We start from the raw sequence: 67,182 nt of genomic DNA, 5'->3' as shown, positions 1-67,182 counted from the left end.
CGCCCTCATGAAAATCGATCGCTGGGGGGCACTGCACCCTGCTCCCTGCTCCCTTGTCGCCTTTGTTCACCTAAACAGACAACGATAATCTGGTGTTTCTACCAACTTCGAGCAAAGTGGGCCGCGATTTTGGCGACATGTCTACTTTGCTTTATACCGTCTCCTGCGATTTATCTCGAATACATAAACTTGCTATTAATATACTAAAGAGAGTCTGAAATGAAATTTCTGGACAAAATATCATGGACTCCATTGTTTCCATTATTTCCAAGCTCTCCCGCGGTTTCGGAAAGAATCGCATGACAGAATTGAAGACATTGACTTAAGAATTCAACAATATAACATTACACTAATCTTCTTGGCTATTGGTGAAATGGTAGTTTGCTTAATTGGTGAATTTACGGCGATGTGCCAGAATAATGTCTAAGGAATGTCAAAAAGAAAGTAACTCATCTTTTCTGATTGGCTTTTGACGACAATACAGAAATGAAATCTTGAAAATTTCCGGTGAAACGCTGTGAAGTTAAAATTGCGATGTTAGCAGATGGTGGAAGGTGTGATACTATTTTGACGTAAAAGAGCTAATTAGTGAGGAATAAACGTGGTTATATTAGACCAAGCTTAACGGAATCAGTTGGTAAACAGGAATCACTCTCATTTCCCATGATTCATAGCTTATTTTCCTCAATCAAAGATTTTTTGAATTTTGAGTGATCAAGCTGGGTTAAACAAGAAAAACACCTGGTCCCGATTTAAAGTTCGCCTCGAAAATGGAGAGCTTCAATGCAACTCTGATATATATCTTCTTAAGTGCGACAAAATTAAAGGGTAGGTTAAAAAATATCAAATATCAAATGTCATTTTCTCAATTCATTTTTGAGCTCACCCGTTTCAGTTCACTTTAAAGATATCTGTTTATGTCACTGACCTTCATTTAGCCCTAGATTAAGCTATATCCGCCATCTTTGATCAGTGGTAAATGAAAAAAAAAAGAAAAAAAGCTATTGCAGTAATAAAGATTAAAACGTCAAACGGCGCTATATCTACGGATCAGTTTCTAAATCCAGGACAACAAAAAGCTTTGATCGGAGTGTTTTTCAAAGTGGTGAAAAAGGTTGAATATTTCTCTCTAGCCCCTTTGGCTTTGGGGCTTCACTCGACGCTAAGAGCGTATCTTATAATTTCGTCACTAATACCAATTGAGTACAGGAAAAGCAATTTCCTTTTCACCCACTAGTAGGTGTATTTCAGCTTCCCTCCTTTCAAACCACACTATATAAATAGATTGTGGAAAAGTTTGGGAAAAAGTCCAAAAACAAAGTTTCATCATTGACTGAAATAAAGGAAAAGGTATTAGGAAATCGATGGCTTTTTTACGACCTCGTTAGTCTAATTAATTTGATTCCACTTTTTGAATGAAAAGCCATTAGCCATTAGCAAGTAGAAAATTTAATGGAGATTTTAATTGTTTGTGGTTTTAAAGTTGTTTTACCGTATTATATGATATTGGCCCGCTTATTTGGGTTTTTTTTTGGAAAAGCTTTACTTCAAAGCCTCGATAATACAATGTTGTGACTGTTGTCATTTGTAACAATTTTCGGACCCACTTTCTCAGAACCTGTCTGCCATGATACGGTACGCTATATTGAGACATAGACCACTGAGATTTATTTACCAAAATCTTTTGATCAGATGTTACATATATATTAAAGGAAGAAATTTTGGCGGGAAGAAAATTTGGCGGATTTGGCGGATTTTGCCGAATTTTTTTTCCACTATCTGCTAAATTAACTTCCCGCCAAATTTAAGTTTTCTCATATTTCGTTCGATTTTTATCACTATTTTTATCACTATTTCAACATTTTTATACTGATTTTGAATCTTGAAACTTATAGTCCGCCAAATTAAATTCCTGCAAAAATTAATTTTATTGCCGATCCGCCAAATTAAATTCCTGCCAAAATTTCTTCCGTTAATGTAAACTGGTCAAGTTTCTAATGCTATACATTGACAAACTGATAGTTGTATTGGGTAAAAGATTATCTCAAGGCCGTTTAACCCAAATTAAGTAGAATATTCTTTCTATTTTTCTTATCTTCACTATTTTGTGAGTATTTTAGTGCAACTTCAATTATTTGTTAACCCATTCCGATGCATCGTATGGCATATCTATCATTTCAAATGTTTTTTATGATGCAATTTGTTCTTATAAAAAATGTTTATCTGCAAAGAACCTTAAACTTTGGTGCATGATCGAAGGAGACAGTCACAAAAATCTAAATACAAAATGACTCATCAGAAAAATTATAGTCATGCTGTATTTGTACAAAACGTTACTACAAATTCAATTAAAATCAGATTTATTGGTTTCCAAATTTAATTTAATTCCAATTCGATCATTAATTATTGGTTAGGGTGTTTAAAAACTCGTATGACGTTAAAATCGAGATAAAAACTCTTATCAGTGTATTCAAATAAACTTAAAAACCGTTAATTAATGTGACTTTGGGTGATTCCAGGATCACGTCATCCCTTACGTCTTATGTTTCAGTTGATTGCTTCCACGATAAGAGAAAAATGATAAAAAATGTATTATTCCTAACTCATAGAAAGGGTTACAAAGGGTTTCATCTAAAAGGAGATGCTAATCAAAAATTAACCCCTGTTTTGTGACATTTTTACAGTCAGCCACAACTTTGCTCATAGAGTGAAACCATTTTGTGGCTTACATTTGTAAATGCATCTGTTGTTAAGCTGAATAGTTCAGCTTTCCGTTGCAAAAAGAATGAAATTTTGTGGCTGACTCAAAATTGATCTATAGCTGTCTAAAGCGTGAGTGAATTCTGTGGCTGACATGCCGAGTGGCTTACCCTACCTGCAATCTTTGAGAAGCTATTTCTCAGCAATGGAATAAGATATGACATTAGTTCCTTCTGCAAGTTCTCAGAAAAGGTTTGGATTTCTCATATTCAATCCAAAAATGTGGCTTACATATTGTTAAATGAGAGAAAATGTGGCTTACATCATAAAAGTGCTGTGATTTTTTTATTTCAATATTTTCTTTCACTTTGATTAGGAAAACCATCAATTTATGGCTGAATATCAAGAAAAAAAAAAAAAAAAAAAAAAAAAAAAAAAAAAAAAAAAAAAAAAGTAAAATATAGTTGTTAAAAGTACATTTTGGTGGCTTACGGACTCGATAAGAAGCTCTATTAAAATGGATATAAATGCATTATAGATCTTTGACAAAGATTCTATTAAGATTTTCCAAGTAATGGATAGCCGAATGTTTATTTATTTATTGACACATTACATTTTGTATTAAATTGTGGCTTACTGCCCTACTGTGAGTAAAAAATGTGGCTTACAGCGGGGGAGATAATCAGAAATTATACAGGCTGGAAGTCCATTGACTATCAAGCCTTAAACTATTTCTTTGATTATTTATCAAATATAAAGAGAATAGCCTTATATTTTGTAATTATAAATGCACATTATTGTGGCTTACAGATCCAAAAACATGACTGTAAAGCATTTATCAAACAATGCGATTCAAATCGATTTCAGTGGTGGTTTATGAAGCTAGAACAGTACCTAGTGTAACTTAATTTTGTCTGTCAGCCACAAAAATTGCTCATCTAATCATGAAAAAACTACTATTGATTGTTTCCTTTCAAATTTGATATAAAATACCAACCCTGCATTCTTAATGGATCAATTATCTGTATTGTCATGTTAACGGTATTATCTTGCATTTACCTCCAAGTAAGCCACATTTTGTGCTCAAATTACGACTTCACAACATTTTGTAAGTATTCTGGAGTTTTTAAATTGGATTTTAGATCATTTTGAGTAGCTACAAATGTTTTAGAAGCGTATGGAGCAAGATAAACGCTTAATTTCTGACAAAAATATCCCTTTAATGTAAGCCACAAAATAGAACGTTTAACAGTGGAATATCATGTACATTTAATGCTTTTCGTAAAATTCAATCTTTCTACCATCGAGAGCTGAAGGTTTCTTTTTTGTATCATCTCTAGTTTTGATGTGGCTTACATTCTAAAAAAATTGACATTTTTTGATTTGCAGCCACAATTTTGGCTCAATTAACAAAATTTTTTTTTTCAATCATATCCTCGTCTTGAGTTCTATAAGCCTCTGAGATTTGAAGGCTAGATTCAAAATACCTGGGGAGTTATTTCAAAAAGTTGTTTTTGGCCATTTTTTCCAATGTCACACTATTTTTGATCATCAGGAACAAACGTGAAGACGGGATTTTTTTCGGGGGTAGCTGTTGTCTTATATTTCATCACTTCCGCGGTATTTTTCCTCTACAGTCACAACGGCTTTAACCTCCCGCACCTTAATTTCCCGCGCGCTAATTTTGACGGACGATAACATCGCCTAGGATGAATGTAGAATTCGAAGCCAGTAACTTTATACATAAGTTGCGCGGGCAGTTCGCGTATCTTACACACACAAACTGCACTGACCTTCGAAAAACTTCTTATGCGAAAACAAAGAAAGCACTCCATATTTACTTCGTCGTCCCGAAATATGAGAAACGGAATGGATTAAAGATCAACTCTTTCCACCTTACTGGAAACCAGTCCCTCTCAAACCGGACTCGAAAGGACAAAATATCCGGGGGGTACTGGGGCTGGCGGATGGGACCTCCGAAAAAAACCGACCCTTAGAGAGACTGATTTTTGAAAAACTCCCTATTCTTAGTTAGAGAGACTTTTTGCAAAAAAAATTTCCTAAAAATCGTGAATTTTCCGACCCTTAGAGAGACTGATTTAAATTTTTCTGATTTTTGCGACCCGTAAAGGGTCTTTGAAGGGTGAAAAAACCGGCCCTTACCGTCCACACATACCCAGCACCCATTTTTGCCTAAGTACCCTCCCCCTGGCAAAATATTCTATTAGGTTTATTTTTATCATTACTTGACGGAAAATTAATAAGGCTTGTGTGAGAAATCGCTAATCTTAATCATCGGATTTGAAAAAGTGGAAAAACCTTTTCTGAAAATACCGATTATCGGGTATTAAATCTTGAATCATACTTATTGTATAACTTTAGACTATCCTTCTTAATTATGACATCACAGTGACGTCACTTAATTATCAACAACTACGTCTCGTCACTGCTAAGAGTTTTCTATTTCCCGTGTCTCGTTGAGACAGTGAGCAAATGTCCTCAATTGCGATTTTCACCGCGACCGAATTTTCAGTCCACCCTGTAATCTTCAGAAATGGAGTCAAGTATTTCTAAAAAAAAATTCAAACCAAAGCAAGATCCATCATTAGGATATGATACGTCACTAGGATAAAAACCCGTCACTAGGATGAAAATGCCGTCACTAGGATAAAAACCCGTCACTAGGATAAAAATGCCGTCATTTTCTTATCTACATCGTTAGATTGACACTTTGTTTTTTTTTATTTGGTAATTAATTAATCCAATTAAGAATGCTAATGAATGTATACTTTTGTACGATGATGCAAACTGATTAGTTTCTGTTATTGTCATCTTTTTAAAGTGAATATATCTCCAAAAATTTCTCCTTGTGACGCAATACTTTTGCCCACTCATGCTATACCTTACTAGGGTGATCCAGAAAATTATCAGCCTAAATCTTGTGCTTTTACTATTCAAAATATCAAGAATCTAAATTCAAAGTACCTTTTTGCTTTTATCTGTCTTATCAAAATCGCGAAAAACGCGAAAGTTTCTGCCCGCGAAAGTTTCTGCCCTTAAAGTAATTTATACTACTTTTCAGCAGAGGGGACCGATATCTTAGTTCGAATTACAGAAATATTCGAATTAGAGAGAGTTGACTGTATATCACTTCAATGAGGGTACTTAATGAGCTGCTAGTACTTTGTTCGTGTTTTGCTATCACTAACTTTGACGTAACCAAGTCTTACACTTATACAATATGTACGTATATGGCTTGAGTATTTTAGTCACGATCAGTTATATTGGCCACTCGTCCAAGTGTGAAGGAATTTCATATTTTTTACTTAGAGCGAATGAATGAATGAATGAATGAATGAAAGCAAATTTATATTACATTAGACCCTTAAATATTTATATACCTTATCGGCCCTTTTTACACTGGCCCTTATTGGCGTTATTTTTGGGCTCGTGGCGTAATAAGGGCCGACAAGGTAATATTAACTGTTTTGAAGGTCGATACGGAAAAATATTGACCGCAGCCAGAGTATAGACCGAGCTTGCGAAGCTAAGGTCCAAATACAGACCGCTAGAGAACCAATCAGAACAACGTATTTCACCTTGTATTGGACCGCTTACATCACAACCATAGTTAATAAAGGTTCCTTAAGATCTAGTGAATCTGATTTTAGAGGCGGTCAAAATTGTGCTTAAAACTTTTATGTATGAACTGCCTTATCGGCCAAAACTTAGTCGGCCTTATTTTAGTCGGCCTTAATTATTAGTCGGCCCTAATTTTAGTCACCTCGTCAAAATTTAGTCACTTAGGGCCGACTAATAATTAAGTTTTGGCCACTTATAAATTTTTAGTCGGCCCAAATTTTTATTCGGCCCTAATTTTAGTCACCAAGCCAAAATTTAGTCAATTAGGGCCGACTAAGTTTTGGTCGATAAGGTATTAGATTTTGCAGAAGATCAGGCGCCTTGTAATCTATCAGGTGTTGTAATTTATATTCGTCATTTTGTCACATCAGTTCTTTTCGTCAAGGCAGGTCTGTATATTGAATACAACTAAATGCCTAATTCTACCTCAGAAAAACAAGCGAATCGCCAACTTGTGTTGTAGCGAGAGTTCAAGAAAATCGGTTGGTTTAGCTTTTATAAGATTTTTCTATTTAACTTTCAAAGTGCTTAAATCTATATTTTTTTATCTTTTCGAACCCTGGCTAACGTAGGCTAGGTCTCCTTTAGGCCCCCTTCAGTTAAGGGATTGGATTCAATATTCAATATTTTATGATGCATTTTAAGTAAATACAGTGTCATGACGAAGAGACTGTTACACGTTTTGTTTTTAAGAAACACACTTTTAAGAAAATGAGGCTCAGAATGCCTAAAATCTAAGAAACATCTAAGAAAAATGTTGAGGCTGAGAATGAGAAAATAACATTTTTTAATTCGGTTTTTTAAGAACCTTCCAATCAAAACAAATGTTTTTTTTTGCTTTGCATGAAAAACAGGCTGATTATGTCAAAAAGTTTATAAACATTTAAGGCTCAAAAGGCCGACTTCTAAAGAAACATTGAGGCTGTTTGGTAAAACTAGTTTCTTAAGGGCTACATACACTACACAATATATTGTCAGGCAATATATTGATGATATATTGCTGAATGTCGACAATATATTGAAAAGGTGTCCGCAATATATTGTCAGCTCGATTTGCAATATTCCAACAATAAAGGGGGATTGTTTACAGAAAGAAAATTCCTTTTTATAATAGAGTACCAGTTGTTTACTTCGTACATTACGGTCCGCAAACCATATTGTCGAATATTGTTCGTCAATATATTGTGTAGTCTAAGTAGCCCTTTAAAAAAAATGTGTAATCTATATAATTCTGATATAACGGTGCTATAATCTGATTATTCCTTATCTATTACAAACATAAAGATAATATGATGCAATAATATAACATGTGATAAGCTTTTTAAAGAGAGTTTTATCACAGCTAATGTAACACTGATAAAAATATGATTCATTTAAAATTCGTCACTTTACAAGCTAACTAACTGTGGGAACCATTTTGACGTAGTTATCGATTTTCTTGCATTGATTTATCTTCCTGAAATTACAAGCATCGAGTATTATCTATTTTTGATACTTGACTGTCTGCAATATTCTTGATTTAATATTAATTCACTGGCCTGAAATTAGCCAAAAGCAACGATCTCGCCTGAAACCTAACATCCGGCATTGAAAATACAGTACGGATCTTCAAGGGATCAAAGATTTTCTTCGAATTAGAGAAAAATTTTGTACTATTTTACAGCTGTGAGGACCGATATTTTTGTATCCCTATATACTTTGTCCTTATAAAAAACGCGTATTTGTCCAGGTAGTGTGGCTGTTTCCAAACGTGATACTATTCGCAGCAATAAAGGATGATGAAATGTTGTGTGGCTCGAAAAACCTTATAAGGAATGTCTAATAATTAGTCCGAAACAAAAATGTGATGACTATAGTTCAAGCTGTTCTGTCCAAAGTATCAAACTATAGAAATTTGCTATCTCACTGATTATGTTTATCCTACTGGGTTCTAAAGGAGAGACATTGAGATTTCTATATGTCATGAAATTTAGAAGGAAATAGCATAACATTCCATCTGTATAACGGCATATACTTTAACTGCGAGTTATTGTTTGACATTTTAACGGTCCAAATATTTCGCTTACGAAATCTACTCAGTCTGTCTTAACCGAGTTCCTTTATAGCACAGCAGTCTATAGTGGGTTCTGATAAACTTTTTACGAAAGTATTTTTTCTTCTATCCACGCGCATTGCAGAGGAATGAATTCTCGAGGAATTTCGATCTCTGACTGTGGCTTTCGGATGAGTTCGCTTATATTGACGTCAATCCGTTTAAAGTATCGCCAGGGAATCTTTGTTGAAAATACTGATCTTATCCGAAAGCTACCTACTACTTCCTAAAACGTTTCACTAAAACAGTTTCTTTGTGCCCTTTTAGTTTTGCCTCGAATGTCTTTATTAGGCCATTAGAGCTTTTTGCCGGGCCTAATTCATGCGTATCCCTCAAAAAGTTCTCATACACATCCGTTTCTTCCAAAAAAAGGACAAAGAAAAGGGAATTAATTCCAATGCAGCTCTGGAAATTTCTGTCATCCATCCTAAGGAATGACCCATCGCATTAAATAATTATAATCTGCTCTTTTTAGGTAATTTTTAGTGCAGTTCTGAAAGAGTCACGTTTTAACTCTTATATTTTTTTGACATTCCTCCATGGTTTCACGTCATTCTGCAAAGCTCCTGGAATTGTCTCTGTTTACGTATGTTTGTAAACAAAATCTCATTTCGCCAAAAATGATGAATGAATTTTGCAGAATCGCCGAAAACCTCTCCTAGTGATCTCTCAAAAAAAGCCAAAAAGTTATCTTTGTGCTGACCTGTATCTACCTAAAATCTTTCTCTCGCTTCTTGGAAAATTTTGGACGGTCATCTTTAATCTTTTAATCTTTTAATTCAACAATGACAACTTTCGTTTGTTAAGATTACTCAGTGAGTGCCCTTGGTTTTGTTAGATTAAAATTCTGTTGAATATTTTGAGATATCAGCAAGGGGCCGATTTCTTGGGTGGCGCCGAAATACAAGAAGCTGAAACAGGCGCCTTTAATTACTAATTTCAGCGCCCCTTTGCTTTTTTCTACTTTTTTAGCAGTTCTCGACGAAAAAGAGAAAATACCAAACTTTCGTGCTCCTTTCGCTCGCGTATTTTTTACAAAGATTTTCCTAGTGGTGTACGCCGGATTAACACAATCGATCCAAAATTTGTGTGTCAGTGTATCGCACCGGCATCTTCTGTAATAAAGAAGTCATTCATCATCAGTAGACACATAACGTTCATCTACTAATGTTAATAGATGCCATCCGGACGTCAAATGGCCGTTGAAATGTCACCTTTTGTACCAGCTATGTTGGGCTGAGAAGAATTTTAGGTTGTTTAGATGGCGTGTTTCTTGCTTTGACTTGAGCAAAGAGAAAGTAAAAATTAGAAACTTGAAATAAATTGCAACACGAAATGTTTCGATGTGTGATATCCGTCTTAAAGAAGACCACCATGAGAAATTATACAATCATGGACAAAAGACTTTGAGACAATCACAGGAATTAGCAATAAAAATGTAGACCCCCGTCCCCCATTTGCAATGTCCAGTGTGCACGGCCGTCCCACCGTTCATTGAACATTGCAAATGAGGAAGGTGGGGAAATAGATGGAAAATTTATGTTCATGATTGTAAAAAAGAACTTTGATTGATACATTTGTTTGGTTCTTAAAAAACGTGCTCACAAAGCTTTAACGAGATTATAACAATCACGACTTTCAATCACGTGATTCATTTCAACCATGGAAAGGCCTAAGCACGGCTTTACTATCAAGATACGTCATACGGAGAGGTTTGAAAATCAAAAGCGTACACATACACTGTACACGTATTCTTATTTTCACAATTTTTTCAGTATTTTGTCCATTTTCCTAAGAAATCGGGCGTTTTAGAGTTCACAAAGCCTTAAAAGGTACCAAACTTGTTCTTAATATTTTTGCCATCGAAGCCTTACAGTATATGGCCCCCAAAACGGAGACGGCCCCCAAAACGGAGGTTTTCATTAAAATGAAGATTCTGACTTGTAGATTTATCAGAATTAAACGATTTTTGTTTATTTTGAAAGAATGATGGTTATACTTTAAAATGAGCATGTTTTTGCTGGTTTGAGACGGATTCAAAATAACATATTTGCGTCTAAAGGAAATATTTTAACACCAAAATTAGATAAAAATTGCATATAACTCACTCTAGCTCCTTGGATATTGAAAATAAGTTATGAAAACGGGGTATAGGAAACTTTCTACACCTAATGCCGTTCAGAAAATGCAAATACATCTGTGACTTTAGAGACTGGGTAAAAGATATACCATCTTGAAGGTCAACCAGTATTTTGGAGCCCTAGAATCAGCATTGACAAAACCGAAAATTCTAAATATGAGAAAAAGCAAAAAATCTTAGAATTCTATTCCTATCACCTTGAGTTAATAGTTTATAACAAAAAATTAACATTATATATAAAATCTTTCGCTGAATCAGCAAAAACGGTAAATTCTGTCATTTTTTTGCAAAATATAGGAGAAAATACCTTTAAAGCTTAATGTTTTCAGTTTCAGTTAATCTTTTTTTCTAAAATTTCCACAGCTTATTCCATACATGAATGGAACTATTTTCAAAAGAGATTTGTTTTCAAAAACTTGATTAAGACGTTTTAAAATCAAAATTGTCATTTTGAGAATTTCAGAATTTTCACTTTGGACTTTGCAATATCGAAAATCTTGAAATATTTCATAAAAATCATAAATTTTGCATCCATCGGGTCGTAAATTTAAGGGAAAACACAAATATGTTCATAGTTTTTCCCCCTATCACCACTGGGCTTTATAATTTGATTTTAACTACACCTCCGTTTTGGGGGCCACAAACCTGCATTTTAACAACCAGGGGTATACTGTAAAAATTTTATCAAATAAATTTATGCCCAAAACCCTCTAAATCATATTTCAAAACTATGGTCAAAATTTTGTATTCATATCTTAACCCTATTCGTACTAGGCTTTTAGGGGCGGTTCAGAACTAGGGGGGGGGCTTTTCCTGTACCACCCCTTAACTTTTGATCTAGTGGGTCTTTTTTGATGAAATTTGGCACACAAGATCCTTGTCACGTAAGGTAACTTTTGACAAAAAAATTTTTTGATGACGTCACTCATCATGCCCAAAGTGAGCAAAAACCGAAAATTTTCTTTGTTCTTATAAATAGCTATTGTATTCTAACAAAGGCTTTAGAAAAAAGTTGTCTGAGTTTAAAATGCTTATTTTATCCTAAATATTCAATAAACTACGGTTTAAATGATATATTTGACATGAAAAATAAATTTGTATTAGAAAAGTGTCAATTTTTGTGACACCTTACTGTCAGAAATGTCATCATGCTCAAGGTGTGAAAATATTTAGGTGTCAAATTTTTTTTTATTTTGAAGCTAAATAAAAGTTAGGAATTTACAGAAAATTTCACGGCAAGATCTCTATTATTTCATGAACTATTACCAATAGTTTGACCTCCGAACAGAAAGAGCCCCCCCCCCCCCCCTAGTACGAATAGGGTTAAAGATATCTCGAGAAATCGCTAAAATTTCAAACCTCCGTTTTGGGGGCCATTAGAAAAAAGCTACCTATCTTTAAGCGATTGAAAAATATTGTTGAAATTGGAAATTTTGAAAAAGAACTGTCGGGAAATAAAGTAGAGATGTTAAAGGTTTTCATGCAGCAAAAAATTTTGTAAAACCTCTTTTCCTCTAGATTTGAGAGAAATTTCAAATTTGACCGCCGTTTTGGGGGCCACATACTGTATATATTCTTCAAAGAAAGTGTAGAGTGACATTTTATAATGGCTCTCTGTAAGGTAGCACATATTGTAAAGGGGCAAACGATATATCAAACACAATCCGTATAAAAGTGATGAAAATTTGTATATCCTGTATGAATCATAACAAAACAGAATTTGATAGTCACGAATTGCATCATGGAATAAATATTTGATTTATAAATCATTGACTTACAACGTTTGATGAAATTCTTTCTTTTCAATCATGCGCATGCCAATGTGTGATTAAATGACCCGAGCTTCTAATAATTTAGTGACGACGTCTCGACATACCAAACCCTTTCATTGCGGAAGATAACCTTAAAAATTAAAAGAAAAACACTAATTTAAAAAGCTGGTATTTATTGATCATGATTCATGGCTACAGTAAACACTCTTTCTATTATCATGCACAATTACATGAGGCTCAAGAAATTAAGAAGATTTCTGAAGAAAAGTAAGACTGGAATTGCCGGATTTTAAGAAAATTAAAGATATACAAAAGGCATAAGGCTTGCTAATCAGTTAAATTTAAAAAGTTCAACCCTCTCTCTCTGCCCTTAAAAATGCCCGTAACAGGTATAAATATGGTAACTCAAGGCTATCTAACCTACTAAAAACAATCGACATTTCCACAATGCAAAAAGCTCATTAAACACAGAAAATTTGGCTGGACAAAATATTAATTTCCATATTGACGATAGTTTTAATTTCCTTTTTGTGTGTATAGAAACTTGAAGGACGTCCATTCTGTGTGTGAAGATGCCAAGTCGGACAGTTTTCCAAACATTTTTTTTGGATTTTGTGCCAATATTACTAGTGACTTTTTACATGCTTTTACATGGCGACTAAATAAGTTGTTTTGTATATTCAAGAACTTTCCAGGACTTTCACAGGAGATATTTCGAGTTTTTTTTAGTTAATAAATTATAGTATATTTCAGAACGAAAGTGTGTAAATAGAAAAATATCAAGAATTTTTTCTAACTTAACAAGGAATCTATTAACCGATCGGCTTTCGCTTGTGCTTTTTCATTTTAACTTAACTTTTAACTTGAGGGGGAGGAGGCAAAATCAATGATGGAGTGTTTCTTTAGTTTCTTTAAATCCTATTGATATTTCACAATCAAGGATGTTTTATGGTTTATCTTCTTTAATTAAACGAAATAAACCCAAAGATCGGAAAAATCGAAAAATCTATTAGTGACTTAATACCTGAGAGCACTTTTATTCGTGTGAGCTCCCGTCGCTTTGAGCTTTTGTAAACATTTACAGTTGATTCTCTCTAATTCGATCTTCGAGGGACCAAGAATTTCCTTCGAGTTACAGAAAGATGCGAATTAAAGAAAGTCTTTTTATATTAATTTTTAGCTGAGTGGACAAAATATTATCTAAGTTTGAATTATAGAAAGATTCAAATGGTAGAGGTTCGAATTAGAGACAGTTTGTTTGTAGTCACACAAAAAAACGCAGCTTTCTAGCTGAGGGGACAAATACTATCTAAGTTTGAATTATAGAAAGATTCAAATGGTAGAGGTTCGAATTAGAGACAGTTTGTTTGTAGTCACACAAAAAAACGCAGCTTTCTAGCTGAGGGGACAAATACTATCTAAGTTTGAATTATAGAAAGATTCAAATGGTAGAGGTTCGAATTAGAGACAGTTTGTTTGTAGTCACACAAAAAAAACGCAGCTTTCTAGCTGAGGGGACAAATACTATCTAAGTTTGAATTATAGAAAGATTCAAATGGTAGAGGTTCGAATTAGAGAGAATTGTTTGTAGTCACACAAAAACGCGGTGCACAAACGATGTCGAACGATCAAAGCGGAAAAATCCCGTCGGAACTTTAACTACAGTAGTACGTGCAAAGCTGAAAAGTGAAGTAACGAGATTTTAATCCTTCAAAGAAGAAAGACACATAAACGTCAAAATTTTCCGCAAAAAAGTTAAGTTTAACGAGGAAAATTGTAGATGAATAAAAAAATAAGCATAGTTAAGAGAAGTCAAGACACTTTTAAAGATCATCATTACCTTACGCTAAAGACGTGACCAAAAACTCGTGCTTTAGGGAAAGGACATGTAGCTGGATTAAAGTTTCTTCAAACAAGTTACTGTTTACGTAATCTTGGGAAGGATATTATGTAACTTCAACCGTCAACAAATGAGCTGATCGGATAGCTGATTAGAGAAATTCGAGCATTATATTCAAGCGCCAAACTCGACAGAATGGGGTTGTATTTCATCCGGGGGTATTGACTGTTATGCCTGGGTCAAAAATCAAAAGTAGCCTCTTAGTGAACGAATGTTGTAACGTTTTAATAGTGTAAGACCCTTTAGAGATTGGATTTTGTGAGCCTTGATGAGACGAGCTCGAACTAACTTTTCCTGAGATGGTCTAAGCCAAATGAGATATCCCCAAGACACTAGTCAAACGCTATCTACGACCGACAGACTTATTCTTCTCCTGAAACTCTATACATATTTTTTTTATAAGCAAGTGTCTGCCCCTATATCAAGCTCGCATTATGCTCAGCATTCTATTGTACTCAAACAATAGAGCCATTGTTTAGGTACCCAAAACTGAACCTGCATATGCTTATAAACGTTATGCTTATAAAAGGAAAAACATGTAGCCGACGAATTCAACCTTTATACTTTTCTGAAAAATCTATATAGGCTAGAACGCTATCTACGACCGACAGAACTTCATATACTTTATACATTTTTGAAAAATCCACCGTTTGAGAAGGATATCACTGATAGACAAGTGCATTCCATAAATTCCTTTCCTAACAAGATAAGGAAGCGAAAATGGCAGCAGGTTCACAATAATAAGGATTCAATTGTCATTAATTTTGACCAAATTAGGTCATCTAATACCATCATCAATATTTTCACATGGAAACTTTTATAGAAGAACGATGTTCTATAATAACTATCATCACCGAGTTTATTAATGTACACGCTTCTTTCATAAGAACAAACTGTATAAGAATAATAGGTTGTGATGGCCAAAATATTAAGGACAAGCTAAGAACATTTTAAAGTAAAGGCTTTGTGGACTCGAAAACACCCAATTTCTTAGGAAAATGGACAATCGGTAAAAATGAGAACATGTTAAGAACATTTCAAAAAGTTAATAACGTCTGAAGGCGTTGGATGTTCTTTAAAAAACGTTCTATAATAACTATCTTGATCAGGTGTATAATTAGACAAAAAAAAAGTCATAAGAATTTTATAATTTTAGACTAAAGTTGACTTTTTCTAATTCTATCTATTCTATCTTCGAATTAGAGAACACATTTTTGATTACAGTATTTTATAAATTGCTAGCTGAGTGGACAAATCTTAGTTCGAAGATTGGAATAGTAGAGCTTCGAACTAAAGAAAGTTGACTGTAATTAGACAAAAATAAGTCCTAGATTCTTAAAACTTTAGTGCCTAATCTACAATCATGGACGAAAATGGTCGGACAAGAGTAGAATATAAGAATATAAGTAGAATATAAGCTTCACCCCCTCCCCCAGTTGCAATGTTGAAGGGCATTGGAAAAGTCGGTGGGAAGACCGTTCGCACTAAACATTGCCACTCAAACATTAAAGTCTATGATTGTATAAAACAGCTCCCCGCTAATTGTAAATTTCTTAAAAATATTTTGAGTTGTCATTATAATTATAAGGGTCCCCTCTTTTATTCTAACCGGTCTGATTGTAGCCATTATAAGCCAATTTAAGTGAAGTTAAGAAGAAAATTAACTAGCTCAATGAAAATTTGAAAATATTTCAATAACCCCTTTACACAAGGCACCTTTTTAAAGAGAGTTTGCCCGAATTTTGGTGAACCCGCCACGCTAGGGAGTTATGGATCCTAACGTATGGTAACCGTTTCTAAGTAAATACTCATATTAATGATTTCTAAATGATACGACCGCAGCAGGTTACATAGAGGGTGTTTGAAACTATGAGGATTTTATCGAATTTGGTCATTTTAATGCTACTAAAGACAAAAATGACCAAAAAATTTGTATCACGAACACAAACAATAATTCAACAAGATGAAAACAATGAAATTCAAATAAACACATATCTTTTATTTGAAATCTATTTAAAGGATTGATAAGATCAGATCAGATTAATGGAGGCTTTATGGGGGTCCTTATAATTTTCTTTTAATTAGGTGGGTTGTGAAGCAAGCAGGGTTGCTTGTTTACAAATTTTTGGAGCAATTGTCATACTCAGTAACTATTGCTAACTAGGATCTGGTGGTTTTACCCTTATAAGGGAGTCTTTCCGACTTGAGCAAGCCACCTTTTTGACGCAATTAAGATTAACCATGTTAATATAATAAGAGCTATGGAGAAACTTATTTTGTATACAAGTGCTGACCATTGAGTTTCAAGCCCGAAGGGCTAGAGGTCAATCTCCTTGGTAGGATTTGAAGCCAACAAATCCTACCAAAGTTGCGCGGCCTTGAGCGACCCGCCTGGTTTTTAAACAAATGACAGATTGAAACTAAAATTTACCGCTTCATTTTGAAAAATATATCACTCGAAAACAAAGGAATTGCTAGATTCAATCCGTCATCAAAAATACGGCGTATATTTTAAGGCTTCAATTTTTCTTGCCTGAGAAAGGTTAGAGATTGACCTCTAGCCCTTCGGGCTTGAAACTCAATGGTGCTGACAACTGATACAGAAAAGGGAGGCTTTTGATTGGTCGAATAACAGCTTCGACTAAACCAAGATTATGCGTAACAGTTACTTGAGTTGATTCTGTTCTACTTTACTGAAAGTACTTACTTTTGAAAATAGAAATTGTCTTTACATATTTGGCCCTTCCACTAGAACGCTTGACGTAAACAATAAATTAGTTCCTGCAGCCAAAGTATCTTTTTGGGAAATCTCCCGTCTATTAATTTTGGGGATTATTTCACCCACTCCGTTTTTTTCAACCCCCCCCCCATAGGCAGGAACCTAATTACGGAGAATACAGGGAATCATTATAAGAAAGTGTACTAATTATCTCATGACCCATCTATTTCATCATCTCTGTATAAATCAAAAGATCGAAATGATGAAATAGAGTGAACATTGATGAGATGAAGGGCTAATTAACACTACCGGCTTAAGTACATTATCAGCTTGAAATCCCTGAGTTCTAAAACATGACTGAATAAAAAACAAGAGATTTCACAATTAGCAAACGTAGGGCTGCAAGGTGAAACCGAATCAGTTAAAGTCGCTCGTAAAAGAAATTTCGCAATAAAGGTCGAGAGGCGAGGACATCAAGTATAAGCGGAAATCAAAAGTGAAACAAACTACGTCGGCAAAAATGGAAATGAAATTAGACGTTGTGTTGTTTAATGTAAAAACATTTCCAATCCTTTTAGATTGATAATTAACATATAACTAATTAGTTCTACGTGAAATAAAAATCTTTTGACGGAAATTCAAAGGTCTTGATTATCCTACGATTGGGAAAATTCATCTAGTTGAGAATTTTGCGCAATTCAAAAAGAAATTGAGTACTATGTGAAACTTTTGAGAATTTTAAGAGATTTTGGCTTAGGTTGAAGTTGCAACAAATCCAGACTACTAGATCCTTTTTGAAAAAAAGACAAGCAGAAAACCACGACCGATAAACCAATTTTTTCAAATTTTGTATTTTCATGTTTTTATCATAGTTTCATAAAATTTGACGGGTTTTTTGACGGAATATTTTCCATTGTTTTGTTGTTTTAATGATTTTTGAAAACAAAAGTGAAAAAATCCAAGATGGCGATATCGTCTAGTCTACTTCACTGGAGTCAACGCCATCAAAAATTATTGTCACTTAACTAAAAAGAAATTATTCTCCAAAGTATGCCCACTCACTGTTACAGTCAAAAGTTGACTCCAGGCAATTTATGACCAGGCTTTTCCCCCGTTTTCGATATCATTCTAAAAAGCTGTTCCATTTATGTTATGAGAACGTCCGGTTTTTAGAAACCATTATTTAGATTTACGAGGTATTGACTCAACTAATGATTACAAACTCAAACCAGGATAAAAAATAATACGTAATGCATCACGAAATAGCCTGGAGAGAACATTAACGTAACAATTGATCGTGTTTCCATAGCAACTGTTTATTAGTTGATATGGAAACGGTCAATACGCGAAACAGATAATTAACATTCGACGTATTGATGATGAGGAATCGGTTTAATTGAGGTTTTAAAAATAACTAACCGGGATTATTGCTAAATCAAAATATATAATAGCGTATTCTCATAACTTTATCATAGAATATTAAGTGCCTAATGTAATGTTCATATATGTACCAAGTATACGCCCCGTTCTCACAGACCCGGTAGGATTTTTTCAGCCAGTGGGGGTAAAGTATTGGACCAAAACTCGAGTCAGAAAGTTTAGTGGGGATAGGGGAAATAACATAGTATTTTGCAGTGAGGATTGGTTTATTTGAGTCCCAGTGGGTCTGTGAGAAGGGGTGTAAATATTCGAATTTCGACGTCTAATGGAAACTAGAAAAGCCCAGGTCGACTCGAGGCTTTAAAATAGACTTGATAGCGCAATTATGTGGCCAGGTAGTAGGGTATCATTCACAATTTTCAATTTTTGCTTAGGTCGACTGTTAAACCCGTTAAACAGTTAAATATTGACGATAGGAAAAAAAATAAGGGCAGAAAATCTTTCTATAATACATTGAAAGTTGTGTTAGAAAATGGGTAAAACGAAGAAAAGCAGAGTGTGTTAAGAAAATCAATAAAACGCCAATTCACCATGACGTCACAATTCAACTAACTCCATATTTGTAACGAAGTCAATATCTAATCATCCATTTCTTGTAGCGCTGAAACGAAAAATATCTTTGATTTGATTTCTCGATGAGTGAGAGGAAACAAGCTAAAATCTGCATAAAAAATCTATCGAGAGGATGGATAAATTTTACTTTTACTTCCTACACGGGAGTTAGAAGAGTAATGAATCTGCAAAATCTTTTTCGAAAAAACGGAAGAAAATTCCGTAGGTCAGCCCCATAAAACGGTTATTGGATAAAAGCAAAATCGTAGAAATCTTCAATACTGTGGGATCGTAAAACGTTCCTAAACTCTCCCCTCTTGAAACCTCGCCTTTCCATCTGTTGTTAATTCACAAAAAATTCAAAAATCATTCGAGAACGTAAAAAGAGCAGAATAAATGAGCTTTTGAACACAATAAAATCATCAGACGAAATGTCAAAGGCGAAACTTAGGTTGCTCAATCTGAACAGTGAATGTGGCGCGTCATTATGGCTTACCACCCTTCCCATCAAGGACGAGGGGTATCAACTGGACAAACAATCATTCTGGGATCTCCTCAAGATACGTTACGGTTATCAACTCTCACGTCTTCCCGAAAGATGTCCATGCGGGTCCCCCTTCAACATCCAGCATGCCTTATCATGCAAAAAAGGTGGATTTGTAACCCAACGTCACAATACTCTCCGCGATGTCACTGCTAAGTTGATGACTGAAGTGTGCAACGACGTAAAAGTTGAACCACCATTAAGTGAACTGACTGGTGAACGATTTCGTGAGACGACCGCTAATGTCACACCCGAAGCTCGTCTGGACGTCTCCGCTCGCAATTTCTGGGTCACTCACCAAAGGGCATTTTTTGACATAAGGGTTTTTAAACCAACAGCCCGGAGGTATGCTGACTTGGAAATCAAAAAGTGTTACGAGATCAACGAACGTGAAAAGAAAAGGCAGTATAATGAACGAGTATTGAGAGTGGAGCATGGGTCGTTTAGTCCCATGGTATTCAGTGCTTTTGGTGGGATGGCAAGAGAATGCAGCATGGTCATAAAAAGACTTGTTGAACTTCTCGCTGACAAAAGAAAAACTAATGTCAGCCTTGTTTCGTCGTGGGTTAAGAGAAAGATCAACCTCTCGCTCATGAAATCGCTGGTATACTGTGTCCGAGGAACCAGACACCCATGGTATCGAGACAATTATATTGTCTCTTCATGCTCAAATGACACTGATGCTTCGGAAGTGAGCTCAGCCTTCAATTAGAATATAATATATATATTTCGCCTATGATAGGATTATTTGTTTGTTAAAAAAAATATCATTTTTTTTGCTAGCTAGTGTTAGCCAGTCAACCGTGGTCCTGGCAAATATATATATTTTCTTTCCAAAAATTCAAAAATTGCTCATACAGAAACTCACGAAACTTCGAGGTTATACACATTTTTTATAAGAACATTCAAAATTTTTGAAGCCTTCGGATGTTCTTAACTTTTTGAATTTTAAGCCTAAAAATGTTCTTAACATGTTCTTAATTTCACCCTTTTTTGAGTATTTTTGTCAATTTTCCTAAGAAATTGGATGTTTTAGAGTCTGCAAAGCCTTAAAATGTTCTTAACATTTTAGCCATCAAAGCCTTATATTCTTATATATTTTGTTCTTATAAAAAACGTGTACTCGAAACTGTAATAAAAACTTGAGATAAGGCACATACCATAGATCAGACTTTCAGAAACAAAAAATGTTTTCGGCAATAACATTTATACATTATAGAAACTCAGGAAACTTCGAGGTTATACTCAAAACTCTCATTAAAACTTGGGATAAGGCACATAACATCGTTTACATAAGTTCGAAAAACAAATTGTTTTCGGCAATAAGATTTATCACAAAATTCCAAATCGATGAAAATTGAATTTGTCATAACTGAAAGTGAGTGGGCTTCAGAGAATAATTTCGTTTTGGTTAAGTGATAAATTCGCGGCTTGATGCTAACCATGAATAAACCTTCATAAAAGCTTTTGTTACGAGCTGACTCTTATGTTAATGATAAATTCGACGAAAACATATTTTAGCAATACCCCAGCAGACACACAACGTTGTTTTAACGTACATCTAATGTTATTTGGACGTTATGAATGTCAAATGGACGTTTTTTGACTTTGAGTGCTAGCTGGGAGTTATAAACGATCCTAAGCCAAATCCTTATCTCATAGATATTCCCTGAGAAGCTTTGCTCAGCTGTACTTTCTCCTTTTTTGGAAAAAACACTTTCTGTTCTTAGCTATGAGGCAACATTGACAGAGATAGGAGTTTGAGGCGTGTTAGTGGTCGCAAGCATGATAAAACAGTTACAGTGTTCCTTATCTACCATTATGAAGCAATTTTAACGACAAAATTTTAGGAGTCATAAATTTTCATGAGAAATCTTTGGTTGAGAAACCACTTAACACTTGAAGCAACAGTCTCGTCAATTTAGGAATTCATCTGAAACAAAATTGATTTCATTAAGTTTAAAAGAATCAAAACCAATAAGCCAACTCCAAGGAATGATCCTTTTTAGTATTTGTAAAATCTTCTGTAATGTAGCGTCAAATGTTTCAGTCCCTGATTTCAAACATCGCGACATTTTTGTATCGGGAAGGATCTACAATTACATTATAACACAACACTGTCTCATAGCCCCGGTGGAACTATTTTCCTCAGTGGGGATTAAAAACCCTATTGAAATCCCAATGGGGATAGAAATTCTATTGTTCCAAGGTTTTTTAAACATAGCATTTCGAGTGGGGATGAAATCAAAGTCAATTTCCCAGTGGGGCTGAAATTCTAGGGTACTTTCCCAGCGGGGATGAAATTTTAACCACATTTTCTATTTGGGCGAAGGTCCAAGTGGGTCTGTGACACATTTTTGTCATAACTGTAAAACTTTGAACTGTTGAGCTAACCAAATCTCCAAAAATCATCTCCCCAATTCCAACCCCTAAATGATCGTCGTATCAACAATTATTGGTTCGGAAAGATTCAACTACCGGGTGTCCCAGAAAAAAGTCTCCCTCTTTGAAGTGAAATTTCCTGAGTTCTATGAACTGTTAAAGAATCAATCCTTTTGCATTGGAAAGAGGAATGATAAACTAAAATTTTGAGGGGTTGTTTGTCAAATTTGGTTGATTATATCAAAAGTTATGGCCTAAATGCTAAAATATTACTTTTCAAAAAAGTCAAAAAAAGGTGAAAAATGAGGGGACTCATAAAAACATAGAGGCTTCCTAAATACAATATCTCAAGGTTAAAAGTCTACTATGTTACTTCGAACATTATTAGCTAAAGTGCAAAAAAATAAAGAAAATAAACTGTTTGTACATTAGATTTTGGACAGACACAAAGTGGAAAGAAGAAAAGTCTAAAGCTTCTCAGGTCAACGTCACTATAAATCCTGACGTCAAGCATAAAGTTTATAAAAAGAGATCTGTGTGATTAGGTTTTAAAAGGACGATTAAGATCCAAACTATATCTGTTTGAGAAAAATAAAAGTTTTAAGAACATTGCTGTATTGAGTATTCGAGAAGAAATTTACAGAAAAATGATACTATCAACAAGAATATAAAAAATAGGTGAAATTGTCTCTTACATAAGTAAGATCTTAAATCCAAGTTGACCAAAATTCCTAAAATTGATGTACCGAGTTTTTGAAATTTCGAATTCTAGAAGAATATCTTATAAAGTTCTTATAAAAAATGTTATTGATTAAAAAGATAAAACGAGTATTAGATGACAAAAGGATCTGACAATATAAACAAAACATTAGCATTGTCTGTCCAAAAAAAATTGAACCAATCAAAACACAGTTCCTAGGTGGCTTTACGGATTTCGTATCTTTTGAATGGAGCAGTAATTGAATGTTTTGTACACGAGTGTAGTATAATGTATGGGAAGAAAAAAAAATCACGGGAAACAGTTTTTTTGTGTGTTTATAAAAGGAGTAATAGTCGGAAATCATCCACAGTCCACATTTTGACAGCATTCAACAAGTACGATAGTGTACATTATAGAGTTTACTTTTGGACATTGTATACTTCAGTTTAAGGATAATTTGGGTTAGTAACATTGTTTTTAGGTATTGGTTTACGATGAGTGTACATTATAGAGTTTACTTTTGGACATTGTATACTTCAGTATAAAGGAATTTGAGTTTGGTTAAAGTAACATTGGAGTTTGTAGGTGTTGGTTTTACTGATAAAGTTTTTGTTTTCCTTGGTACAATCGAGCAACAAAGAAGTTGTGGTGTGTTTAAGTTGTAAAGAATGCTGGACCATGCGTATGAAGGCTTATTCAGAAATCAGCTTATTTTATTCTGGGTTTTATAGAAATTGTTGACAATTTTAACTCAACTGTTTGATTATATGATTCTGTATCTAAAAATTTTTAGCACTATGTCTAAGATTTTACTCAGATTTATTGTAACGTAATACAAGTTCCACTCGCTGTTCATTGAAACTATTTAAAGATAGTAGAATATTTGTAAAACATGTTCATCGCTACTATGAACAACAATAACGAGTGTCCTTGTAAAAACAAGGTTTCAAATTTAACATATATAAAGGTTTTGGGTCTTTTGGGTTTAGATCAAAAACATATCTGGGGACTACTACCGGTCTAAACAGCTAAAATTCGTTAAGTTTCAACAAAAATACGAAATCGAAACCCAAAATATTTTGAAACCTCCTTTAGATAAGAGTAAAATTTGGCAATATATAAAGAGCTATCGAAGCTAGAACAAAAAAAAAACGACAGTCCCCACTCAATGTTGGTGAATACAATGTTATTAACAAGTGGGTTTTTTAAACTGATTTATATAATTGGTGGGAGAAGTTTTGACATGCTTTTGGCAATCAAGACCAATATCCAAATAAGATACATCACGTTCACATCAAATTTGCATTTTACATTTTGTTTATCATGCGCTGGAAAATTATGGGTTTGTGGTTTGGTTGCTGTCTCATTTGAGTACAGTAGTGAGTATGGCAGAAATATATTTTTTGTCTTGCTTCTAGTTAATGTCAAAGAATCAATTTTCATTGGATAGTTTTTTAATGTAACGATGGTGCAACTTTTAAAAAAGTTTTACAAGGACGTAGTGGATTTTCTCTAAAGGAGTGTGGAAGGATTTTTGAGAGGTTTGGCGATACAATAATTTCCTTGTGAAAGTTATATCTGATAGAAATGCCTTCTCATTAATTCTTTCTTCTGTGTTTCAAATACTGAATCCTTAAAATACACCCCCTTCTCACAGACCCGGTAGGATTTTTTCAGTAGTGGGGATAAAAATAACGGACTTAAACTCGATGGGGATTGATATTCCCATGTTCTTTATGGCTGGGGATTTCAATTCTTTTGTTTTCAAGTCGCAGAAAATTCAGCGGGATGGGGAAAAAAGTATTTTGCAGTAAGGATAATAATAATAAAATCTATATATTACGATTGGACATTAGATGGTAGAAATTTCGAACATAAAGTTCGGTCTGAGCCGTTTTCAAGGAAAATATATCTAACAAAAAAAATTCAGTCTTTGAGATCCTTACTCTTTTGAATTGGGGCAATTGTATCAAACTCAAAGGGAGGGGTGATCTGCCTGAGAAAGGTCTTTCACAATTTATTTATTTTGGAAAGGAGGATTAGTTTCGACCAAGAGACCATACGAGACTTATAGTACTACGTGGAAACAAAAATGAGTAATCAGCAATTCGAAAGAGGTTTACGTTAATCTATAAGCGTATATATCCACCGCAATCTACAACACACCAAAATGTTGCCAACATACTCAAAGCCTCTTAAAAGATGCAGTTTATTGATATACATAGAACAACAAAAATAAACAAATTTTTTGAATGAAAGCATGTTTTTCTTTTAACGTTATCAAAACATACGTTTCATTGAAGCAAAATTCGGATTGTATGTTCATTTTGATACTTCACAGAAAGAACTTGAGAATCTAATTTTGAACAGAGGTTGAGAGTTAATTTCCTACATTTCAAGTGCTTTTGCGTATTAAGGTACTGAGCAGTTCTAATTACACTGCACATACACTTTTTTCTTTCTCTAAAGAAAACTCGTCAATATTTTCGCTCAGATTACATCAAAAAGCGCACGTGTTGTAAGAAGCTTTTTTATTGGTTAATGGTCTGCTTATTTAGCCGAAAAATCGAACTTTCGTTTTCATTGACACCGTTTCTTAGAATGATTCTTGTAAACTTCTTTTGATCTAATTTTATTAACAAGTTTCATCAAAATTCCATGAAATGACATTTTAATTTTCTTATTGCAGTCCAACCCTCTTTCTATCAAAATAAAGTTTGAAAGAAAAATTCAATGGTAGGCGCGAAAAATGATGACATCACCATTGTCTCCTCTTCTTAGAATTTCAATGGGTTTTGATTGAAACTGAATTTGATTAAAATGAATTGTATGAGAGAGGACATTATCATTTTAATGTTAGACATTGAGCTGTAAGGAAGTATTCAATTGAACTTGTCTTTTTCAATTCATTTCATTTTTTCGTCATTTTAACAGCTCAGGACATTGTAGTTTTTCCTTAACTAAGTTGAAAATGGAAGCATTAAATTAAGGAAGTTATGGTCGTTTCTTTAAATACATACAGAAGTGATATCGAGACATTACTTGAATTTCTGGGTTTGTTAATCTGATTTGCGGCTGAAACTTATACAGATCGAAACGAAATGAAAAATTTCTGTATATTCTTATATTATCTAAATTGTGGTATCAAATAGACACGATAACAGTATAGAAATTACTTAACGAAGGAATACAAACTTGAAAAAGGGTCAGATTTTATTGGTAGGAGTGACAGAAGCAACAATAAAAGACAGACAATTCAAAAAGAAATACTTTTGAGAAATTCGATTCATTAGTTCATCAACACATCGAGTAAACACTGAAAGCCTATTCTTTTGACTTTGACAGTCAATATTAGTATTTGACTTATAGGATAATGTCTCTTTTTGTATATGAAGGAGGCAACACCACAGCACATCACTCACAATTCGGTATAAAGATAGAAGAACGTGACAAAGTCTACGAGAAGTCAATAAAAACCAAAATTTAAAGGGACATTTTTAAAACAATAAGGATTTTTAAGTTTACAATTTCATTTTAGATCATTTCTACTGAAAAAACAGACACGAATAATTATAACAATTGGCCTGGTCTTTTGTCTGCAAATTATGAGTTAATTAGAAAGGCTTATTGAAAGTAATAGTTAAAAAGTATATTTAAAAGGTAGAAAGAGTTTTGTATAGTTTTTTTTGTCGAGTTTTTTTACATTCCCAACTTGTAAAATTAGTATATTATTAGTAATTTGTCTTGACTACAAACACACCCGAAAACTTGAAGTCACAATCAAATATGTTTAATTTCAATCATGTTTTTATTACAAGCAGTCCATTATAAAAGGGATATTACTAATTTTGTACAATTTATTACTTGATAACAAGGAAGCCACTTATTTAAGTGAAAAAACAACCTTCATAAAAAGGTAAATAAACAGATTGATCTGTCACTCTGGTATTTAGACACAAAGAATAAGGTATTCCTTGAGAGGTAATGCTCCTTGACGAGATACAGGAACTTCTTTGCTTGCTTTTATATATGATGTTAGACAGAGTTACATATATATAAGGTATCTAAGGAAGGAATTTCAAAATCTATAGATTTCATAATACCTTCTTTTTTCTCTTTTTCTAATGATATGAGAAGTCTGATAAGAAATTTTATTTTGAATTTTGCATCAAATGAGGTATGTAAAGCAAATTTTAATGAGATCTATTTGAAAATCAACAACTCTTTAATATGTCTGAAGTTTGAGAGAAAAAGAGAAAAAAGTTATCTGTCGATGAGAAAAATTTACAAAGTCAACATGTAATGAATTGAAAGTTTAATTCTTCTTTATAAAACAAAAACAATACATTTTCAATATAATTAGTTTTATAAAGAAGACATAACCTTTACACGTTAAACAGGTTGCCTTTAATGAAAGTACTCAATGTCAGATAATTTTTGTATTCTACATAATTATTGTTTCTTTCATGAAAAATGGTTCAAATTACGTTTTAGTAATCAAATCAGTATATTTAAGAAGACACATAGAACTGAAGTTTTTCTATCTGTTTCCTCTTATGATCCTATCTCCCATTCATTAAAAGTTCCTTGTCAAGAGAAAAAAAGAAAACTCATTCATAGAACTAATTGATTGACGGATATATTAACACAGTAAAAAATAAGCGAAGAGAAAAAGTTAGTCGATACTCTATGTCACCATCAACATCATAAACGACGACGAACGAGATAGAATTCTACACATTTTAATTGCTTGTGAACGAGAACGCGTTTATACTGTGGTTTTTGAGAAGAGTTCAATGACGTTATAGAAAGTAGATTCTTTTAGCATAAAGTTCATCTTTCAGTAGCCAGATACCAGAAAAATAGAAAGTCATTTTTGTTTGGAATCGAATATAGTTGTGTCATTTTTGAATCGACTTTTCATTCAGTAGCAAAATGGAAAAATGATAGAAAGGTTTTAACATCGTAAAGCATGGCCAGGTAATTTGTACCTTGCAGACTGGGTGTGGAGTTGTGTATTTGTTATTTTTTAATTTTTTCTTCTATTCTCAGATTAAAGAAAGAAACATTAACAAAGCAAAAGAAAAATAATTTATCTATTTCAAGAAATTATTAAACAATTAAATTATCATGGAATCTTTAATGAACTGCATGGTTGTTTGCACTTGCGCTGTTTTAGGTACGTATTATTAACGAGATTTCAATATTTATATAGGATTTTAAAATATATTGAAGTTAAAAGAAAAGAGCTTTGGCCATTCCACTTTCGAATGAAAAAATATCCGGAGCAAGGGACACTTATACTGTAGCGTTAGTTAGAAAATTTTATACTTGAATCTTCAAAATGATGATTAAAATTTACTTTATTTTATTCATAGTATTTGCAGTAAGCCCTGTTTACACCAATGATAATGTTAAATGCGAACTACGAAGGGTTGTTGAGCACGTGGTTGGTGATAGTGGAGAAGCTGGAAAAGCAATTGAACTTTTACAATGTATGGGGCCTTATATGGAGAAACAACGTTGCGCAGCTACTGAATGGGATCTAGTGACTATCCCCAGTCCTGACACAAGTAGTGAAAAATTATTTTCCTATAGAAATCATACTAAATGCGCAATGAGATGTTCAAAGAATGGCTCAGGTCGATCAAGTAGAATTTGCAATGATACTGATAAATATTTGATCGCATGTCCAGCAGGAGCAAAGTGAGTTCTCTTTTTTTTTATAGTGAATATATACTTTTGGACCTTTCTTTCTGTAATTCGATCTTCTTAAAATCTTATGATTCGAATTACAAAGATTCTTTTAAGACCTTACAAGCTGAGGGTCTATCGTTTTAGATTCGAATTATTAAGTGAAAATTTGTATTAGATTTGACTACCTATAAAAAAATTGAAAAGTTTCAACGGTCAAGAATACTAAATGACATCCTGCTAAGATGACCAAAAATCTATAAATAAAAAATCCCTGCTAATTGAATATTATTCACAAAAACGAGACAAAACTGTATCATTCTAAAAAGGAATATCACTTTGAACAGTTTGTTAAACAATTTCCTTAATTCTACACCCAAACTAACGTCAGAACAGAAAAAGGAACTGATAGAAAAAAACTTCAAATCCGGTTCATCAAAAGATGGAACGGAAAGTTTTACTTCCATATGCTAGTCTAGCATCAACCTATTATATTCTCATTAGTTAAATTACTATGCAATCAATTTGACGACAAGAGCTAATTTTCTTCTTTTTTGTTTGACTATGTTTTGTTGTTTTTTGCGCCAGTGCGAAATGTAAAAATCAGTAAAAATGACTACAGCTAGACTAAACCTAGAGCTTTTTACCAACACTGTTAGTATAAAGATATCATAAAGTATATAGAGGGCTAAATCAATCTAAATGCAAATCTTCATAAAAGCTTGTACCTCCACTAAACAAAGACTTACTTTCTCTCTTTTTCTTTCTAAGGTGGGACTTTAGAGAAGGAAAATGTTACAACGATTTGAGTCTTGAATGCAGCAAAGGAGGAAATGATGGATCAGGTACGTTGTTTCAACACTCATTAAACATTCATTTAAATAAGATGGACGTTGTTTTAACGTCTTTACGAAATCTGTTAAAATGCCTTCAAGAAAACATAAAATTTCTATGGAATAACATTATTATAAGGATTGACATAAACAATGCCATAAATTTTGGACAAGTTCATATCCTTTGTCTAAAAGTAGAAAATACTAAAAATACCTATATCAGCATTTTCAAAATTCTTAACATGTACATGATGCAATATAGAAAGTTCTCAATGTGGGTCATTAAAAAGCTACAATCGGTAGATTTGACATAAAATATATTGGCTAGCTTTTGGAAAACAGAAATTTTTTAACATGATGCAAATTACTAAAAATAACCTTTTAAACGATCACGTTTTTTGGTGAAAAATGAATGCTAACATTTAATCCTTTAATTTGTTTACTTTGAAACTAAAATATTCTGAAAAAGTTCCTGTTAATCCTTAAGTAAATATTGATTAAAAATTCTTTGTGTTGGAAAACGTCAATCGAACTTTTAATGACTTTTCTTACGAAGTGAAAACACCCATTCATTCACGAATTTTAATGACTTTCTTTACGTCGAGTAAACTTTTAAAAGTTCATTCAAGAAAAATGATGAGTCATGTACTAAACTGATGATTTCTGAAACCTGAGCTGAAATTTATTGACTGGTTTTTCAAAAATATCAAAACATATTATAATACAATAATGCAATAAATAAAGTTAAGGCTGAAACATGAAAAAATATTGTAAGTCAAAATGATTGATATAAATAACAAATACAGTTTTAATTAGTTCAAAATAAAGAGAATTTAATTCTAATGACACTTTTTTTATTCTTTCTTTATAGATAACTCAATCCCTTTATCAATGTTTATCCTTGCAATGGTTGTGGAGCTTATTGTTGTAGTTGTCGCCGTTTTCTTGATCAGAGATGCATGCAAATACCACCAAAATCGTGAATCTGGTGTTTTCTATAAAACTAGTGAATACGTTCGATCACTATCAAGTGGTAGACCCAATGAAGGAAACATAACGTTACGAAAAGACCGCTCAGATACTGGCTCCGAATCATTTTTACCGCACTATAGTACAAGCAATGGTAAAATAAATCATGTCTAGGAATCAAGAGATGTTAGACTTTCGATGCAAAGAAGGGAAGTTTGAGAATGAAATACCACATATGGATGCGGTGCCTCAAAACTGGAAATACCACCAATAAGTCTCATAACCTGTGGTAAAATGCAAATAATAAAATAAACTTTGAAAAACTCAAAGCTCAAAATGTTTGTGCTGTATATACAGAGAAAATCTATTAGGCTGGTCCAATAAGGTTGTAAAATTTCATAATACAAAAATAACCACATACAAACACACAATGGTATAAAACAATCTTGATATTATGGAAAAATATCATTAATCTAGGATATTATACAGTAATATCAAAAATACTATTTTTATAAAAATATGAAATTAGAAAAAAATTGTTAAGTTTCAATTTTTAGGGATATAATATAGTAAAAAAACTCAGATTTATCAGAGTTAAAAACAAAGTATATTATCAACTTTATTTAGATTTACATAATTTATTGTAGATGTTTACGGTAAAATTGGGGAAAGCTGGAATTTTTCACAATACTTGAAAAAGTACTGATAACATAAAATATGTTTTTTCGAAATATAGAAAAAAGTTTTCAGTTTCTGTTGATTTTTATGTTTTACAAGATAGTATTATCTAATTTAAATCTTTTATTATTATAATGTTTTTTGTTGGATTGTACATAAAATTATTTATTATTGTTCAGAGAAACCAAAAATTATCGTTTATATAGTTTACAAAATTAGTCCAATGTAATTGTTAAAGAAAATCTTTCAAATGAAAATGAATATTTCTTTCAAACTATTCTCTAAGAGTGACCTATGGCATGTTTTATTTTTATCTTACTAATGGCTCTAGACTAGAGTCTACCTTCTAAATAAACTTTGCTTTCTGACAATTTTTGATGACGCTGAGTAGCTGCAGAATTTTTATAGCCTGTATGAGGTGATTTAAAAAAAAGATATTATCATAACATCAGAGTAACAAATATAGTTATTTGATGTTTTTTAGAGAAACAAAATAATTTAATGACAAGATTAATACTTTGGGAATAAACATTTTATAATACTAACAATCTTTGTTTTTCTTTGTTTTTGTAATTCAAAATGGGAATAAAGTGTAAAAATGAGTCAACAATTCTGCAACAGAGACCATGACAAATGATTGGAGAATTAGAGAGCGCCCACCGCCAAACAACACACAGCCCAAATATAATGAACAAATTCATCACATGTGATGCCATGCACTCCACTGTGATGCTGCCAATTTCTTTTTTTTTCATTTTTGAGGAAGGTAAGTTTGGGGAATGTTGAAAATGGTACCAAGATTTAGCTCATGAAAGCTGCCAGTCATATTTACAAACTTTGAAAGCCCTGTACTTGCTATAGTATCAACTGCAATTGAAGGCAAAGGTAAATTTCTTTGATCTTGGACTACCTTATTGGAACTAATTTTCACGGGAATTAATTTTATTGTTTTTTGTGGTTTTTTGTTAAAATTGTGAAAATTAATTCCCACAATATACACGAAATACAATTTTTCCAATTTTATCGAAAAATTTGAAAAATCCCTACTGTAGGAAAATGAAAGAATTTTGTCCAAAAAAGGGCAAAACCATGAAAATTCAAACCCGCGAAAATTCCAGAATGAATAAAACCGCGGAAATTAAAACCCGCGAAATGCAATTTTTCAGATATTTTTTTCGACCGCGAAAATTAGTTCCCGGGGAAATTAGTTCCAATGAGTTATTTTCTTTTGTTCCATAGGACTATTTAAGAAAAAAATAAAGCTCAAAATCGCACAGTCGACAGTGAGCCGGACTGATATTGAGAAGAAACATGACATAAACAATTTAAGATTATGCAATCTTTTTCAGATACCAGCGACCAGGGCTGAAACTCATAAAATAAAATAAATATCCAAATGAAAATCTGGATACATATCATTTTATGTTTTGTCAAATTTACTTCTTACAAAAGTTGGAAAAAATGGAAAAATGGACCACATAAGAAACAAAATTCTTTTAGGAAAAATTGGGTCCTATCAGAAGAACTTTTGACAAAAATTTTAGTTTTTGAAGAGAAATATATTGAAAATCAGGAAAACATTTTATACATCAAAAATCTAAAATGAGCGAGAAATACAATGTGGAAATGTGTTAGACACCTGTGGCACACCCCCTTCTCACAGATACACTGAGACCCCTTCCCACTGAAAAAATTGGCCAAAATATCATCCCAAGTGAAAAATTATTAATTACTTAATTTTTGCCCCAGCTGCTGCCTGAAAATAATCACATGAGCTAATCCTCACTGCAAAAGATTGTGCTATATGTGTTCCATCTCCACTGAAAATTCTGGCTTGAAAACATTGGAATTCAAATCCCCAACCATAAAAAATAAGGGAATATCAACCCCCAACGAGATTTAGTAATTTTCGAGATTTAGTAATTTTCGATCGCGAAAGCCCTTACGGTTACTTTTCGTTTAGGAGATTTTTAAATGTACATAGACTTGAAAAAAGAAAAATATATCATCATCATCATTAGTCTGTTATTTTTTACCCCCACTCTGGCTGAAAAAATCCTTCTGCACCGGGTCTGCGAGAAGGGGTGTTGTGGCCCTGTCAGCCTTGAGCCCTGTCAGGCAAAAATTTGATATTTCCTAAACGCCAAAACAACCTATCCTGCCTGAAGAAATGGTGGAAATGACCAAACCAGCCATTCCCAAAGAGTACTGTAAGTTGGTCTAATTCCGACACCCTTCTTTAGAGAAAGGAATATTTTATGAAAGCTTGAATCACTGATTGAAAAAGGATTATTCCTCTCTGACCACTAAGCAAAGAAAAACAGTTTCAACCTATCTATAAATTTCAGCTGATAAAAAGGGTGTCGGAATTAGAGGAGGAATGTCGACATTAGACTAAGTTACGGTAACAACCAAACAAAAACGTGTTTCTTAAAGACCAAAGACAAAAGAAAAGATGACCCTATACACAGAAACAATTTTTAGAATTCGATGAATTTGCCTTTCTTTCAGGTAATTTTTTCAGATGATTAAAATGTAATGAGAGAAATGAACAAAAATATCTTACATAGTACTGTTGGTGTTGCCTTCTTGGTGAAGTGAATGAATGCTGTCGTGTTTGAGTTTGTGACATATAGTCTGGTACATGTAACCTGAGATCAGATTGTGAATGTTTTCTGCACACCACGCTGAAGCTCTAAAGGGATGTGTGAAAACATAACAATCTGACGAATATGCAATCTCGGAATCGTAGGGACCGCGTTCGTCTAAAAGGACTGGGAATGACAACAAAGTTGCGCGATTGTGTTTATGAATAGGGCGCCGTATCAGTTTTTATTTTTCCGGCGCACAACAAGATTCTTGTTGTAGAATTTTCCGCGGAAGGACTATTTTCCTCAGATGTATAATTTTCAAGCGCCTTTAGAGGTTTACCGTGCGCGTAAGAAAATTAAGAACATCTGTTATCAGGTTAGGTACATGACGCTCAGCTTAAAAAATTCGAAAATTTTCGCGCTCAAATTCACGTGGTTTTGTGTAACAAAATCTGAAAACATATGGGCGGTCTTTGGCTGTCCAGGCAAAAATAGGGGGGGGTTTCATGGTTGGCGGAGGAGCGGAATCGACCCTTTTTTCGGACGGAGTGGCGGAATTTGGCGAAAATTTAGACGGAATTACGGAAATTGGGTTCTCTGACGGAGACGGAAAATTAGACAATTTTAGTGCGGAAAAACGGAATTTAGCAAAAAAATTTGCGGAATTTCGGAATTGGTAAAAGATTTTCAAAATTTGCGGAATTTTCGACAAAAATATTGAATTTCAAAGGAATTTTCGGTGACGGAATTTTAGTTCAATTTAAGACGGTGTGACGGAAATTGGAGAAAAAATTGGCGGAATTACGGAATCGGGTACCCCCTGAACCCCCCCCAAAATACACTTTAAATGGGATTAAATCATCAAATAATATACTTAGTTGAATTAAACTTTTTAAGTTGAATTAAACTTTTTAAGTTTCGTAATGAAAGTAAAAATTTAGCTCTCCATATTGATTTGTATGTATCCAGGATTAGTTATATGGTGGGGGCGTCGAGGGCGGATATGGGAGTAAAAATGTCAACGGCAGCCGAGAATAGGAAAATACCCGCGAAAAGCTCGCATACATGTGCATTTGCAAGAAAAATTATGAATGTTGGAATTTTTCGTTGTCTTGTTCCATATATAGTGGATTTTCTTCAGGTACAATAAATTTTGTTTTGTTTTTCTTTATCAAGTAAGATATCTGTTTAAAGGCAAAGATCTTTTTCTTGTGATAAAGTTTTTTTCAGTATTGTTTTTGCTCTTGTTGTCCAACTTCACTTCAGCTGCAAAACTTGACTGGTAGCTCTTAACATATAAACATATCTCCTACTACGCTACTGAACACTTAGAAAGAAATCAAAAGCAATATGCAACAGCAGCTAATCTAAGCCCTGAAAAACCTATCAATTGTGAAATTATTCGAAAAGAGTTTGCCAAGAAGCAACCTTGTTCCCTGTGTGTATCATCATCAGACGTATCATCAGCTTTTTTAATGCTTACTGATAGCGCTATTCTAGATAATACCCTGGGGCATTGTATGTTTTTCGAATGCGTAAGATTACCGTCAACTGATCTAACTTGGGACTATCTGACAAAACATGGGACGGCAATTCGGCCACCATTTCCAGTCAAGAGCAAGTGCAAATTAGGATACCTGTCAGCAATCTCTCCTACTTAGGAGAGTTGTATCCTAATTTGGAGATTTAGGTATCCTAAATAGGAGAGCAGATACTTTGACCTGAATTTTTTAGGTTACTGCTTCGATCCGCGTTTGGAAAACTATGCAAACCTTTTCTTCATTGAGATTTGCACCACTGACCAAAATTTCAAGTAATTTCTCTGGCGTGTTTCTCGAAAATTAACATCCTTAATAATCTGCCGTTCAGAGCCTAAAATTTTGCGAACACGAGCTAAAGATTTGTTTTTCTTTTTACGGAACAGCCCGCTACGGTCCGATTTTCGCGCAAAAAAAGCGTTCGCGTATGCTAGTTAGCACATTTGAGTGGTGTTTTGGGCTATAGTTTTGCATTCCACCAGCCAATGAAATTCAGTACTCAATCTCATTTGCTTATTATTTACATCTTGGAAGTGGTAAGATGGCGCGGATGTCTCTGGTTGGTGAAAATACAGGTTTTTTGGTTTTTAGTATCCTAACTAGCCGTCACCCGGTGTCCCACCCGCTGAGTAGAGTGTTGTTGAACACATCAAAAGCCCTTTGGATGGTGATAGAGGGTAATAAGATTGAATTCTAGGCCCAAAGAACGAAATATTACCACTTATCACTGATCAAAGCTTGAAAAATTGCATATTTCATTTTTGGTGACGTCATTTTGGCCCTAAGTGACGTCATTGAAAGAGTAATAAACTTTTCACTTCACTGAAAGTATTTCTTCCTTGACTCAAAAGATTCTCTTGATGATTTCCGATCCAATAAGGGGTCAATCATTGCTTAAAAAAATCCTTCTTAAACTCCAGATATTGTATTTTTCAGGTTTTGATGGCGTCATCGGACCCAAAATGCCTCAATTTGAATATATTTATTTTTGAAAGTCTCTATATACCCACCCTAACCCCTCCCAACTAATTCCATGTAAAATTTCCGATCCAATGAGGGGTCAACCATCTCCTAACTCCTATCCAATCTTGAGATATCGCATTTTTCCTGTTTTGATGTTTTGTAAAACGCCTAAAAATTCAGCCAAATTTCAAAATCACCGACCTCCCAACCCCTTTTCAAACTCGAGATATCGCATTTTGAAGTTTTTCCCAAATCTGTGACGTCATTGGGTCCCTTTACCCCTAATGTTGTCAACGGTCAATTCGCGAATTTTGGAATTTTTGCAGTCAACGGGTAGCTTATGCCCCAAGGGTCCCAAAAAACAAAAAACGTCAATTATTTCCAAGGGAAAGAGGGTTTTTAAATTAAAAATATACGATTTCTCTTTCGCACCAAGTAGGCTTTTAAATCGAAATATGAAAAAAATTTGTATGGAACACACCCGAATGTCTGGAACGAAGAAGACCAAATTAGTGGCAAAACGATGGCGTGTTTGACGTCACTCGCGCGGCAAGTTAAACACTCGATACTTGTTAATCCCATCAGGCCATAGGCAGTTAGTCACACTAGCGTCTCTCCAAAATGCGTATCAAAGATTAATGCTGCAAAAGCGCTATATCGTTTACTTGACTCTCAACCTAAAAAAATTCGTCGCAAAACTTCTAAAGGGATTCATGAAAAAATAACCCATTGCTTTTTAATGAAATTAACATTTTCAAAAACTTTGAGAAATTGCCTAAAATTTGAGCCATAGATGAAAAAATTTGAGCCAAGCCAACCTTGAAAACTAATTTGAAGATCAACTTCCCAAGAAAAAGTTCTACAGGGGAGACGGAACCCACCTAGATCCGCGCACCGCCGGATAGGCTATTTCCCGGAAATTTTGCCGGACCTCAAACACTGACCCATTTACATGTGCGGAATTATTTTTACTTTAGCGTATAAACAAGGCCTTAAAAATCGAAGCACTGTCTCGGGCATTGAATGATAAAATTTGGTTGGTTGATATTCTGGCTGCTGCACGTTTGCAATCTGTCATTTTGTCTCATTTTAAGTTTTCAAGTTTTAATTGATTGTCTTGGGATCTTGAACTTGATTCAGGTAACTCTCATCCTTGTTGTTGTTGCAAATACATCCTGTAGATGACTGATGTTGTTTTTTCTGAAAGCTTGGTTTCCTAGTGTGACTAACTGGTAGGTGGAGTTATCAAAATAAATTTGTTGTCAAAGAGATAACAGTTAGTGAAAAAACAGGCCAGATATCATCAGTCCCATGTTTCAACCAATCGTCCCAAGTTAGAGCAGTTGACGGTACGTAATTCAAAAACAAAACGTCAGATTTCATTTGTTCCTGGATTTGAAGTCACTGCACTGTAGTGTAGTTTTGTAATGTCAGATTTTTTATGAGGTGTTGTTTTGAGAAGTCCCCCATCTGAGAGGGGAAACTCGCATCAGCAAACACCAGGGTATTCTCTGGCGTCCATAAGTAACGTAAATAAAGCCTGAAATACACATAGACAAGGTTGGCCAAGAAAGTGCAATCACAACACCATGGAAATCAAGATGTTGTTGTTAGAGAATAATGGAGATATAATATGAAATACTAAATATGAAAATACAACAGTCACGGAAATCCTTGCATTTGCACAGGGTTCGACATGCGGAAAATGCAACGGGTCGAAAACGAAAGTGACGAAAAAACCCCGTGCTAATACACGCGATCACTGCGACCCGTTGCATTTACACAGAGTGGAAAAATGTTACACTTGATTATAAAAAAATGCACAGATCAAAATTTTAACATGTAGACAAAAACTTTCTAAAAAGGCTAAAGAATCTTCTAAAGAGAAAATGAAAATGCCATTCGTCTTCGTTTTATGCCATTTTCATCTTAAAGTTGAGATAATTGTTAATTTTTGCGCATTTTGCCTTACACGTTCTAGCTCATTTGCACAGGGTCGGAAAAAATCGTTGAAACCGTTGCAAATGCACACCCCGTGCAAATGCAAGGATTTCCGTGACTGTACAAAAAATGCGTTCTCCCAAACAAATGTAACAAAATTGACAGGGATCGAAGTGAGCTGATTTTTTAGTTTTCACAATGCATTTTTATAAATATATACGATGCATTTGCCGCTATATAGACTAATTTATGAGCCAAATAACAGATTTGCTTGGAGGCTCAAAATATTTATTTCTATTAATCATTTTGCATCGCGATTTCCCTGAGTTTTTAAACTTTTGCTTTGTACATTTATAAAAATGCATCGCGAGTCGCGAAATGCGATACGTTAATTCAAACCCTGTTTGATAGTGGCTCTGTCATCATTTTGGCAATCAAAAGATATTCTGTCAAGAACCTTGTATATATACATTCAAACAACTTTCATCGTAACGCAACGATCTGTGCTACCATTTAGAATTTAGAAAGTAAAAAAACAAAGGGCAGTTTCAGGATTGAGCCAAGTTTAAAAAGCTACTCCGGCAAAACACCCCCGAACTCCCTCTTTGATGGAAAAACTTTTATCTGTAAATCATTTTCTCAAGTGAAAAGTAATTGAAGGGATTATAGCTTTACGATAGTGCCACAGATCATCAGTTGATAGTGTTCAATTATTATTATCCTTTTAATTAAGATGATAAAATTTTTTGAGAAGTAAAGGCTCCCTTAAAAGATAGTGAGTTAGCTCCAAGGTCTTTTTATATTTGAAAATTAGAATGAGGGGTGATTATGAACTTTCGAAACATGGAAAGCCCTTTCATGTGGCTTGGCTTTTAGTGTCCAATTTCATAGTGTGCAAGGGGGTTCCAGGTCCCACCTAAAAATTCAGGTCCCGCCTAACCCTAAAATTCCCACCCTCAATCCAGACTCCCAGATCCAAGCTAAAAATGCTATCCGCACGAAAAACTATACTAATTCAAGTCATGAAACAAAAATTCTTGCAGCATAATAATAAAAAGAAGAAAAGTTTAGTACAGTGAATAGTGAAAGAATTATTTATAGAATATAACATTTAGAAAAAATTATAATACAATTAGAAATAACAAAAAAATAACTTTAACTTTTACTAAAACACCTAAAGAAATTAATCCCCACCTTAATTTGTTTCTCTCACCTAAAATCTGAAAATTTCCAAACCCTACCTAGAAATTTTCGATCCAAAACACCAACCCCCCCACTATTCTGGGAGGGATGCACACTCTAAATTTCAAAAGAGAATGCCTGAATATTTACACCCATGTTAAGTAAACTTGTCCTCCAGATCATGCATGTTGTTTTAAAGTCTCTAATTACTCTTTAGAAAATTAATTAAAAATAACATGGGTAAAGAATTGTGCTCTTTTCCACTATCGCCAAAGCAATTGAATATTTTAAGGCAAGGTGGTTTTGTTCAGGACACAGATGTCATCGAGCTATCACCAAGTCAACTTGCAGAAGGTAAAAATCTCCATTAAGATTTAGTTTGTATTTTGAATGTACCATTGAACCTTTTTGGAAGACTCTTCTTGCTCTAGTAAGTCTGCTTCATCAATCAATGCCCAACAAATACCATAACAAATACTTATTTTCCAAGTTATTTTACTGATTTGTACCAAAAAATTCCCAGTTGTTCAAAGAACCTTTCACTTAAGAGTTCCTATTCTCTTAAAATTCCCACAAAAACTTCTATTAAACTATTTCTTATTTCTTCTTTAACCCATTTACTAGGCCTCTTGATGTCCACTAAAGTTAATTGACGTTCGAACATGATGGGTACTTAGGTTGTTGATCATGTCTCGACTGATGCCCTAGTCTTGGCCTCATTGAAAAATATTTTAATGAGTGACATGGCTTGCCAGTATCAGTTATCTAAAAATGATATTATATTATCAAATACATTAAATGTTCACAGGTTACTCACTTGGACTATCTGCTGAATAAAAGAAATTATTTCCAAACTCAAAATTTGCATTTTGAGATGCGGTCATATTTTGATTGTACAATCATTGAAGTTCTAATGCTATTGTTTGTTTTTTTTCACCACTATTAGAACTTGGTATTGCATTGAAGGATTCTTTAGCCATTCTCAATATCATAAAAAACAACAAAGTTGACAAATTACCAGTCGAAAAATCAGCATATGATCTGCTCAAGGAAGAGGAAGAAGAGACTAGTATTGTAACTTTTTGTGCAGCACTAGATGAAATGGTCGGTGGTGGAATACCCGTTGGGAAAGTTACAGAGTTTTGTGGTGGACCTGGTATGGGAAAAACGCAATTTGGGTATGAAAGATTGTTCCTATTTCACTTTAGTCAGTGTCTTGCAGGCAGTACAAACTACAATGTAAGAGGTGTCTAACGAGACGATTCCTAAAGTCTGTCTCAAAATAATTTGCAGCTGAGACAAAAATGGTTGTAACTTTTGATAGAATTCGAATCGAGCTGCGATTTTGTGCTCGTTGAAAAGATTTATGTGAGTGGAATATTATCAAGCAAAAAAAATTGAAAAAGAAATGAAAATGAAAAATGAAGAAAAAAATAATCAAATGTAGTATAATTACCATTTTCACAGGAGTGATTCTTCAATCTTTAACCATCATCACTGTGAAAAAGTTTTTCAAAAATATTCATTCAACCAAAAGATATTACACAAAGTTTGTTATTGTTGATTGACAATAGGCTGTTTTTTGTCTTTTTTTACTACTACTTGTTTGATATCTTTTATTGTTTACTTTTTTTATAAATTTAAATGATGTGCTTGTCTTCTTTGAAACTTCATATTCAAGTTAATGCTGTAATTTTATGTACCACACACTGTTTTTTTTTCAAAATTGCCTCAAAATACCCAAAATGACTAAAATACTTTATTGAAAAGAAAATATAGCAAAATTTATTGCTGTAGGGCCGTGCCATTTTTAACAGCTTCCTTTGTGCGTAGGTCTCATAATTGCCCCGCAAGGGGCTTTTTTAATTTAATAGATAATGTAAGTAGGTTAGTTAGTAGGTTATCATATCGAGGGCTCCATTCCATATTGAAATGAATAAGCTACCTAGAGAAAAGGAAAATTCATATTTAGCCTGTTATTATGAAATGTAGAAAAAAGCATTTTTAACCCCTTTTGTGCTAATCTTTTCTATTCTTCAATATTTGTGTCATCACAATTGATAAGGATACAAATGAAACTAGTAAATGAAGGGAATGATAAGAAACGTTCAAGAATAATCTGTAGCATTTTTAGAACGTGCCTGAACATTCGTTCTGCTGGAACTCTTAATTTTATTGGACGTTCATTCGTTCGTTCGTTCGTCTGTTACCAGCTTTCCCCGGCATTGGCTCATTAGTTTTTTCTGATTTTTTGCACAATGATGCAAAATGGCAATACCCAAACTGTGACGGAGCCCGATTCTTGGAAAACAATTTTTTACGGTTGAAAATGTCAGAAATATGCCGGAAAAACCGGTCTTTTGGCATTTTCTCAAGATTTCACCATTAGTTTTTTCCGATTTTTTCAGATTTTTTGCGTGTCAAGAAAAACAACACACAATTTTCTCCAAAACGAGGCTTAAAAATCTTACTTTAAATAAATTACCCTCGACAATAGTGTGAATTCAAGTGAATAAGCGCGCGAAAATTTATGAGGTTAAGGTAAGCGAAATTTGATGTCAAATTTTTAGTATACGGAATAGATATATTTACAAGGTAAATAATAAAAAAAATCCAAGATGAGAGAAAAAAATATTTTACAAATATCAAAAATAAAAATGGGGAAAAAATCGGCGAAGAAAAAACAAAAATTGTTAGATAAATATTATTTACAAAATCCTAGGTTAAAATATAAAATCTTTTCATAAAATATACGTTGAAAATAGGTTGACAATGGATTCAGAGAAATCGATGGCCAAAATGTTTGGTTCTGTATTCCTCTGCTTGTCGCCTGAAAACAAAAGTAAAAATAGAGTAATGATTAGAAAATTAAAAATAGATATTGTTTATTTTAAATGTGCATCTGTTCTGCATCAAAACCATTGGAGTGGCTGTCAAAAATTTTCTTTCCTTTTGCGTACTCATATCACTGTAAAATTGTATCTATCATCTGCTAGCCATTAGGTGTATGTATCTGTAGAGACCTCACAAAAGAAGTATGAATTACTTACATGTTATGCTTATCTTTCCCATCACGAAGGTTGGAGGCTTCAGCAATATCTCCTGGACCATACTCGAAGTAGTTTTGTAAGAGGTCGTAAATCCTAATGAAAAGAAAATGATGATGAATGAGTTAAATAATCACTATACTTTCTTAAGAACAACTTTCTTATCCTTAATTATGAGAATGTCTTGTGTTAATTCTGCTTTGTCAACATAGGAGGCGCGCCTCATTTCTATATCATAAAAAGAATAATCATTTTGTCTTTGGTCTTCCAGCACCTACTCTCAGGTTCTAAATAAACGGGGGGGTTCGAATAAACCGGGGGTTAGACAGTTTTCAAAATTTTAATAAACGTGGGGGGGGGGACCTAATTGCCGGGGGGGTTGGAAATTGCACTTGCGAAAACTCCAAAATAAGGTAAATATAGGCTAAAATCAGGCTATTTAGAGCAGATTAAGGGACCTTCTCTTTGAAAGCTGAAAAAATTCTTCAAAATTAATAAACGGGGGGGGGGTCCTAATAAGGTCCGGGGGGTTGGAAAATTTTCCAAAAATTAACAAGTGGCCGTTTATTTAGAACCTAAGAGTATGAGCTCAGAATAGTGTACAAATTGACACTTACTTTGTGCCAGTGAGTGTATAATCGATGACAGTTTTGTTGTTCAGATCTTTGTGAAGAGGGTTCATATGGTGTGCCATCAATAATTGGAGAATGTCTGCTCGTCCATCGATTGCTGCAATATGGGCTGCAGTCCTAAAAGTTGAAATAGGGAAACTTTAAATTTCAGATACATTAATGGTTTAAAGGTTTTGTTTTTAAATAAGAGTGATATCGTTTGCTTACTCATCAATTTAAATTTACAAGCCTTTTCACATTGGATTGACACGGATGTGGAGCAAGATTCGTCAGAAAGATGAAAAGAAAAGTATTTTTTTGCTTATATCAGCATAATATAACAGTAGGCGGACACTGTCCCGATAAGAAATATGTGTCTGATATGAAACGGGAACACTTATGTAAAAACAAAACCTTTAAGGAGCCATGGCCAAGTGGTCTAACGCGTCAGAGTTGTTTTTTCCGATGTTCCGTTCAGTTTATAGATAGCCCAGCCAGCTGGAAGTGGACCCCATAAGAACAATCGAGATAAGCTTTCTAAAACTCCTAGATTATAATGGCTTTCCACGTAAATTGTCGACTTTTGTGTATCTAAATCAAATTGTCCATCTATCTTCTTTCATCACTTAATGATCATTGGTCCAGTATGTTTTTAAAAATTTTCCTGGGAAAAGCAACATTATTGATAACGAAAATCAATGTTAACGAAAATCAATGTTCCAGTTCCTTACCGTCCATTGCCCTCTCTTGCATCGACATCACATCCTTGGTTCAACATGTAATCGATACACTTGAGTAACACGATGTTTTTGTCACTCATTAATGACTTGTGGAGGATGTTCATCTCACCCAATTTGTTATTGTCCTGTGGTTATGAGAATAATGAAATTTGAGTGAATGAATTCTGGAAGGCTTTTTAGCATGTTCGCTGCTGACTAAGAATATTATCGAGAGGTCATAGGTACAATCATGGTTGAAATATATTGAGAATTCCGGTTATTTTAACGTTTTTCAAGATTTAAAGTTCCGGCGAGAACGTCGATTTTGGGCTATCTCTTTAATTTAATCGAATATTCCAATTTGGGAAGGGTTGGCAGACTTGCAGGCTAATTCTGAGCCTTATCGGACTTTTTATGAAATTTTGGATCCTCAGATCTAGTCTAGCGTTAAAACTCTACCCTTTGAACCTACTTTAGAGCACTCACAAATCGATTGTGGTTTCAAGACTTCCCGGTGAATTTACCTTTTTTCTCAAATATTATGACCTTGATTGTAGTGCTTTAAGTTGCTACAGATGTTGATACAGTTTAACTTTTGGTTGATTTTCTATTGCATTTGAAATATTTTCGCTAGTCTAAGTTTATTTATCATCAAGGGCGTATCATTCATGTTATTCACACTGCATTTATTAAGACTTAGAATATAGATTTCACCATACTTAGCAAAAACAAAGTGTAGGCCCGGAAAGTAAATAGTTTAGCAAGAGAATGTCTAAAATTTTACCCCGGTCTGTATTAATACCAAGTTTATGTATTGGAGGATATCGAGGGCGACGGTAAGTGAAATCGATACAAAACAAAGTCGATAGTTGATGTACGGCTCTATATCACCTTTGCTCACCTAAACAGACGACGGTATTTTGGTGTTTTTACCGTCGTCGAGCAAAGTGGACGGTGATTTTGGAGACATGTCAACTTTGCTTTATAGTGTCCCCATCTCGAATACATAAACTCGCTAATGAATTCAAAACGAGTGATGTGAGATTTCATTCCGGTCAATGTTTATGAATTCAAAACAAGCTGAGAACGACAGGTTTACAGGTTTCACTACACTTACATATGTCCTTGGCGAGACATCCCACAAAAGTTTGAACATCTCGAAACGTTCATCACCATAGAAATGCAACAAATGAATTAAAGCATCACGTGAATCTTGCGCTTTGATGCGCGTATCAGCACCTGCTTTGATCAACGCTTTCACGCACTCGATGGAACCAATTTCCATGGCCTAAACGAATGAGAGAGTGTTGATTAATGCAATGAAAACTGTAACCAACCAATTTAAAATTCTTATAAAATCTTTCTCGTTAATAACATTAAAGGTTTTTATGTTACATTAGTGTTCCCGTTTCATATCAGATACATATTTCATATCAGGACAGTGTCTTGCTATTGTTATATTATGCTTATATAAGCAAAAAAAATTTTTGTTTTATTCTATGCTTACATAAGCAAAATATGTTTTTGTTTTATTCTTTCTGACCAATCTTGCTCCACATCCGTATCGATCCAATGTGAAAAAGCTTATGAATTAAAATTGATGAGTAAGCAAACGTTATCACTCTTATTTAAAAAAAAACATAACCTTTAACGAAAACGAAAAAAAAACTAACACCAGTTTGTAAGGATATGCCCGACTTTAAACAAACCAACGAAAACACAAAGAAATTAGCAACTTACTTTGTATAGTGGAGTTTTGCCATGACAATCTCGCATGTTAACGTCAGCACCAGGACATCTCAATAAGATGTTTAAAGTTCTAGTGCACCCCCACGAGGCGGCATAGTGCAGGGCGGTCCTGTAAAAATAATAATACAATATGTTTAGCATTTCAGACCACTAGTCTTTTATTATATAGAGGTCAACTTTGAAAAAAGGAAGAGAAAACCTAAATGAAATATACTTAAACACATTTTTGTGGATTATTTTATACTCAATAATGAGTTTTAAGGCCTCGACTGAAATTCATTATTTTCTGAAAACCAGGCACAACGAGCTTTTAAGAAAGTTGAATCTTACCTTTTTAGACCGTCAACTCTATTGATTTTTTTCTGAAATTTCTCATCCTTCAGAACCTGACGTAATTTCTTCAATTTCCCTTTCCAGGCGAACCTAAATTCGAAAAAAAAGATTTTTAAATGGAAAATTGTGTATTGCTTTGAAATCTTCATTGAAGAATATCAATGGATAATCAGTTATTACATCTATCTGCAGACACGTGTTTTGTCCTTCCCAGGACTCAGTGCGGCTCGGGTAAGCAAGCATTGACACCACAGTGCTCAATACCATCTAATCAGTTACTATAAAGATTGTAAGATTGTAACATGCAAAGTGGACTATTGGATATACCTTAAAACGGTCGACAATTCTCCCTCTTTGACGGTGTAGTTAGGATAACTTCCCTCGAGAATTTTACGTCGAATACGTGGCTCTTCTACGTAACGTGGAGGTACGCCGTAATCGTACGCGTTGTCGATCAGGAACTTGCAATACATGTCAGCTGACACACGGTGGCCTGCACTTTCGTCAATCATAGGCGCGTTTGCAGTTTTTAGACGGAATCTCTGCATTAATTCTTCGGCGTATTCGCGGCGTTCATTTAACGTCATTGCGGACGCTTCGTAACGGTGCTGTTTCGCCACCGGAACAATTGTCCGGTTCCCGATAAATGGGCCGGTTTGATTTTCGCGCTCAACCTTCTTCCGTTCGTGCTGCCGCCTGAGGTTCGCGTCGAACCTCTTACTCAAGTTATAAAAAGCACTTTTATGTTCTTTTCGTGGAACATGAACGGAGGCTTTGGCGACAGAAGCATTCACTTGAGCCACGATTTTTCCGACTCTGTCGTATGGTGTTGGATGGACGGAGTATTTGATTGGAAGCTGTGGCAAAACTTCTTTGCGCTCGCTCTCTTGAACTATTTATATAAAGAACAAGATGAAGATCACTTTATAAACGGTTTAGAAAAATTGCTACTTCCCTCTACTAAACAATTACGTGAGCAATGAAATGACGTCCCGTTTCCTTGAAAAAAAGTGTAGATAGCTAAATTTTTGCCTGCAGCGCCATGCTAAACTCATTTTTCGTATGATTTTTAATACAAATTTCAATGTTTTTGGTTTTGAATGACTGGTGGACTGCTGCTGTCAATAGCAGTAGCACGGGTTCGAAAATTTTTTTAAAGGGGGATACACGTATAGGGGGATGAAATAAAAATGGGGGGGGGGTAGACTCCTCTGCACACTATGCTTTAAAATCGAAAAACACAGATCGATTATTCATAAGATTTAGGCTCTGGGACTTTTGAAAAACAAAAAGAAGATTTCCTTTACCTTTCGCTTCTTTTGCCTTTTTAGCAGCTTCTTGTTTCTTTTTCAAGATTTCTTGAAATTTATCAAGAGTTGCTTGATCTTCCTCTTCAATCTTCTTATGAGAAGACAAATCCGCGTCTTTGATTGGTCCATGCTCATCAGACAGGCCACGTTCTTCAAGATATTCATTCACCAAATCACGATAATACTTGACACGCTCGCCTGCCATGATCCCTGGGTCCATAATATTTGTGACTCGTTCAACTTCAGTCAAACTTCGGCGAACAGAATCGAACTGCATGAAACGAAACATGGTTTTATCCAAAGCCTCTTCACTGATTTCAGGGTCCAATTTCCTCAATTCGTCCTTTAGCTCTGGTGTGCAGAGTTCCAAGCATTTTTTGAACACGACCATGTTTTTCCATTGAACTCTTCCTTCCATTTCGGCGTCTTTTAAATGTTTGTATTCAATCTTTGCTTCTGATTGAACTTCTGGCATTCCCGATGAATCAGGGTATTGCAATGAAGTTGTCTGCATCCGCTTCTCAGATGGAGTTGGCCGAAGGTGCAATGATGTGCTTGATTGAACTTTCTTTGGCTCTAGTTCATTCATATATCTTGAAAATCTTGTCTTGCTTGATTGAGGTTGCCTTGATAATGTCAAGGTTTTTTGTGATGTGTTTGAGCATTCAAATGAAGATTGCCTTTCCAATGTCATCAAACGAGAATTTGCCGAGCCGACATTTTGGCTATTGGATAGTTTCCGCAATGGTGGACAGTTCTCATAATAGTTTACATTAGGTTTGATACATTGTAAATATTTACGGCGACCATTCAACGTGATGCGATTCTCACGTTCTAGTAAATTAACAGAAAATGAAGATTATTGTCTCTGTGAATCTCGATGAGGATAGTTTTTTGTTTTCATGTGTTTATACAAAGTCTCAGAAGATAAACAAAAGACCATATCACAATACAAAAGAGGTTAAAAAGAGAGTTCCCATTTCTTAAGAACGGGGTTCTGGCAATAACGATCGTCGTATTTTACATATACAGAAGTCAGCTTACCGATGATCTGTTCGACGCGTTTCTGCATCTCCTTCACGCGTCTCTGTTTCTCACTGTAATCTCTCCATACGGGTGCATTGAAGCGATTTTCCCGGTCAATCTCCTCCCGCTCTTGGTTTAAAAGAAAGGATCTTTCTTGAATCTCTTGTCCAATGACATTCCTTTCTTCTTGCCAAAGACCCAAGTCTTCGCATGGCAAAACAAAAACTTTTAAAGAGTTTCTCATTATTGCGACTTGAAAAAGATTTTTGTCTGAATAACTGAATTCTCTGTTCCTACAACAGAGTTCGATTGATTTTTACTTGAATTTACTGCTGATTATCGAATCAGAATATATTCTTCTATATATCTAACTCCAAAAAGCTCCTTCCAAACTTTTTACGGCTTGATAGGTTGGGTTTTCAATTTTAACTGAATCGAATGAAACTTGACTTTTAAATGAACATGAACTTTTTTTTTTAATTATATTTGACGTCAATTTTCTTGCGCGACGTCACTTTTGTATTATAATGTTCTTTTGCTTTAAAAGTTTAACACTTTTTCGACTACGTAATCCTACATTAAAAAATATCATTTTCCCCGTCCTCATTCAGCTGGCGTAAAAGGCGTAGTGGTATATTGGTTATTATCCTTGACTCCCGCCTGGGAGGCCCGGGTTCGATACCCACCGTGTCTCTATGATTCACTTTGCAAGTGAATAAACCTCTGCCAGGGTCAACCCATGCCATGTGAGGGGAGTTGGGTACCATGATGACTCGATACAAGAGTGTGGGTAGATCAGACAGACATTGTGACGTGCCGTGGCACTCATAAGGTTCGGCCTCGCGTGAGCATCGCTCTCCCAGTGTCGTTCGAGTGTCATGATATACGCCATGGCTTGGCAGCTCGCGTCTGTCAAGTCGCAGTCGCATGATATTTTTTGACCTTCCTCGGAGGTTCTTTAATTTAACCTTTGTTCGTTCGTGCGTCCGTCCGCCTGATACCAGCTTTTCCCGGGTTTGGTCCATGATTTTTTGCATTGTGATGCAAAATGACAGTACCCAAAAAGTGATGGGATGAGCTGGAGTTTTTACAAGAGACTTCACTAATTGGTTATTTGAAGTAATAGAGATGACGCGTTCTTTAGAAAAAGTAACAAAATTGTTTTATTACAGGTTAACGACCAACCAAATCAAACGAGAGCTTGTAAAAACTCCAGCTTGTCCCAAAAGTGATAGAGCTCGATTTTCGAGAAAAAAAAAATTGAATATTTCTATTTTCATTCAGCATGTTTCCAATTACCTTTATTAGGTAGATCCACTCAGCATGTTGCTTGTTTGTATTTAAATTTACTTATGATATCACACTTTTGTTTACAGAATTCAGTTAGCAGTTGATGCAATTATTCCTGAGTTATTTGGCGGAGTTGGAGGAGAGTCAATTTATATTGGTGCGTAGAAGTGGTTCCTTAAGCTGATATTGTATATTGTATCATCTTATCACAAACAATTATTGGTATCTTCCAGAAAATGTTAGTATACCCCGGGTGGAGGATATATTGTCCGAGGGGTAGCGAAAAATCATCAAAATTTGCCTTCTCCGGGGAGCAGCAAAAGTCACTTTGTCCGTGGGGTAAATGACTGAAAATTGTTAAATCCTCTACCCCCATATACAAATTCTTTCTGGAAGAGCCCATTATTAAAAAGTTCAATATATGGGGGAGAATACCATTTAACAAACTTTAAAAGCAGAAATTTTGTAAAATGAGACTTTCAATTTGGAAATTGAAAGTAATAAGTAATAAACCAGCTGCGCTGGAAGCTCCGGCTTAAGAGATTAAAAGATGTGAAAGATGAGCTTGTTGAGTTAGTTGTGTTAGAACGTTGCCCACAAACTGCTAATCAGAACAGATCAGAAAGCAAAGTAATAATTCTATTGCAGAGCGAGTATGAGAAATAATCTTAACGAATAAATAAACCAGCTGGTAGTTTAGCTCTTCTAAGTGATTACATATGCACTTTCTTGCCTAAAGAACCAACCCCACCCCCCCGCCCACTCAACCTCGACTAAAAAGTTCAAAATTGGAGCTAAAGGAGATAAACATTTAGAAGTCAATATTTCCAAGTTCTTGATTTGATTGTCCAGATAAAATTTCGGGGAGAAAAATAGCCTAAATTAGAGGCCACGGGCTTTTAGCTAAGCATTATTTTTTCTGTTGGGATAATACTTGGGGGAGAGTAGGATAAACCAATTAAAATGGTACAATAGTGTGTATGTAATAAATAGTGGTATACTTGGAAAAAAACCTGTTTTGGGTTTGAAAAATCTTCAAAAGGAACCGTCACCCCAGCCAATGAAATTACGACAAAGTCCAAAAAATATCATTTCCGGTTATAACACTGTGAAAATCAAATTTACACAGGAATTGTGTTTTATTATCCTTTACTGAATTCCCATAGTGATATGTTTGTAAAAAATCTGTGTCGGGTTTGAAAAATCAAAGGAACGGTCGCCAGCCGCGATGAAATTACAGGAATTGTGTTTTAGTATCCTTTATTGAATTCTCATAGTGATATGTTTGTAAAATATCTGTGTTGGGTTTGAAAAATCAAAAGGAACGGTCGCCAGCCGCGATGAAATTACCCTCAACTGCTCCAACTTGGGACTATCTTACGCAACATGGGACGGCCATTCCACCAGCATTTCACCAAACCTCAAAAATCATTAGATTTGAGTTTAATGAACCGCGTATTAAAAAATACCTGATTTCTCTTTCAATTTTACAGTAAGTGAAAATACAGACCAGATATCAACAAGTTCCATGTTGCGTACACTCATCCCAAGTTGGAGCAGTTGACGGTACGATACAGAGTTAAAAAACAATCATTTTCAGCCGCCATAATACAGTGAAAATTTCTCTGATCTTGTTCAAACTTACACAGGAATTGTGTTTTAGTACCGTGAGAAAGGGTAACTTGCATCAGTGGAGGCTAACATGCATAGCCCTCAAATGAATGACCTGGCTGGTCATTAAAATACACATACGCAGCTCCGCTGGCAGCTCTACTCTACTATTTTTGTTTTGATTTATTTTTGTATTTTAATGACCAGCCGGGTCTTTCATTTGAGGGATATGCATGTTAGCATCCACTGATGCAAGTTACCCTTTTTCACGGTATCCTTTACTGAATTCTCATAGTGATATGTTTGTAAAAAATCTTTGTCGGGTTTGAAAAAACTTCAAAAGGAACGGTCGCCAGCCTCGATGAAATTACGACATAGTCCAAAAACGATCATTTTCAGCCATAATACTGTGAAAATTTCTCCAATCTTGTTCAAACTTACACAGGAATTGTGTTTTAGTATCCTTTACCGAATTTTCATAGTGATATGTTTGTAAAATATCTGTGTCGGGTTTGAAAAATCAAAAGGAATGGTCGCCAGCCGCGACGAAATTACAACAAAGTCCAAAACGATCATTTTCAGCCATAATACTGTGAAAATTTCTCCGATCTTGTTCAAATTTACACAGGAATTGTGTTTTAGTATCCTTTACTGAATTTTCATAGTGATGTGTTTTGTAAAAAAAATCTGTGTCGGGTTTGAAAAATCAAAAGGAACGGTCGCCAGCCGCGATGAAATTACAACAAAGTCCAAAAATGATAATTTTCAGCCATAACACTGTCTGACTGTGAAAATTTCTCCAATCTTGTTAAAATTTACACAGGAACTGTGTTTCATTATCCTTTATTGAATTCTCATAGTGATATGTTTGTAAAAAAATCTGTGTCGGGTTTGAAAAATCAAAAGGAACGGTCGCCAGCCGATGATGAATACAACAATAACAAAGTCCAAAACAGGATCATTTTCAGCCATACATAACACCACAAAAAATACTGTGTATCAATGGCTGTGTGTTTGAAAGTTTCATTGTCAAGTTTGAAAATCCAAAAGGGACAACCACCAATTAGATGACCAAAAGTCCACAATAGATCATTTTTACAGCATAAAATCATGAGAAACACACGTATTTGAATTCAGTATACAATAGCAGTACAACGTACAACGCAACATCAAACTTCTCATAAATCATGTTCAAAACATCATGAATAAGGATGAAAATGATCAATTTTTCACTGAGATTTGTCAGTATTCACAGCTCACCAGTCCACGACCTTTCGATAGCCATCTTTTTCTAATATTTTCGGCCAATCAAATCACAGTATTATCGGAATCAGTGATCCGTTTTTGTTAAATCGGAATAGATCATCGGATTAGATAAACAGACAAAAAATGTCTTGACGACCCTTCTTGTCGGAAGAGAGAATTAAAGGCTCCTAGGCCGGAGCAATAAGCTGGTCATGATACTGGAGTAACCTTTTTTATTCAAAGTGAAGTCCCAGCTGGCACACGACGTTGTTTCAACGTTTATCTAACGTTTACAACGTCCAAATAACGTTAGATGAACGTTGAAACAACGTTGTGTGCCAGCTGGGGTAACAAAATTTGATGAACCTCTTTATACAGGATCTGTATTAATGGGGTACACGTTGTTTTTTATAAGAACATCCAAATTTATTGAAGCCTTGGGATATTCTTAACTTTTTGAGTTTTAAGCTTAAAAATGTTCTTAACATGTTCTTATTTTGACCATTTTGTGAGTATTTTTGGCCATTTTCCTAAGAAATAGCTTGTTCTTGTTCTTGTTTTTTAACATTTTGGCCACCGAAGTCTTATGTTCTTATATAGTTTGTTCTTATAAAAAATGTGTACAGGCTCTTTCTTTAAACAAATACTTTCCAAACTGGAGAACTCTCAAGCGTGTAGAACCCATTCCCCGTTCAAGAGCTGGCATCTTTCATACCCCAATCTTTATAATAACTAAACTCAAGTTGATCATTATTCCTCCCTTAGATTGCGAAGGAAGTTTTATTTGTGAGAGAGTTGTGGAAATTGCAAAAGCAGCATCCAACCATATCCGATCAGTTGCTGAGAGCAATAGTGAGGAGGAAGGTGAGCGTTTACGACCCCTGTTAAGGCCGGTCTCTAATTTCGCGCGACACAAGCGAAAACCTTTTGACGTTTTTGTAAGGTCATTGGTCGGTTGAAAAATAAAGCAATTTTTTTTGTTCGCGCGAAACTTTTTTATGATATAATCTTTTCGAAAACAGTAGCAGCAATATTTTTTGCGATATTTACTTTTTTTGCTTGGAAGAGCTTAAAGCACGACATCTAGGCTTTACAGAAATCTGTGAACAGGATCTGTCTGCTTTTGAGGGAGGTGAGTGGTAGTAGCTAAAACAAAAAAACGCACTGAAACAAACGTCAGTTATAAACATGAACATTAAAACCCATTAGCTTTTGCTTTTGTTTCAAGTAACTTGGTTTCAATGTTTTTGATAAATGACCAGGTGAGATCATCACATTTGCCACATTTGCTTTCAGGGAAGCAGGTGGTGTATGCAGGTTAAGTGATATGTTATAATCTTTGACCCCTCTTAGAGGCCCTCCAGCAGTTTTCGAGATGGCGTGATTGGCGTTTTTTCAAGTTTGTGATTTCGTGATTTAAGATTTTAAAAAGTACGTGATTGTGATAGAAAGAAAGTTCAACTGGTGATAATGTGATTTGGAATTCTTTTTTGCGTGATTGCGTTATTTGAAAGGTGACTGGGGGGCCTCCTCTTAGCACAGAATTCCAAAATTGATATGAAGCTTCCTATGAAGAAATATGACACCTTAAATATGATAATTGTCTTGAATAAGGCGTAGCGGTTATTCCTTTTTGGAAAATTGAAGATTGAAAAAAGTGCGGTAATTGATTTTAGAGTTATCTATCTGGATGAGCAAGTGAAAGGCCAGTTTACTTCTCCTTAATTTGTCTATATCATATTTTCATTTGGAAGACCAAGTGTAGTACAAATGTAACTAACTAAACAGGAGTTTTGCTTTATTTTTGGTAGGCTGGCGAATGAAAAATTAACTCTGGCGATTTTTAGATTCTAGGCCGGCGAATTCTTAGCAAGCGCAGTGTATTGATTAGCGTAAATATGTACTGGAGGCGACGAACCGAACTTTTCGAACGGCGAATTGTAATTTTTTTTAGTGCCTTGGACCGGCAAAATTCGCCGTTCGCCGGGCCTAAATAAGACCCCTGAGATAAATAAATAAGGATATTTAATTAGATCTGATGATAAAGTTATATAAAAATGACCGAAATTTCTACAAAAGCAGCTTCATTTGACTATTATTTATATTTTTCCTATTTTGAACTAATTATTGTCACCAAAAACAATTAAAAACATTGAATTCTTTCATTCAGGGACAAGAGAAGCTCTTCAAGAATTTACTCTACAAAGTATTCTGAAAAATATACACGTTTATCGTTGTCATGACTACATTCAGCTGATTGCATTGTCTCATATTTTACCAGACGTCTTGAAAAACAATGGAAAGGTTTGTTTTGATTTTTTGTTTGAATCGTTTTCGAATCCATTTAATTTCATTCTTCGTTAAACATTATTCGTTAGTTATGATGTTGAAGGACAGGAGCTTGGCCCGGGGGGGGAGGGGTACTTGGGTAAAAAGGAGAACGAGGATGTGCCGCTAGTCAGGGTACCCTTTCAACCTACATGAGTCCAAGGTGGGGTCGCAAAAACACCAAAATAAAAAAATCTTTGGCTTTTCCAGAAAAAAGTTTTACCCCCACTGTTGAGGATATTGATTTTTTGAAGTATCGAAACCCCTGGATATACTACTTTATTAATAAAGACCCCTGGATATCCACTCTTAAAAATATGCTCAACCCCCTGGATATCCTCTCTTATAAAGCTGGAAAAGTCCACTCTCTTGTAGGGTACCCTTTTGTGGGAATGTGAGAAAAAAGTGGAACATTTAGAGAACATTTTTGAATTTCAGTCCCATTCAGGGTCACTTTTTTCGCGAATTGTTGCAAAATTTTCGAAAAAACAAGTCTACGTAGTGTCCATCTTCGAACCTCGGCGGCACACCCCCGTCGGTCGGTAAAAATAGTACCTCTGCCCCCGGGAAGCTTGGTCCCTTCTTCTTTTCACTTCATGAAGAAATTAACTCTATCAATTAATAATGAGAGGAAATAATGACTCATCAAATCTTGTTCGTCAATTATAAACTATTAGATCTTAAAAATTCGATAAAATTTACCACCGACCGACCAACCGACTGGATTTGAAGATGTTTTAGAACCCGAATGGAACATATTTTTGATTGCCGCCTATGTTTGAATAAAGCCGTCAAATTATGATGGCGTCCCCGGAAACATACTCCAAGCCCAAACATTTAGATTTAGATCTTCCTCGAGAGTTATATTATCACTAGAGATGTTTTGTCCTTTCTGTAATTTACTCCATTTGACATAAAACGAAATTCATTCTTTCAATCAGTAATTTGAAGAAATCGTAACTATTTAGATCTTCCTCGTGAGTTATAATATCACTAGAGATGTTTTGTCCTTTCTGTTATTTACTTCATTTGACATAAAACGAAATTTATTCTTTCAATCAGTAATTTGAAGAAATCGTAACTATTTAGATCTTCCTCGTGAGTTATAATATCACTAGCGATGTTTTGTCCTTTCTGTTATTTACTTCATTTGACATAAAACGAAATTTATTCTTTCAACCAGTAATTTGAAGAAATCGTAACTATTTAGATCTTCCTCGTGAGTTATAATATCACTAGAGATGTTTCGTCCTTTCTGTAATTTACTCCATTTGACATAAAACGACATTTATCCTTTCAACCAGTAATTTGAAGAAATCGTAACTATTTAGATCTTCTTCGTGAGTTATAATATCACTAGCGATGTTTCGCCCTTTCTGTAATTTACTTCATTTGACATAAAACGAAATTTATCCTTTCAATCAGTAATTTGAACAAATCGTAACTATTTAGATCTTCCTCGTGAGTTATAATATCACTAGCGATGTTTTGTCCTTTCTGTTATTTACTTCATTTGACATAAAACGAAATTTATCCTTTCAACCAGTAATTTGAAGAAATCGTAACTATTTAGATCTTCTTCGTGAGTTATAATATCACTAGCGATGTTTCGCCCTTTCTGTAATTTACTTCATTTGACATAAAACGACATTTATCCTTTCAATCAGTAATTTGAACAAATCGTAACTATTTAGATCTTCCTCGTGAGTTATAATATCACTAGAGATGTTTTGTCCTTTCTGTTATTTACTTCATTTGACATAAAACGACATTTATCCTTTCAACCAGTAATTTGAAGAAATCGTAGCTCATCAAATCTTCCTCGTGAGTTATATTATCACTAGAGATGCTTTGTCCTTTCTGTTATTTACTTCATTTGACATAAAACGAAATTTATTCTTTCGATCAGTAATTTGAAGAAATCATAACTCACCAAATCTTCCTCGTTAGTTATGATATCACCTTTTTGAAGAAAATGAGTCTTTGTCACATTATCAACAACAATAACATCGATCACTTTGCCAACAAAAAGAAGATCCTTATCCCTTTTCCATGGTGTTTCGCCTTCAATTATCACTTCGATTCCTTGGTAGTTGATATGAAAAATAATACTGCCATTTCCATGTTGATGTTTGACGAAATACTCTTTCAATACCTTATCAGTCATTCGAGTTTCAAGTGTTCCCCAAAAATCTTCACTATAGAGTTTTTTATCTATCTCAGTTACCAGATTCATGATATCATCGACATTGAAAACATTAGCTTTTGTAAACACTCTTGAATATATATTTCCAACAATAATTGATGTCCAAAATATTGTCCCTTATCCATCGCATCGTTCGTCCATAGATACAGATGAATGATCTTCTCCTTTCCACATGTATATGTTTCAAGTTCTTTAAAAGCATTAAATGGATCCCAATTATGATTTCTAACTAAACCCAACAATAGTTTATGAATGTCTGTTTTAAATAATATGTTCACTAAATAGTTGCTTCCTCCATATGTGAAAATTTGAGCGAGCCTATTCCTTGGAAGCCATGTTTTACTCAACGTACATAAATCTTTTTCATAAGGCGATAAACACATTAAAATGATGCGGTAGTGATCATTGTCTTCTAGGGATTTTAATTTCCTTGATATGAATTTATTCCCACCATTCCTTCCTTGACCAGCTAGATACAGAAGTGTTGGTATTGAACGCTGGTATTTATCAGATGTTTGTGGCTCTAGAATGTTTTTAAAAGCATCCGTCAACATATTCAAAACTGTGGGAATATCAATCTCAATTCCACTTCCAATATCACCATTTATAAATACATCATCTACATTTTCTTTGTTTACTTCAATAAATTGTTTGTACTCACGAGCGTAAATCCATGTTTTTATACACACATCTCTCACCAAATATTTCACCAACGTTAGCAGATGGAAGTAAGAATAAAATGTTGTCCCTTCTCCATCTTCAAAATGAGGTATAATTATAACTTCTGTTTGCTTTAAGCAGGATTGGTGGTTAGTCACTGTATTTTGGCAGTAAATGGTAGCCAAGAATAATATCAACAAGATTTTGTTCATGCTGAATTTTATACTAAAAGTCCCAACGAGTTTTGAGTGATCTCTAAGAGTATACTTCAATAGACTGTATTTGTATCTAAATCTGAAATGATAATTTTATTTCAGATTTGACTCAGATTCAGATTTGACTCAGATTCAGATTCAGATTCAGATATTCCCTCAAACAAGTTATCTTTTGAGTGTTGGTTAACTTGTTGCTAACAAAAAGTTAGCTGAATAATATGTCTCAAAAATCTCATTTATATAAAATGTTAATCTCATTATAGATTAATAAACCAGACAATCTATTTTACCTTGGAAAGTATTCGAAAATACTGGTAAACTGTGAAAAGAATAAACTTTGACAACTTTGATTTGCCATTCATATTGAAAAAGTTTTCCACGTTTTTGTTATAAGAACAAACTATATGAGAACATACACGCTTTTTTTATAAGAATACACTTTATAAGAATGTCCATGATGAAAATGGACAAAAAATTAAGATGCTAAGAATACCACCACAATGGAATATTACTACTCAAGCTAAGATTGCAATTTTTAGAACATTTCAAATATACATTGTCGATTACCCCCAAGTAAGGCTCACCCCTTTCACAAAAATGTCATTTTATGCTTGTACATATGTACTAAACGTTAAATTTGTCTGAATTAGGATCCTAACAAAAGAATGCTGTAAGAATATTTTAGGGTGATTTTCCCAAAAAAGAATATCCATGATGAAATGATTTTACACCATTATTATAAAAAAAGCGTGTAAGGCTTCCATGTCAAAGAACAAGTTAAAAACAGGCTTTGCTGGCTCTAAAACATCCGGTTTTTTAGGAAAATAGAACAAAATATTAACAAAGTGATGAAAATAAGAACATGTTAAGATTATTTTAGGCTTAAAACTCAAAAATTTAAGAACATCCGAAGGCGCTTTAAAATCTTTGGACGTTCTTATAAAAAACATGTACCTTTGGAAAAGTATAAAAACTATATGAAATCTCCTTTGACATTTCACGCTCTGGATTTTTCTACGAGAATTCAGAAATATCTCTAGAGCGTGTTATATACGCTTTTTTATAAGAACAATTTTATAAGAAAACGAGGCTGAAAATGTGCAAAAACCTAAGAACAAATTAAGAACAATCTGAACCTTACCTTTAAAAACTATTAAAACAAAGTACTGATTTTGACAGATTTTAAACCTGTTTTAAGCTTTAAGTAAAGAAACTTAGTGTAAGAACATTATAAGAAAAATATTATTGATATATTACTGATTGAATCTGAATAGTCTAAATACACCACAATGCCACAGTGCCAGTCTCCTAGTAATAGTTCTTATGTCATTGATTATGGTGACCTGGAGAGGGGGTTTGCTCAAGATAAACAACCCACCGTATGTGTAGTCTGAATCGCAGACATCTACAAAACCCCAGGTAGTATAAGGAGCACGAATCCGTTAGTGGATGCCTTTTTCAAGCTTCCACAATTGCACTGTAAGCGTCGAAATGAAAAAAGGGGAGAAAAAGTGCACTCAAGGCGGGTGTAAAATTGGGAACATCTGCCCATAATATGCCTAAAAATGGTAAAGAAAATTAAGAAAATACACCTAAAGGATCGATTTTCAGCCAAAATTTGCTCAGATTTGGCTAAATTCTCTCTGCATTGTAAAGGTTCGATTTCAAAGGCTTAACTTTGGGCTGCACGTACGATCGTTTTTGAATCGATTGCAATCTGACCTGGCTGTTCAGCCAAACAGCGTTGTCTTGTTTTTTAAAACGAAAACGAAAGTGACTGGTTTCTAAAATGTTTATTTATATTTTTCGTTGATTTTTTTGTCTTTAGCCGATCAGTGCGCTCAAAGGCTCATTTAATATTCATCCCAAATCTGGACGAAAATCGGCCAAAGTGTTCCGCCAACCTGGGATAATTCTCTAACTGACCTTGAGACTGAATCCGTGCCAGATATTGATACAGATATTAAATTTCATTATTAAACATATTCAAAACTCAAAGGAGTTAAGTAGATACTCGACGAGAAAAATCGGATTTGCAGCCGAGCTTGATAGATATTGGATGAGTCGAATATATTTAAGCGAGGCGTTGATCCATTTTATATCCTCATAAAAGAATTAATACTTTTAAGTACGTTCTACGAAAATTATTTTTCTTCCCTGAGAGAATTTTTAGGCTCGTAAACCCGAAAACATAAAATCGCTTTGGAAATCACCAAATGATTAAAGTCAGAAGGCTTCAAACAATTCTGACGTAAAACGAATGGTAGCTTTTATTGACCTAGACGAGGCCAATTTAATTTGTTGTTTTACGGGCCAAGCTACCCAAAAAAGGAGGTCGGTCGGACGGCGAAAAAATAAAAATAAAAGTAGAACTTCAACTATAAAATCTTCTAAAAGACTACTACATCTTAACAATAATGCGAAATAGAAAATAAAAAGGCACAAAAAGGTCGAATTCATTAATAAAATGAAAAATTGAACATAAAATTCTTAAAACCTTGGAAAAGCTGCCAAAATTCTGAAAATTTGCGTCGCTGGGGAACGGGCCGTGAAAGGTACGGCAAAGGACGTTCCTGTACGGACGATTGCCAGGCCGTACGGCGTTTTTTAGGCGGTCAAAGTGACCGTGGTGCATCTCTACGAAATGGAGAATAAGCCTGCAAAATATTTAAGACGTAACACCAAAACACCAGACACAGTGCGAGTCTGTAAAGCAATGAAATTAAAAATGTACCACCAAAATGAATTTTATTTTGATTTCGATTTTTGGAATTTCAGGGTCGGTCAGGCCCGTAAAACAACTAATTAAATTGGTCTCGCCTTAGTACCTTATCGGGGAAAATTTTCGTTGGGGAAAAATATTCGTCACTTTTCCCCAACGAAGTTTTCCCCAACGAAGTTTTCCCCGATAAGGTATGCTATAAAATTACATCAACGTAACTTAGCAACCTATTTTGCGTTTTTAGGTGAAAATCATCATTTTAGACAGTATAGCATTTCACTTTCGTCATGATTTTGAAGACATGGCCTTACGTACTAGGCTTCTTCATGGATTGGTTCAAAGTTTCATGAAAATGGCTCATGACCACGGTTTAGCTGTAAGGATTATTTTTGTTTTATTTTTGTCTTAAAATAAACTTCTCGCTTATTCTCTATAATACCATCAGGGTATTATTTTTCTCTAAAAACTGTAATAAAAAATGGTGTTCTACAATTTCGGTCAAAATATATCGAGAATTTTGGTTAATTCCTCGTTTGAGATCAGAACCTCATCCTCATCAGATCCTAAGTTAAAACTCTACCCTTCCAACCTAATTTTAGAGCGCTTCCAAATCGTTTGTTGTTGTAAAATTTCGTGGGAATTTCCCTTTTTTCTCAAGACTTTGATTGTATGTAATTTTAATTCAGGACAGTGATTCGACGGGATTGACGGGTCCAACCGAAATATTAATAACTTTACGCGCAAGGGCTTTTGATCCCTCAAAGGCCGACTATCATTCCTCTCCGATGGGAAATTGGCCCGCTCCTTTAGAGCTTTAGCGTTGGCGGCCGCCAATCCGCCATCGGAATATCAGATAAGACAGTGATTCAACCGCCATTTTACATATTTTTTCCATGTGCAGGTAGTGATTATGAATCAGATGACGACAAAAATTGCTGACGATGAAAAACATTCGAAACTTATTCCTGCTCTAGGTATGTCAAAAAAGTGGTATCAAGTCTAATTTTAGACATTTTGTATAGGTTTGCCATAGCTAGTTGCAACGCTTTATTGATTCGTCTGTGAATTTGCCACTTAACTTATTTTCATTTTTAGCTAACTCACGTGTATGTATCATTAATAATATATCATTAACGAGAGCTTTTAAAAAAGAGCAGTAGTCTCTAAAAGGCTCTATTTTAAGCAGAAGGGACCTCCCCCCCAACTTTCTGTTAGAAAGTTTGAGAAATTACTCGAATGATGAAACCAGCCGAACTTCAACTTCAAGTTAGTTCTTCTTTCCCTTTTGTCCTAATGAAATATAATGACAAAACCTTATTAATTTCGCATAGCGAAAGTATTACAATAGGCTTTCGCGGCGGTGGCGGCGGTGGCGGCGGTGCGGAAAAAAAAATAGAAAACGAAAGTAGTTGAAACTTCTAAAACATTCTCGAAGTCTGAAATATGGACTCACTCGCTAAGATAAAATTTAATGATTCCACTCCGTAAGTGCTAGGTAGGTGGAACCAAGCATTCGTAAATATTGCTCGATTTTTTAAATGGCGGATTTGATCATGCTGTCAGACTTTGGATTTTTGTATTTTTATCATGTTTTTGGTGTTTTTAGAGTACTTAAAGAGGTTTATGTTTCTTTTAGCATAGTATTTTATGTTTGTGTAGCTAGTAAATATGCACCAATAAAGTGATAGGAATCTTACAATTAAAGAGTTGCTCTTGAACATCACTACACACAACAACAATACAGACAACACAACAGACAGGTATGATCTTCATTTTTACAGGTAGAATTATTTGTTGATATTTGATTAGGTTGTGTTGTAAGAAAGATTATCGTTTACTTAGTATTTCACAGAATAATTCATAGCAGGGGGTGTCAATGTATAAGTGATAGAAGTTACCTTTTGTTAATTAGGTAGGTGCGATGTGTTAATTGTCATTTTCCGGACTCAATGTCAATCGATGACTAATTTATAACCAACCAATTGATTGGATGTCGATTGATTTTGATAATTGAGACTATTCTAACTGATAATAGATTAGTTTTTTAATCGATTGGCTGTCAATTGTGATCAGTCGAACATCTTTATAATAAATCAATGGAAAATCAATCACAAATACAATTGATAGCCAATCGCGCTTCCTGTAGAATCTTGATTATCGATTGTCTATCAATTATCGAAATCAAACACTATCCATCCAATCCATCGATTATTTATCGATTAGTCATCGATTGGAAAAAGTTATCAATTGTATCGATTGAGAGTCTGGCATGTTAGATTGGCGCTTCGTACGTGGGATGGTGGTCATTGGACCTTGGTTGTTAGGCAGGCGTCAAAGTTTGGGATTCCCACTCACAGTGGTTCACTTGACCCGGGTCAACCCAAATGGATGCAAGGGAAAACAGCAAGACTGTTGTTGAAGTCTATATCAAAATCTTACTGGAAAATGTGTATCAACTTTGATTGAATACTGTACAATGGATTTGAGTTTTGATTGATCAGATATATAAGAAATCAAAAGACTTTTTTATACAGTGCCAGACTCCCCCTCAAAACAATTGATTCATTTTCAATCGATGACACATCGATAACAAATCAATTGCCTGGATATCGATTGGTTCTGGTACCGTAAGTTGGTCTAATGTCGACATCCCTTTTCTAATTCCGACACCCTTCTTTAGAGATAGGAATAATAGAAAGGGTGGGATCACTTATAGACAAAAGGTATTTTCCTCTCTGATCGCTAAGCAAAGAAAAATGGTTTCCATCAGCGATTCTGCTAATTATGACATTAAAGAAGGCTCGATTACATTAGTTGATCGATTATTCAATAATTGGCTCTAAGATGATCAATCCAGATTGGTTATTTAACGGTTGCAAGTTTAATCAATCATTCAAATCCAATCAATGATCAATACTCAACTTTTTCTAATAGGCTTCATTACCTATCGAATATTGGAACAAATTGATTGGTTATTGATCAAAAAAAAAATAGAAGTCAATCAAATTTGAAAAACATTTTTGCAGAAAAAAAATTGGCCTTAAAATTTCTATCAAATTTAAAATATCTATGTCATTTTCCAAATTTGTGCTTTTCGAGCCTTGAAACAGTTATTTTTTTATCTAATATCAATATTTTGCCAAAAATAGCCCTTAATGGCAAAACTAAATTATTTTTATATTTATTTTTCAAGGCATCGGCAAAATAAATGCCCGTCAAAGTTGATTGTGTTTGATTTTGTTTTATTGAGATACTTAGTATATATTATGTATCTGTCATTAAAGTCCGTCATCTCAAAAGTATGTAGATACTTTAATTACCTTTCAAACAAATTCTCAGCACCAAGTTATACTAAAGTAGGAAGTTATACCGTTACAATTGGAATGATATATTAGAGGTGAACAATCTATATGACTAAAATTTTATTCATCTACAAGATGTAAACATTTTAATATTTTTGTAAATAGTCAAAGATATTGGTATGATAAGACATGTAACTTGGCCACACTGGGACAGTTCACATTTGGGTGACAATAAAGCTCTAGCCCCGTTCCATTTATTGCATTCTATTAATTGTGACAGGGGGTACTTAGGCATAAATAGGTGCCAGGTATGTGCTGATGCTAAGGTTTGGTTTTTGTCCTTCCCAAGTCTCTGAATTATTTAAGGTACGAAAAACTTGAAAAGTCATAAAAATCTCTAGAAGGTTAGAAATTTTTTCGAAAATGTGCTCTAAGAGTCACATTTTCGCCTTGTCTCTGTAAGGGTAACTTTATTTTCTGTTAGAGCCAGTTTTTCTCAGGTCCGATTGACATCCAACTCTAGTACTCCCCGGTCGTTTTTAATATGATTATTTCATCTATGAATAATCAAATACTTTGCGAAATTTTCGACTCTGAGTCGTCTTGTTTATTTTGACATTATTTAAGGGACAAGCTGGGGTCATGCATGCACAATTCGTATTGTTCTCCAGACAATGAATGGACAAAGGTGAGACTGAATGAATGTAAAAAATATTTTGAAAATTTGTAGCAAAGAACCTTAGCGTTTGCCCCTATTATGTTCGAATAAAGGTGTTGACTCAAGCAAGGTAGAGAGTTCTAGCCCGGGGGGGGGGAGACTTAGGCAAGTGAAGGGTACGGGTATGTGCCACCCTTAAGGGTGCCTGTTTTGGGACCTTAAAGTCCCTGTAAGGGTTGGAAAAAACAGAAAATTAAATTTCAGTCCCACTAAGGGTCAGAAAAATAGGAAAATTTCTACTTTTTGCTCCTTGACGAAAGATGAAAGTTTGGTCAAATTAGCCCCAATAAGGGTCGTAAAAATCGCGAAATTTTCTTATTTTTCCTCCTTTTTAGTCCCGCTAAGGGTCCGAGGGTCGAAAGTCGGGCGGCACATACCCGTCAGCTCGCAACACTAGTACCGCCCCCCCCCCCGGGGCTCTAACGAAGGAATGATTACAAACCACTACACGTACATGGTCAAGTATCTTCTATAAAGAAAGCCATTCACAATTCCTATGATGTTTTCACTTTTTTTATAAGAACAACTTATATAAGAACATGAGGCTTCGGTGACCAAAATATTAAATTGTAAAAATAAGATGTCAAGAATATTTTCGGCTTAAAACTCAAAAAAGTTTCAAAAATTTTGGATGTTCTTATAAAAACTGTACTTATACTTTCACTATATCGTAGATTCGCCCACTTGTTAAAATCACCAACGATGCAAGAATCAACAACTCCTTTTGTTATCACGGTATTTTCATTTCCCCATTCTTTCAATAGAAACCAAAAGTCTTCTATTAGTACTGTGAAAAAAATGGACAAGCTAAAGCTATTCTCCCGAGAGGGAATCCTTGAATTCAATTCTTTCCTAAACATGCCAAATCAAAGCGCAACTTGCCTTTTATTTGCAACAAAAGAAAATTTGACAATAAAGACAAAACAATATATTAAAGTCTGTCTCAATATAATTTGCAGCGGAAACACAAAAGGCTATAACTTTTGATAGAATTCGAATTAGATGACGGTTTTGGGATTGTTGAAAAGATAATCCGGAGTGGAATGTTATCAAAAAAAGAAAATAAATTAAAAAATCGAAAACGAAGATAAAAAATGAAGAAGAAGAAAATCAACTTCTTGTAGAATAATGCTCGAATAATGATCTTCATTTTTATATCGGAAATTCTTTTGATCATAGAACGTCATAAATGCGAGAAAAAAATTCATGGAATTTTCATTCAGTCAAAAATTACAGCTTAAAACTTTGCCCAGGTTGACTTAAAGAAGAGCTCTTTTTTGCTGTTTTTTGATGGTTTTTGAAGTCAATCAGTGGACTGCCTCTTTAGATGAAACAAATTTTTTTAACTTTTTTCACATTACTGATGTTCTAAAATCAAAGAATCACTGGTGTAAAAATGATAATTATAGGACAATTATTAAAGAAGTTGATTTTCTTCTTCTTCATTTTTCATCTTTGTTTTTCGATTTTTTATAATAATTTATTTTCCTTTTTGATAACATTCCACTCCGAATTATCTCTTCAACAATCACAAAACCACCATCTAATTCGAATTCTATCAAAAGTTACAGTCTTTTTTGTTTCCGCTGCAAATTATATTGAGACAGACTTTACCAGACCAGGGTTCTTTATTTATAATGACTATAGTGAGAAGGCCAGCTAGCCTATAATACCCTTGAATTTCAAATCACACATTGTATTATCAAAATGGTTTTTCATTTATTCCTTAGATTGATGGAATACGTGACGTCATTGCACCTGAAGCAGAAGAAGAACCATCACGTGATCAACCAGAAAGCGATTTCATTGGTCAATTCAATAATGGTCAACAACCAATCAAAAGACTTAGAACGGAGCCATGATGGGTATTATTTGGTATCTAATTACCACAGGTGTAACTCTGGGTATATGTTCAGTAACCAAGGAAAAGATTCTATTCATGATATGCATCATTGCAATGTCTTCAAAATCATACCCTATATAAGTCTGCGACCGCAGTTGGAGGCGACCCTCCAGGCTCCTCTTTCGATAGCTGTCTACCCGAAGGTAGGGGAGGGCGCCACTCTTTCTCCCTGGATTGCTCCACTTACCCTTGATCCTTCTCTTAATTGCTGAGCATCAAGCAGAGAGGCATCAAGTACCATTTTGGGAATCTTTGGAATGACCCGGCTGGGGGTTGAACCCACAACCTTGCGCACCGTAGCCGGATGCACTGCACTACTAATTGATTGTAAGTGACAAAATCATAGTCAATGCGTCACTTGCCTTAAGGTCCGTGATGTAATGTTTGAAGACATTGCAATGGTGCATATATCATGAATTCTACGAATTCATAACAAAATGAGATGTGAGAAATTTCATGAATTATTAGAGCTGTCACTTCCCATTACTAAATGTTAAGCAAGTTAAGTTATAGAAGTTTCTTCATGTTTTGTTAAGTTAAGTAATTTCCGTCCGCCATTAAAGAAGCAAACGCTTGAATCTTTAGAGGCAAAACGTGAAACTTCTAAAGACTGTTTTCGAATCTCAAATGATGAACAATAACATTAGGCTATTCCATTTTATACCCATACAGGGAGTGGAACATTTCCAGGTGGTAATCGGAGAATAATTTCCAGGGGGTAAAAGACTGATTTTAGTTCGTCCACCCTCACTTTTAAGGTAGGAAATGGATTTTTTCAAGGGTTCTTTTACAAATGTTGCCATTGTCCAGGGGGTATCCACACTTTTCTAAGAACCTCTTGTTTTCACATGAAAAGGTTCGTCCACCCCCCCCCCCCCCCTGTATGGAAATTTAATGGAACAGCCTTTGGATGTGAAAGTCAGTGAAAAATTTGATTAATAAAAAAAAATGGAAATTTTGACTCAAGGAGAAGAGGATTGATGTCCCATACTGTACTCCAATTTTCTGTTGTATTTTCATCATGATGCGTTTCTATGGAAACAATGTAAATAAAATCATATGCTTTTGATTGCACTTAAGGACTCTTGAGAATTATGATTTTCTAATAGATTGTAAATATTGTAAATATACCGTTATGTTCATAATTTCAAACAAAAGACCCTTTGATAAATTTGGTCAAAATTCAAGGTATTTTCTGTATTATTATTTTTAAAA

General features: G+C 34.5%; 3 protein-coding genes across 3 annotated transcripts; 2 read left to right on the top strand and 1 right to left on the bottom strand.

The window, feature by feature from the left end:
* The first annotated feature begins 27,633 nt into the window (after positions 1-27,633).
* On the top strand, positions 27,634-31,010 carry LOC136810509 (uncharacterized). The gene is made up of 4 exons (XM_067067087.1): positions 27,634-27,762; positions 27,962-28,289; positions 29,049-29,122; positions 29,982-31,010. The coding sequence occupies exons 1-4, from the start codon at positions 27,714-27,716 to the stop codon at positions 30,251-30,253; spliced, it is 723 nt and encodes a 240-aa protein (XP_066923188.1). The 5' UTR covers positions 27,634-27,713; the 3' UTR covers positions 30,254-31,010.
* Positions 31,011-39,193: 8,183 nt separating this feature from the next.
* On the top strand, positions 39,194-66,272 carry LOC136810507 (DNA repair protein RAD51 homolog 3-like). Its single transcript, XM_067067084.1, has 10 exons — positions 39,194-39,326; positions 39,919-40,150; positions 49,144-49,214; positions 52,679-52,777; positions 54,084-54,217; positions 60,289-60,420; positions 60,946-61,018; positions 63,974-64,034; positions 64,739-64,799; positions 65,795-66,272. The coding sequence occupies exons 1-10, from the start codon at positions 39,209-39,211 to the stop codon at positions 65,924-65,926; spliced, it is 1,113 nt and encodes a 370-aa protein (XP_066923185.1). The 5' UTR covers positions 39,194-39,208; the 3' UTR covers positions 65,927-66,272.
* On the bottom strand, positions 41,651-48,190 carry LOC136810504 (uncharacterized). Its single transcript, XM_067067078.1, has 10 exons — positions 47,786-48,190; positions 46,739-47,575; positions 45,759-46,323; positions 45,429-45,521; positions 45,090-45,207; positions 44,467-44,637; positions 43,362-43,495; positions 42,637-42,768; positions 42,023-42,115; positions 41,651-41,802 (listed from the first exon to the last, which is right to left on the bottom strand). The coding sequence occupies exons 1-10, from the start codon at positions 48,009-48,011 to the stop codon at positions 41,751-41,753; spliced, it is 2,421 nt and encodes an 806-aa protein (XP_066923179.1). The 5' UTR covers positions 48,012-48,190; the 3' UTR covers positions 41,651-41,750.
* Positions 66,273-67,182: the final 910 nt, after the last annotated feature.

This window comes from Clytia hemisphaerica, unplaced genomic scaffold (assembly GCF_902728285.1).
Source record: "Clytia hemisphaerica strain Z4C2 unplaced genomic scaffold, Clytia hemisphaerica genome assembly, whole genome shotgun sequence".
In the NCBI taxonomy this organism is placed as follows: Eukaryota; Metazoa; Cnidaria; class Hydrozoa; order Leptothecata; family Clytiidae; genus Clytia; species Clytia hemisphaerica.
This window is presented reverse-complemented; position numbering and strand designations above follow the sequence as displayed.

What these genes read in the sequence shown, in the direction of transcription:
- LOC136810509 (XM_067067087.1), top strand. Translation starts at nt 27,714, where the DNA reads ATGGAATCTTTAATGAACTGCATGGTTGTTTGCACTTGCGCTGTTTTA. An exon ending in TTGCACTTGCGCTGTTTTAG is followed by an intron (nt 27,763 to 27,961) that starts GTACGTATTATT and finishes TTTTATTCATAG; the next exon opens with TATTTGCAGTAAGCCCTGTT. An exon ending in AGGAGGAAATGATGGATCAG is followed by an intron (nt 29,123 to 29,981) that starts GTACGTTGTTTC and finishes CTTTCTTTATAG; the next exon opens with ATAACTCAATCCCTTTATCA.
- LOC136810504 (XM_067067078.1), bottom strand. Translation starts at nt 48,011, where the DNA reads ATGAGAAACTCTTTAAAAGTTTTTGTTTTGCCATGCGAAGACTTGGGT. An exon ending in AGAGTTGACGGTCTAAAAAG is followed by an intron (nt 45,208 to 45,428) that starts GTAAGATTCAAC and finishes TTATTTTTACAG; the next exon opens with GACCGCCCTGCACTATGCCG. An exon ending in GCAAGAGAGGGCAATGGACG is followed by an intron (nt 42,769 to 43,361) that starts GTAAGGAACTGG and finishes TTCAACTTTTAG; the next exon opens with GACTGCAGCCCATATTGCAG.
- LOC136810507 (XM_067067084.1), top strand. Translation starts at nt 39,209, where the DNA reads ATGGGTAAAGAATTGTGCTCTTTTCCACTATCGCCAAAGCAATTGAAT. An exon ending in ATGGGAAAAACGCAATTTGG is followed by an intron (nt 40,151 to 49,143) that starts GTATGAAAGATT and finishes TTTTGTTTACAG; the next exon opens with AATTCAGTTAGCAGTTGATG. An exon ending in AGGAGAGTCAATTTATATTG is followed by an intron (nt 49,215 to 52,678) that starts GTGCGTAGAAGT and finishes TTCCTCCCTTAG; the next exon opens with ATTGCGAAGGAAGTTTTATT.